Source organism: Schistocerca nitens, chromosome 6 (genome assembly GCF_023898315.1).
Source record: "Schistocerca nitens isolate TAMUIC-IGC-003100 chromosome 6, iqSchNite1.1, whole genome shotgun sequence".
Classification (NCBI taxonomy): Eukaryota; Metazoa; Arthropoda; class Insecta; order Orthoptera; family Acrididae; genus Schistocerca; species Schistocerca nitens.
The window spans coordinates 352993968-353066056 of NC_064619.1; the positions used below are offsets into that span (position 1 = coordinate 352993968).

The 72089-nt window shown below is 41.8% G+C and overlaps 1 long non-coding RNA gene across 1 annotated transcript; it reads left to right on the forward strand.

Annotated features, from left to right (window-relative positions):
- The first annotated feature begins 9701 nt into the window (after positions 1-9701).
- On the forward strand, positions 9702-54579 carry LOC126263150 (uncharacterized). The gene is made up of 4 exons (XR_007546850.1): positions 9702-9997; positions 33887-34062; positions 54230-54354; positions 54471-54579. It is a non-coding gene; the product is annotated as an uncharacterized LOC126263150 (long non-coding RNA).
- The last annotated feature ends 17510 nt before the right edge of the window (positions 54580-72089 follow it).

Genomic DNA, 72089 nt, shown 5'->3' on the forward strand with positions numbered 1-72089 from the left:
AGAGAATCAGTGAGGTCCTGGATGGTACCGGCAGAAATGTGAAGCCATGCCGATTCCAGGGCCGAGGCCGTTCACGCCAGGTCGTTTCAGGATCCATGGTTCAAAAACCCAGATCTAGGTGGTCCCAAAGATTCTCGATTGGGTTTAGGAGGTTTCGTGGCCAGAGGATCACGGTAATCCTATCCCGGTGCTCTTTGAACAACGCTCATACACTGCGAGCCGTATGAACGTTCCATTGCTCAGTTGGTAGGTGCCACCGTGCCGAGGAAAAGCAAACTGCATTTGGGAGTGAACATGGGACCCATGGATGTATACATACTTGTGTTGATCAACTGTGCCATCTACGATGACGAGAGCAGCCAGGTAATACTACGAAGACAGTCCCAAGACCATGCCCCTCCCTCTTTTCTTTCAGACGTTTCGCGCCGTATACGCTAACGGCCATCTGTCTGAAGGAGCATAAAAGGTGATTCATGTGAAAAGGCCACCTTTCGCCCCTCAGTGGACTTCCAGTTGCGGTATTGGCGTGCAAATTCTAGCTGTCGTCGCCGATGGACAGCAGTCAGCATGGGTATATAAACCAGACGCTTGCTGCGGAGGCCCATACGCAGTAGCGTTCACTGAACGGTTGTTGAGGAGTCATTGTTGGTAGCCCCTTGGTTCACCTGAGCGGTCGGTTGGTCAACAGTTGCACGTCCCATCGACCCTACACCTCTCTGTAGCCGACTTTCAACCCTGCCATCTCTGACCCATGGTGCACCACGGTTAGCTCGGGGCCGGTTTCGGATAGCGCCATTATCTCATGCGTGGTGTAATTTAACCACGGCGGCACGCGAACTGTTTACAAACTTAACCCTTTTGGAAATACTTCTTTGGTCCGAAAGACAATGATCATGCGCTTTTGGACGTCAGGTAAATCGCTCTGTTTTGGCATTACCACGGCGACTGCAACGTTTTACGCGTGCCCTCGACACGCTTCATATACTCTCCACTACTAGAGCTGCCACCTGCCCTCTACGAGTGGTTGTTGCACGTGGATATCAAATCCAAGGTGTGGTCGCATTAATGTGATTGGACCGTACATGAATGACTATCAGTATGGACCAACGGACCCACGTCGTATCATTATAATAATAAAACCCTAAGTCAGTAACGACATCGACGTAGGAAAGAAGGGACCAACAAGCTTCACTGGTAATATGGCATTACCCGTTAAACGCAGATAGTCAGTTAAAAAGGGCCAAATCTTGCGTACATCATCTCCCATAAAATCGGGGAAGAACAGATTATCCCGCAGGTCTTAGTGGCAGTCATTACGAACAGCCACAACACACCAGCCGCACTGAGGGATGCATAGCCGCGAGTGTCGCTGTACACCAGAGGGACAGTTAGGGGTAGTAGGAAGAAACCTTGCGCGAACTGCACATTAAATTCCTTATGGATTGAGATCAACGAAGTAGGAGATGTTTGGTGTTGATTTACGTAGAATGGAACTGTTATGTACAGTTGATTATATTGGGGTGTTATTGTGGAGATGTATTCGGGTGGGTATAAGAAATTGGTTGTAAAAAGTAGTATTTTTTCACGTTTGGCGTATATTTCTACGTAATTTAAGCGTTTTTTTTTCTCTCTTTGCTGGACGGCAGACCCTTCCAAAAGTAGGGAGGGAGAATGATATCAGCTCCCTGTTTCCCCGTTGTGACGGTGCTTCACTTCTGCAACGAGAGCGGAGTGGGGGCGCTGTAAGTACAATTGTTGCAGAACGGAGTGCCTTTCGTTAGACAAAAGTAAGTCGTTCTCACCAGTCAACAACGGACACAAGAACTAACATTAAATGTATGGGGCATGTTTAACGGGGTGACAAGTTTGGAAGATATATTTACGAGGCTACGACAAGAAGCAGAATGCAATAAATTTAAAGAGATGTTGATGATTACAAAAAATGGTTCAAATGGCTCTGAGCAATATGGGACTTAACAGCTATTGTCATCAGTCCCCTAGACCTTAGAACTACGTGAACCTAACTAACCTAAGGACATCACACAACACCCAGTCATCACGAGGCAGAGAAATTGATGATTACAGTAAGTTACATATGTTCTAATGTTGCATGCAGGAGGGAGGGTGTTAAAACCGTTATTGGGGACTACAGATGTTGATGACGACTGGGACCTATATAGTATCATGAAAGACTAGGGTACACCGCAGACGGTCATGAAATCACTGAGGAATGGCACACTATGCAGCTATTCAGTTTGGAGCAAGGAGTATTGAATAATACCCGCACATTACGAAAGTTGATTGCTGGGGTGACGCAGTTAGTAAAGATGACGGTGGACAGTGTGAGCCGGGACCTGTGGGTGATACATGTCCGAATGGATGCGGTAACACGAAGTAAATAGTCTCGTATGAGTTGATCCGTTTTTCGGTTACCAACGGTCACACAGGGTTTGAATGTTCCACCGTTCACCTTTACCCATTAAGGTGGGAGACGTTTGGGAAGTTTGCACAAATTAAATCAGGGGATGAACTGCTGAGCTCAGAGGATGGAGATAGGCACCTAGCGTTGTCATCGGGAGAACTCCAGAACCATCAGAGGGAAAGGACTGCAGTCAGCCCGACCAGGGCAACTCAGACTCGCACGAAAGCATGCGAAATTCGGTTTTACTTAGGTAAGAATCGGCAAGGGCTCTCCGCGCCGCACCCTAGAGCCGCGACCATAACTTACAACAAGCAGGGCCGCACTGGGTTTATTTCGTGAACAGTACGACAGTAGTGGTAGATAACTGCTACGAGCAAGAAAGGCTCACAAATAGTAAGCGACCGTAACTGCACGGCAGAGGATGAATTACTAGGAACAGACTGCCGTATTATGGGGCCAACATTGTACTTGTCGGCCGCTGTTATACGACAGACCATGTTAAACACTACGCAGCTATAGTTGTATGGCCAGATAAGCCGCTAGACCTTCTCCCAATGCTAAATTTGAACTATCTGAATGAAATATTAGATCCTGACCCACTCCTTCCGTTGAATTGGTTATGGGATGTGAAAGAGAGACGGATTTCGACAGAGTTGATGCTTCAATATGTGCAACAATACCGGGATTAGCAATGATGTACGGTCGTGATTGTATCATAACAAAGAGCATAGTAGTAGCTTTGACCCTCCTTTACGTAGTCTAGGTCTACCTTACGCGGGGGGCTGTTCGTCAGTGTGACCCTCCAGAGTATCAGATACCACTAGAGAGGCTGGATATTTGAACGTAAAATAAGGGAGTAGAGTACAGGAAATTTCAGTATAAACGTAGTCGTAAGGGATGTGAGTTCCAGTATTTCGAATGTGTGAAATTCAGAGGATATGGGGCTCTGGGTAAATAGTTGATACGAGTGCTGTTCGTTGCTCGAATGGAGATGAGTTGTGATGGCACTGTGAGTGAGAAACGATGTTAGTAGTTGTTATAAGAGGCAATGCATATTCGGTAGTCAGCAATAAGAGGGGAAGGTGGAAGTAATTGTGCAAGAAAGGGGTGAATGAGAATGGATTTGCAACAGCCAGTTGGCTAGAACTTGTAAGTAATTGTACAGCTTCTGAACATTGTGGTTCAAGTAGCATAATTTTAAGAAAAAAAATGGCTCTGAGCACTATGGGACTTAACATCTGTGGTCATCAGTCCCCTAGGACATCACACACATCCATGCCCGAGGCAGGGCTCGAACCTGCGACCGTAGCAGTCGCGCGGTTCGGGACTGAGCGCCTTGAACCGCGAGACCACCGCGGCCGGCAATTTTAAGAAGATAACTGTAAATAATAATTGTTGTGTTTATGTATGTGGAGTCTTTTGTTAAAGACTGCTCATGGGTAGAGGCCTGGAGCTTGGATCTTCCGAAAGGGGGAAGATGTGTAGCGCCGCAGCTAAATTTCGAGCACTACCGTGGAAATAGCACCTCTGCTATGGCTGTGTGAAAAAACAAGGAGGAGCTGACGTGTCCTGAAACAGTGGTATATCGATTTCATCAACAGGTCTGTTAACCTACGACGGGGTGTTCCGTGCCATGCCTCGCAATTCTGGAGAATTATAAGAAGTGCAGCGAACATCAGGACGGGCCATATAGTTCCTACGTCGTTGAGCCACAGGGATATTGATTCGCACATTTTCAGCAGCTTTGTGTTGTCTTAGGGAACGTGTCATTGCCAAAAATAAATTCTAGTGGATCTTGGCATATATATGCGCTGTCTGGCAGCAATCAACACAACGCAGGGGTAGGGTTAGTCAACACCGGGCATTGAGTCAACTAGCAGCCGATACCCGATAGGGCTGCCATTTCCACCAGACCAGCCGCCACCTGCAGACTTAGTGCCACGCGACGGATGAACCACTTCTATGCTCCGTACAACAGCAGCCGAACTTATGCTTTGCAGAGGAGCGGTTCGTACCCAGGGAGGTGCGGTCATTCATGCTCCCCACCTGGGCAAGTGGTAGTGCATCCACCAACATGCCCACAGGGGAGAGCACTTCATCGAAGTTCCGATGTCTCCACGAGAATTATGGCAGGCGGGTGCGCCACTGGCACTTTCACATGCCGCCACATCGTGCAGCCTTGGACCCACGTCGCTGAAAGGGCAAAACAAATGACAGCAGCACCAGGCACAGACCCACAGACAGATTTGCTGCTGGCAGCTGCCTTCCGCGCAGCAGTCAGTGGACAGCATCAACGGCGCAAGCGAGAACGAGAATAACTGTGGAATCACGGCTCGAACAAAAGCAGTAGCGCAAGTTGAATTACAGTGTTTAACCATACGCCCGTGTTTTCCTTGCTGCCACCGGTTAGCACCATCATTTCCAGCCTCCCGCACATCTCTACCCCTCCTCCATATTCTCCTCTCACACTTAGATTATGATCAAGTTGTGTGCCTATGGGGTGTCGCCTGAGTTGTGCGACTGAACTCGTGATTTCTTGACGGAAAGTCATCGAGTAAACCAGGAGTTGTATCTGGCGTTCCCCAGGATATTTTAATGGACCTTCTGCTGTTCCTAATCTATATAAACGCCTTAGGAGGCAATCTGAGTAGCCCTCTTAGATGTTTTCAGATTACGTTATAGTCTACTAAAGACATCAGAAAATCAAAACCAACTGCGAAATGATATAGAAAAGATTTCTGTATGGTGCGAAAAGTGGCAGTTGACCCTAAATAATGTAAAATGAGGTAATCCAATGAGTACCAAATGGAACCCGTTATAATTCGTTTACATGGTAATTCACATAAATCGAGAGACTGCCAGTTCAACTAAATGACTAGGAATTACAGTTTCGAACAACTCAAACTGGAACGATCACATATTACAGATAACGTTGTGGGGAAGGCAAACCAGAGGTGGCATTTTTACTGCAGGACACTCAGAAGGTGCAACAGGTCTACTACAGAGACTGCGTACGCTACGCTTGTCCGTCCTCTGTTAGAATACTGCTGTCCAGTATGGGACCCTTACCAGATAGGATTGATAGTGGACATCGAAAAAGTTCAATCAAGGCCACTTATTATCTCATTATCACTAAATAGGGGAAAGAGAGTGAAGGATATGATCCGCAAGAAGGCATCCAGTTCTAATCCTACACGGCATTCTCCATTCAAGCGAAATCTCACTGTGGATGCCACATATATTATAAGCGAACTGGGGTGGCAATCATTCAAACAAAGGTGTTTCCCATTGCGGCAAGATCCTGTCAGAAATTTTCAATCTCCAGCGTTCTCCTCCGAATGAGAAAATGTTTTGTTGACACCCATCTACATGAGAAGAAATGATTATTGTCATGAAATAAGAGAAATCAGAGTTCGCACTGAAAGATTTAAGCTTTCGTTTTTCCTTCGCGCTATTAGAAGAGGGGAACGGTAGAGAAATAGTGTGAAAATGGTTCGCTGAACCGTCTGCCAGGCACTTAAGTGTGAATTGTAGAGTTTCATGTAGATGCCAATGTCCATGTAAATTATGCTTCAAATCCCTCCAATCGTTACTTCTCATTTGTGAATTTGTATCTCCTTTGAATTCATTTCGAAATGTACGTAAACCTATTTCTTTCTCATTACAAGATTCTTCACCTTTATCTTTGCCAAAGATGAATCAGTAACTTTCTCCTCAATATCTAGATCTATTCCACTGTAAAATCATTTTGTGGTAGTCATCTTTTTTCAGAAAATTTGTCTCCTTACTGCAAACTATTGTGCCAAAGAAAGACTTCCCCTGTATTCTTTCTTCTTTCTGTTCACTTCTGCCGTCACCAATAACTTCCTCATTCTTAAAATGACCTTTACTTTCGTCTTTCCCATCCCCCATCTACTTCTTCATCTTTTTGTTTTCCTTTCACCTTTTCATACTTCTTGTGTGGGGGTTGCAATTGTTATATGAGTTGGTGCCATGTTAGTAGTAGCTGGTGGCCGAATGTCCGTCCTGACACAACCACTTCCCGTGGGACGGAATCTGTGTACAGTATCCGTCTGCGTGTACGGCAGTATTCATCTCTCTGGATGTGTCAAACCGCCTGAAACCGACATCTAAACTGGCAGGATTACCAACCATCATCGTCAATTAATGAACCAGTTTGTAACCGTGTCAGGCTCGACTCCACGTAATCCAGAAGTGACATTCTAGGGCGCTCGGCTGTCTGGGTGGATCCTGTTTCCCATGTCTTTGCTGCTCCTTATATTCTTTGATATCATCCTACATTTGTGAAAACATTTCCATAAACAAATCTAATTATTCCATATTACTTCTATATCTATGCATGTTATCGCCAGTCGTAAGGTTCTGGTTTCCACACATTTCAGCACAAGAGCTAGAAGTATTACATCTACAAAATATAAGTTTTTTGTTTCATTATGGCAACGTGTAACAGTGATGCCCCCAAAAGTTTGACCCATCACCGCAGAGGCCTCTACTGTCGCACTTGGGACTCTTATCTTCCGTGATGACTGCAGTTACTACAAGGGAACACGGCATCGCTCTAACAACACAAGAGCCGAGACATCGTATTTATACGCCGATACCAGGCAGCGACTTTTAATTAAAAATGCCTTCCCCTGTGCGGGAATTTCACAAAGTGTGAACGAGTGCAGATTGTGATGCAGGAACGAGGATATACGGGAATTTGGGTCTAGCCCTGGGTCGTCTATGGATAGCGAAAGCGGTTATGGCGGGCGCTCGCGTAACGCAGAAAGCTTGTGCCACTCGAGTCACCGACTGGCACAAACTTTCACTAACGTCATTTCGTTATACAGTTGATGGTTGTTCGTATTGGAAACTGCGAGTATGTTTCATGAATTTCTTATTACATCAAAACATCCAGCTCTCCGATTCGTATCAATTTTTTTCTCGTTTTCCCCTCCTGTTTGAAAGTCTGAACCCTGAGATCAGAATGGAAGACTCGTAGGAAATCTTTTTACGATGGAGGGATCATCATGACACTTTTTTAGTTACAGGTAACACGTGCTGCGGATACACAAAGTGTTTAGTGCGGTGGTTTCCATTACCTTCTGCATCATGACACCTCTAATCATTGTTGATTGTTCCACCTTTCACAGTGTTTTTTTTACGAATGCGATATTTCAGTTGGGCTATACCAAACAACACCTACATGTGCGAGGATGTTATCATTCTACTTTCTTGTCTAATTTCGTTCGTCTTGACTTGATTTTCTGAATACTGTGTATTGTTACCAAATGTAGTGTTTATTTAAACTGTCTAGGGATTAAATCGTGTAATTTTATAGTGAATGCCGTAATGTCTAGATAAACTAATAGACTGTAATCCGAATAATGGTATATACTTTTAGAAAATTCATTAGCTCAGTCACTGTTGGATAGTTATTTTCGAGTAGATGAAATTCAATGCGGGGTGTGAGCGTTTCGTTAAAGTATTTGTAATGCGTCAGATGAGTTCTGTGTCGGCCTGAAGCTCCCATCAACGACGGCTGATCTAATAGACTACCCATCACATTCAATAACTACTTCTATAACGGCGACAGCGCTCAAAAAATATTCTTTCTGCAGCTCTACCGGAATAAAAAGTTGGAGTTCTTGACATCTCTGACATTAAATAGTCGTCTTGTGAAATAGAAATCGAACACAGGCTTTTTGTGTAACATTCATGCCGGAGTGCTCATCTACTGGAGTAGGTGTTAATAATGTAATGGAAGGGGTAGTTCTAAGCTTAATTTATGTGGAGCTGACAACATTGTACGGAGATAATTGAGTAATGTTTGTGACACTCGGGGTTTAGGGCTCGTTCTTAGAGCCGTGAAAGTAAGGGACAGGAAGATGCGACATCCACATCAAGGTGTGAAAGAAACGCTTCAGGAGCAAGTATCCTGTAAGGTTTGTGGAGGCAGGCAGTACAAATATTCTAGTGGATCTCTCAGGTGAGAAAATTAGTTTTTCTCCTTCAAATATATTCAGTAAATTTAAGAAGTGTTATGATACCTGAGCTCTCTCCAGCACGTTATCGAAGCAAAACAGACGAAAACTTTATTTATAAAGGCTTTGTCTAGTATTGCACCCTCGGTGCAGTGGTAACAGCAGTTCCCGAAGTTAAGAGCTGCCGTGCGCTGGTAGCACTTGGATGGGTGACCATCCCATCTGGCGAGCGCTGATGGCAAACAGAGTGCCCTCATCCCTTGTGAGGCAAGCTGAGGAGCTACTTGATTGAGAAACAGCGGCTCCGGTCTCGTAAAGTGACAAAACGCCCGGGAGAGTGGTGTACTGACCACACGCCCCTACATGTCCACGTACAATGACGCCTGTGGGAGGCCGGTCAGTACCGTTCGGCCCTCAGGGTCTGTTCGGGAGCAGTTTATTTTACTTTGTCCAGAAGTGGGCCAATGTTGCCGAAGGTGCTGCGTCAGATTTGCAGAAAAAGAGAACACAGTGCGCGGCTCTTCCGCTACGCGGCCAACCTGAAAAACCGGGGCCCCTGGTCTGCCTTGCACAGAGGAATGTGAGAATCGCTCAGAGAAACGGAGTGGGGATGACAAGAACCGCAGAAACGTTCAAAACTTTCTGAAGGTGTGCCGCGTTATCAAGCATTCGTAGCCGGTGGCAGCAGTGCACTACGTTTACCGCCGTGCGGCGGTCTTTGAGTGCAAGGTCGCGTCAAGGTGGCGCAAAAAATGTTCAGCGGATCGTAAGGACATAACGGTATCAGTGTTTCCGTGCTCTCATTTGAAGCGTTGTATACGCGTCATGTAAATGGTGCATTGGTGTGTACTGTTTGCCAAAGAAAATTAGTCCAGAAATATGGAGGCGCGACATCAGTTTGGCAACATCATCGTTTCGAAAGTAATGAGTAGATTTCATGTCGGCTCATGTACAGGGTATTCTTCATGGACTATCATTTAACAACTTCTACGAGTAATATTCCGGTTTCCAAAGTCGCTCCATTAAGAAGATATCCGACTGAAGTTCACAAGTTTATTATTACGCTCGGTAAGGCACTTAGAGTTATTCTGATTTTACTTTTGGAAAATTGTAGTCCAATTCAGTCTGTAATAGGTGCGACACATTACATAGAATTAGGAAGAGAAATGAAAATTTAATTCCACCGTTTACTATGATTTTTACTGCTTTCTGTCCAAGGTTGGCACTCTAGAAAACTACCTTGGCATCTGTTGTATCAGAGCATACTTAGCGTAGTTTGTGATTGCGTCCAAGCGCAGCTGCAATTACGTCCAGTCTTCTCTAAATATACTGAAAGAGTTTCCATTACTAGAGAAATATCGGCTGTGATTTATTAACGTGTGATTTGTTTCCCGCCGTGTACTGCTTTCTTTCGATGTGATAATGCTAAAAGAAACCTTGCCGCGCAGTGCCAGTACATGAGAAGACTGCCACAGACGACTGTTCGGAAGCTTGAAATGTAGTGAGCAGCGGACGGCGCGAATGCAGACTTGTGTGGACTCAGCATGGTCCACTTAAGGAGACGTCCAACACTGTCTCAACGTAATCAGTAAGTACAAAAACTTATATCACTGGTCTCCTCTTCAGCGTCACGCCTGGTACATGATATTTTATAAAGGAGCGCAGGATCGACAGCCACTGACAGAAGTAGAAGTGATAACGTGGTTTCTGCAGTCGTGTGAGTGAACCCTGGCCTGTGTCGTATGATCTGAGGATGGTCGGTGACGGCCGAAACCGATAATTTATTTTTGAGATTGATGTGATTGTGTCGCCCACTATTTCGGAAGTTGAGGTAACTTCAGACGTGTTACAGAGAAAAATATTGAGACCTTGCGGTTCATTTTGTTTATTGATGATCTCACAGACATTATTAATGGTAGCGTCAGACTTCTGCAGAAGTTGCAGTTTTCTGTAATGAATTATTATCTGAAGAAAGCTGCACTAGTATTCAATCAGATCTCTATGCTGTTTCAAACTAGTGCAACGATTAACAACATTCTTTAAATCTTCAGAAATGTAAAACGGCACGGTAGAATCCCATGACTGCCTCAGCAAAGACACGCTGTAGAAGTCAGTTAACACAAGTAAATAACTGAATGAAGCAAAGTGTACGGTACTGAAACGGAATAAGGACGTGGGCTCTGTCGTAGGTAGAGGAGTTGATAGACTGCGGCTCATTGGCACCATACTGGAAAAATGTAGTCTGCGTAGAAATGAGACCACTCACGAAACACCTCTGCGTCTCATCTTACAAAATAGCTCAAGTGTGTGGGACCAGTACCAAACAGAGAATATAGGACGTATTCATAGAACGTGAAATGTTTGCTTGAATCATGGGAGATCGTTACGAAACGGCGAAAATCTTGAATAAGCAGGCGTTTCAAGATACACTCCAGCAATTCCGCTAAAACTTATTTGCAAACTTTGAAGAACCGGACTGAAGTAAGCAATATACTTTAGCGCTCTACGTATCGCACCCATAGAGACCGTGAAGAACTGTAAGAGTAATTACAGCGTGAACAGAGGCACTTAAGCAGTCGTTTTCCTCACGCTCCAAACGCTATTCGGATGGGATGAAACCACAAGACCTGATGAAAAAGAAGGATGACATTGCAGTGCTTGTGTCGTTAAGAATAACGATGCAATGTTCCTTCTGACAACCACGCATGTCCGAAGGAACAGGTACTCCAGCGGCTACAGCCGTTGGGACATACGTAACATGTATTCGCAGTTGCCACCTCCTCTGTAGAGGAATTATATAATCTGTGTACGAGTACAGGTTGTGCCGCGTAAACGACGACATATGGAAATTTGGGTTTGGCCGGCGAGGCGAGCACTCATAACCAAAGTAGTTCAGCCGACCTGTCGCGTAAAGCGAGAAATCCGGGTTCGAGTCCCGGTCTGACAAAAATTATCACTGTCGTCATTACCTTATACAGTTAATGGTTGTTCGTACGCGAAACTGCAAATACATTTCACCATGATCTTCTCAGTGATTTGTATAGTATGGATGTAGATATAGGACACGTCTGCAATAAGCAATTCGTCCACTGCCAAAAATTCGACTGGTTTTGATAAAACTTGTCAAGTTCCTTGTCACTGAGATCAGTAGCATATAATTTTTTCAGACTTCGTTTACTCACTTCTTGCATCTATAAAGAGAAATGCTTGCAAAATGCGAATACTTATTGCTCACTAATGGTCAGGGTGTTGTAAATGATTGTTACTACCAAACCAGCCCAAACATCGCTGGCAGTAGAAAAGTTACTTCCTATTTTGGTTCTATAAAAGGTGGCACGAGTAAGAGCAATGTCAGACTGATTATTCACGGATTTTGACGAGCATTAGGTATGTTTTTAGAAGGGCCTGTGTTGAGTACCTGAGTAGCAGCTTTTCACGTGACAGCCTCTAGTTTCCGAAAAATCGATGTTGAAGTTTTATGCGTAGCTCCTGTACTTATAATGTTAATTACCTTTTGGTCATGCTAGCGCGTCATAGCGGTTGAGGTTCCAACCCTGCATGTACACTTGTTATTTCAGTTTCATAGTACAGGAAATCAAAAAACACAGTATGGAATTGCGGAGGGATTCAGATACGGCTGAAAGTATTCGTCCCTAATATTGACGTCGGTTACGTAATTAATACAGATCATAGTGGCAGTACCGGTCGACGGACAAGCCTTGCGAAGCAAGGAGCGAAAATCGGTTTGAACATGATTAGACATACCTTCACATACCATAACAGCGCCATGAATGATATTCTCTTACGTTTTCTGGCATATGCCAGAACCACCCGGTAAATTTTCTCGACATGTTGACGAGCTGACTCATAAATTAAAAATGTAACTGTAACCTGCACGACAACGGAGAAGTTCACGTAAGTGCTGTACGAAGATATTATAAACACTCTCATTATTCCTTACGTGAGATAAGAAAAATTTCTTCACATTTGACGTACTTGGGGAGAGCAGGCTGATCAGGCCTGTACGATCAAGTCTCTGTACGTTAAAGGAAGCATCCATCTGCACAATAAAAATCATCTCCCCCATATGTACTCAACTTTGCCACCCCTGTGATGTTTATTTTTAAAGGCAGGTTAAAATTTTCACGAAAACAATTCAAAGTACTCCCCCCGACTTTCTGAAAACTAACACAAAAATAGCTTCGATGGAAGGTTCCATCAAAATCTTTTCATAACTATTCCTTAGTTTTGTCCACCTGCTCTCACAGGAATGTTCGGATACGCATGGTTCGCACTGAAGTTGATCGAAGAAAGACCAGTCTTTTTGAACTTCAGCGAATTGTGTTTACCGGTACCACTTCTGCAAAATCGGTGAAGCTTCCTGCTTGGAACGGACTAGCTTTCAATAAATTACGTGGTGCTCTATTTATCTGCGTTTCTTTTGCTACTACGACAAATATCATCAGTATTTCTGGTCTAGCACGGCTTGCGATGCAAGTGATATCGATAAGACGATTCTGTAATCTATTCTGTAAAAGAGATTTATAGGACGTTTTCTGCAATGATTGTTGTTGTGGTTGTTGTTGTGGTCTTCAGTCCTGAGACTGGTTTGATGCAGCTCTCCATGCTACTCTATCCCGTGCAAGCTTCTTCATCTCCCAGTACTTACTGCAACCTACATCCTTCTGAGTCTGCTTAGTGTATTCATCTCTTGGTCTCCCTCTACGATTTTTATCCTCCACGCTGCCCTCCAATGCTAAATTTGCGATCCCCTGATGCCTCAGAACATGTCCTACCACGCGGGCCCTTATTTTTGTCAAAAATTGTGCCACAGACTCCTCTTCTCCCCATTTCTATTCAATATCTCCTCATTTGTTATGTGATCCACCCTCTAATCTTCAGCATTCTTCAGTAACACCACATTACTTAAATCTATACTCGATGTTAACAAATTTCTCTTCTTCAGAAACGCTTTCCTTGTCATTGCCAGTGTACATTTTATATCCTCTTTACTTCGATCATCATCAGTTATTTTGCTCCCCAAATAGCAAAACTCCTTTACTACTTTAAGTGTCTCATTTCCTAATCTAATTCTCTCCACATCACCCGACTTAATTCGACTACATTCCATTACCCTCGTTTTGATTTTGTTGATGTTCATCATATATCCTCCTTTCAAGACACTGTCCATTCCGTTCAACTGATCTTCCAAGTCCTTAGCTGTCTCTGACACAATTAGAATGTCATCGGCGAACGTCAAAGTTTTTATTTCTTCTGCATGGATTTTAATACCCACTCCGAATTTTTGTTTTGTTTCCTTTACTGCTTGCTCAATATACAGATTGAATAGCATCGGGGAGAGGCTACAACCCTGTCTCACTCTCCCTCCAACCACTGCTTCCCTTTCGTGCCCCTCGACTCTTATAACTGCCATCTGGTTTCTGTACAAATTGTAAATAGCCTTTCGCTCCCTGTATTTTACCCCTGCCACTTTTGGAATTTGAAAGAGAGTATTCCAGTAAACGTTGTCAAAAGCTTTCTCTAAGTCTACAAATGCTAGAAACGTAGGTTTGCCTTTCCTTAATCTTTCTTCTAAGATAAGTCTTAAGGTCAGTATTACCTCTCGTGTTCCAACATTTCTACGGAATTCAAACTGATCTTCCCCGAGGTCAGCTTCTACCAGTTTTTCCATTCGCCTGTAAAGAATTCCCGTTAGTATTTTGCAGCTGTGACTTATTAAACTGATAGTTCAGTAATTTTTATATCTGTCAACACCTGCTTTCTTTGGGATGGGAATTATTATATTTTTCTTCAAGTCTGAGGGTATTTCGCCTGTCTCATACATCTTGCTCACCAGATGGTAGAGTTTTGTCATGACTGGCTCTCCCAAGGCCGTCAGTAGTTCTAATGGAATGTTGTCTACTCCCGGGGCCTTGTTTCGACTCAGCTCTTTCAGTGCTCTGTCAAACTCTTCACGCAGTGTCGTATCTCCCATTTCATCTTCATCTACATCCTCTTCCATTTCCATAATATTGTCCTCAAGTACATCGCTCTTGTATAGACCCTCTATATACTTCATCCACCTTTCTGCTTTTCATTCTCTGCTTATAACTGGGTCTCCATCTGAGCTCTTGATATTCATACAAGTGGCTCTCATTTCTCTAATGGTCTCTTTAATTTTCCTGTAGGCAATATCTCTCTTGCCCCTAGTGAGATAAGCCTCTACATCCTTACATTTGTCCTCTAGCCATCCCTGCTTAGCCATTTTGCACTTCCTGTCGATCTCATTTTTGAGACGTCTGTATTCCTTTTTGCCTGCTTCATTTACTGCATTTTTATATTTTCTCCTTTCATCAATTAAATTCAATATTTCTTCTGTTACCCAAGGATTTCTATTAGCCCTCGTCTTTTTACCTACTTGATCCTCTGCTGCCTTCACTACTTCAACCCTCAGAGCTACCCTTCTTCTTCTACTGTGTTTCTTTCCCCCATTCCTGTCAATTGTTCCCTTATGCTCTCCCTGAAACTCTCTACAACCTCTGGTTCTTTCAGTTTCTCCAGGTCCCATCTCCTTAAATTCCCACGTTTTTGCAGTTTCTTCAGTTTCAATCTGCAGTTCATAACCAATAGATTGTGGTCAGAATCCACATCTGCCCCTGGAAATGTCTAACAATTTAAAACCTGGTTCCTAAGTCTCTGTCTTACCATTATATAACCTATCTGATACCTTTTAGTACCTCTTGGAATCTTCCAGGTATACAACCTTCTTTTATGATTCTGGAACCAAGTGTTAGCTATGATTAAGTTATGCTCTGTGCAAAATTCTACAAGGCGGCTTCCTCTTTCATTTCTTCCCCCCAATCCATATTCACCTACTATGTTTCCTTCTCTCCTTTTTCCTACTGACGAATTCCAGTCACCCATGACTATTAAATTTTCGTCTCCCTTCACTACCTGAATATTTTCTTTTATCTCGTCATACATTTCATCAATTTCTTCATCATCTGCAGAGCTAGTTGGCATATAAACGTGTACTACTGTAGTAGGCATGGGTTTTGTGTCTATCGTGGCCACAATAATGCGTTCACTATGCTGTTTGTAGTAGATTACCCGCACGCCAAATTTTTTATTCATGATTAAACCTACTCCTGCATTACCTCTATTTGATTTTGTATTTATAACCCTGTATTCACCTGACCAAAAGTCTTGTTCCTACCTGCCCGATTAAGGGATCTGACATTCCACGCTCCTATCCGTAGAATGCCAGTTTTCTTTCTCCTGATAACGATGTCCTCTTGAGTAGTCCCCGCCCGGAGATCCGAATGGGGGACTGTTTCACCTTTAGAATATTTTACCCAAGAGACGCCATATTCACTTAACCATACAGTAAAACTGCATGCCCTCGGGAAAAATTACGGCTGTAGTTTACCCTTGCTTTCAGCGGTTCGCAGTACCAGCACAGGAAGGCCGTTTTGGTTAATGTTACAAGGCCAGGTCAGTCAATCATCCAGACTGTTGCGCCTGCAACTACTGAAAAGGCTGCTGCCCCTCTTCAAAAACCACACGTTTGTCTGGCCTCTCAACAGTTACCCCTCTGTTGTGGTGGCACCTACGGTACGGCTATCGGTATCCTCAGGCACGCAAGCCTCCCCACCAACGGCAAAGTCCATGGTTCATGGACCTTGTTATATTAATGAAATTACCACGATGAAAACGACTATTTTTGAATAATTTTGCATGAAATAAACTATTTAATGACATCCTGTATGATAAAACTGAAAAATAAAGTACGGACCGCACCACCAGCGTGGCAGTAGGGGTACTCAGCCGTTTCGCTACACTCGCTTGGCCGAAACATAATACCGATTTTCTCGTCAACAATGAGCCGTCGCATGAAAAGCCACTTTGAAGATACTCAGGACAGATACCTCTGGGTCATACCCACGACTACTCATCAAAATCCGTTATTATAAGCGGGAGAAGGATCAGCGAGCGGCTTCTGGAGGCAGTGCTCGGAACTGCGGAAGCCCCAGGAACGCGGCTGTTGCTGCGTGGCGGCGAGGTATTGCAGTCTACGTCTTAACTCTTTACACAGCTCTGATGAAGCCGCAGAGATGAATGTTAAAGGAAGTAGGTACGAATGCAGAGTTACTGCAGAAGCTGACTATCGCGTATTGTTTTCTAAGTCACTCAGTTCTATTTAGAACATATTTTCATCTGTAAACTACTATTAATTTTCAAACGTCGTGTGGACGTAGAGCGTTTCGACAAAAATTTTCCTGGCCCTTAAATTCTACAGGTTTTGCAAAAATTAATTTGACAACCTGTTAAACGTAATGTGGGTAAACTATAGAACCGGAATCGCAGGAATCGATGAGCGTAAATACTGAGTGGGACCCATGAGGAAGTGCTTTTCCTTGTTACTAAGCAAAACGCGTTCTAACCTTGCCTTTTGGGGCATGTCAACCTATTGTCGACTCAGTTTTCAGACCTTCAGACAGACCCTGGGTTCATTCCGCTACCTATCCCCGTTTTGTGACTTACATACATACCTCTGAGCATCCAAAAGCATTATTTCCCTGACCTTACCTCTGAAACACTACGCTGACCCCGCTTTTCTGAGAGAATCACCGCAGACAACAGTCGCCGAATGCGAGCACAGTAACACCACGTCGGCAGCCCGGCCGCGCTCTGTCTGGAAGGATTATCAACCAGCAGAAGAAAACAATAGAGCTCACCGGGATAGCTAACATAAAGCCACAGAGGAAGATGAAAGCCACAGGTTGCTAACTTGCAGCCACGCAATACTAGATGTGATCCATGCGTCCCACTGACGTTGCCTCGGCTTGCAAGTGATGAGAAGAAGTAACTTATCACCTACTTGCCAAGTCATGTCTAGTGGAATCGGTCCTGCGATTCCGTTTGTAATCTGCAAGTATTAATAATAATAATAATAATAATAATAAACGTAAATGTTCCTATGAATTCTTCATCCTACAGTTCATTATGTTTTTGACTTCATTTATATATTAATCCGTAGTTCGCTATGACTTAATTTATCACGTTTTTGACACGCAGTGCGGAGCGACATCACCAACGATTTATTTGTCAATTCTGTTTTCACTACATTTTAGCGCTTAGAGTGGGGCGACCTCATGTCATATCAATCTATTTGAGTTTACCACATTTTGAGGCGCAACGAAAGGTGACATATCTTTTTGACTCGTCATCTTCTGACTGGTTTGATGCGGCCCTACACCAATTCGTCTCCTGTGCTAACCTCTTCACCTCAGAGGAGCATCTAAGACCTACTTCGTTAAGTGTTTGCTGGATGTATTCCAATCTTTGTCTTCGTCTACAGTTTTAGCCCTCTACAACTCCCTCTAGTACCATGGAAGTCATTCCCTGATAACTTTACAGATCTCTCTTCTCCGTGTCAGTGTTTTCCACATATTCCTTTCCTCTCCGATTCTGCGCAGAAAATTCTCAATTCTTACCCTTTCAGTCTACCTTATTTTCAACATTAGCCCCACATCTTAAATGCTTCTATTCTCTTTTGTTTAGGTTTTCTCGTAGTCCCTGTTTCACTAGTGTACTATGCTGTTCTCCAAACGTACATTCTCAGAAACTGCTTCCTCAAATTAAGGCCTATAGTTGATACTATTAGACTTATATTGGCCACAAATGCCCCTCTTGCCAGAGCTACTCTCCTGTTGACTTTTACATTTCTTCCTCCATCATTGGTTATTTTATTGCTTCGGTAGTAGAATTCATTAACTTCATCTACTTAGTGACCATCAATCTTGATGTTAAGTTTCTTGCTGTTTTCATTTCTGATCCTTCACATTACTTTCGACTTTCTTCGATTTACTCTCAATCCTTATTCGGTACTCATTAGATGCTTCATTCTGTTCAGGGCAGATTCTGTAATTGTTCGTCACTTTCACTCAGGATGGCAATGTCACTAGCGATTCGTATCATCGATATCCCTTCACCTTGAATTTTAATCCCACTTCTGAATCTTTCTTTTAATTCCATCATTGCTACTCCGATGTACAGATTGAACAGTAGCGTCGAGAGATAACATCCCGCTAATCACTTAGTTTTTGGTCATCTACTCTTAGTATTATCTCGTGGCTGTTGTACACATTACCTGTCTCCCCCTACAGCTTACCGCTGTTTTTCTCAGAATTTCGAACATCTTACACCAATTTACATTGTCGAACTTTTTTCCGCGTCGACAAATCCTATGAACGTATATTAATTTTTCTTTAGTCTTGCTTCCGTTATCAACCGCAACACTGAATTGCTTCTTTGATGCCTTTACGTTTCCTAAGGTCAAACTGATCGTCATCTAACTCATTCTCAATTTTCTTTTGCATTCTTCTGTATATTATTATTGTCAGCAACTTGGATGCGTCAGCTGTTAACCTGATTGTGATAATTATCTCACCTGTCAGCCTTTCCAGTCTTCGGAACTGTGTGGATGATATTTTCCCGAAAGTCAAATGGTAGGTCGTCATACATTCTAACACCAAATAGGTTGCTTTTTTGTTGCCACTTACCCCAATTACTTTGGAAATTCTGATAGAATGTTATCTGCCTTATTTGGTCTTAAGTCCTCTAACGCTGTATTAAATTCTGATTCTAATACTGGATCCCCTCTCTCTTCTAAACCGACAATTGTTTCTTCCTCAGTCACATCAGACAAACATTACCCCTCAAAGAGGCCTTCAATGTACTCATTCCACTTATCCGCTCTCTCCTCTGCATTAACAGCGGAATACCTGTTACACTCCTAGTGTTACCACTCTTTCTTTTAATTTCCATGAAGGTTATTTTAACTCTCCTCCATGCTGATTCCTTACTTCTGTTAATCATTCCTTTTTCGATGTCTTCATATTTTTAGTGCAACCGTTTCGTCTTAGCTTCCCTGCACTTCCTATTTATTGCATTCCTCAATGATTTGTGTTTCTGTATTCCTGAATGTCCTGAACATTTTTGTACTTCCGTCTTTCATCGATCAACTGAAGTATTTCTTTTGTTACTCATGGTTTCTTCGCAGTTACCTTCTTAGTACGTATGTTTTCCTTTCCAACTAAGTGATTACCATTTTAGGGATTTCCATTCTTCTTCAGCTGCACTGCTTACTGAGCTATTTCTTATTGTTGTATCTGTAGCCTTATGGAACTTCGGGCATATATCGTCATTCCTTGGTACTTCTGTATTCTTCTTCTTTGCGCAATGATCCTTCCTGACTGATCTTCTAAACTTCAGCCTCCTCTTCATTACTACTATATTGTGGTCTGAGTCTGTATCTGCTTCTGGGTACGCCTTAAGTCGAGTATGCGATTTCGGAATCTCGGTCTGATTACCCGGACTTTCCCTAGTATATCTCCCCCTCTTCAGATTCTTCAACAGAGTTTTCGCTACTGACAGCTAAAATTTATTACATAACATAAACAGCCTTTCTCCATCTTATTCCTCGTCCCAATCCCGTATTCTCCTTTAACCATGTCTTCTACTCCTTCCCTTACAACTGCATCCAGTCCCCCATGACTACTACATTTTCATCTCCGTCTACGTACTGTATTACTCTTTCAATATCCTCTTTATTTCTTCATCTTCAGCTTACGACGTCGGCGTGTATACCTGAACTATCTTTGTCTGCGTCGGTTTGCTGTCGACTCTGATAAGAACAACCCTATCACTGAACTGTTCACAGTAATGCACTGTCTGCTCTACCTTCCTATTCATAACGAATCTTATTCCCGTTACACCATTTTCTTCTGCTATTTATATTACCTTGTACTCTTCAGACCAGGAATCTTTGCCTTCTTTCCATTTCACTTCATTGACCCCTACTAGGTCTTTCCCTACCACGTCCAAGCTTCCGACATTCCACGTGCCCATTCGTAGAACCTTATCGTTTCATTTGTTATTCAGTCTTTTTCCCGTGGTCGCCTCCCCCTTCATATATACAGCCCTACATTCTATTGAAAAATAATCTGCGATTCATACAGTCAAATGGTTCCCTCTGTTACTGAACCAGTCACTCAGAAAAATTTTGTCACGAGTGATATGGTTGATGAAATAATAGATCGCATTTTCAGCGGAAATGACGTTCTGTAATCCAAACTGTGAATTATTTAGAATTTTATTTTCGTCGAGAGCTTCAGCCATTGTCTTTTGTACAGCTTACAGATTTATAACTAAAATGGTAGACGGTTGCTTGTACTACTGTACTGTAGTGATATCTACTAACAGCAAACTTAAGTTTTTGTGAAAAAGTATTGAGTCGAAAAAGTACAGTAGATGCTATGTATGGCACTATAAGAGCAATGAAATGAGAACATGTATGTAATATCATAGGTGAAATGGTATCAGTACCAAGAGAATTATATTATAATAAATGATTTTCTTTATTTGCAATGCAAAAGTTTAACTCTCAACAAATTGTCTGTTGTGCTACTGAACATAAAATGCGGATGAGAGTTCCTCTGTCTCTGTAGATAAGACTTTTGTTTTTCCTTCCGTTATTGCGTCTAGTCGGGAATACAGGTACATTCTTTTAAAAAAGTGTATTACGTGTGTTAACAATTGGTAGTATGGAACGAAACAGGAAATAAATTTCCAGTAAATATGGGCTCTAAAAAGAATGCCTGAACTGCTTTTTGTTGGCCGGCCGGGGTGGCCGAGCGGTTCTAAGCGCTACAGTCTGGAACCGCGCGACCGCTACGGTCGCAGGTTCGAATCCTGCCTCTGGCATGGATGTGTGTGATGTCCTAGGTTAGTTATGTTTAAGTGGTTCTAAGTTCTAGGGGACTGATGACCACAGAAGTTTAGTCCCGTAGTGCTCAGAGCCATTTGATTTTGCTTTTTGTTAGTCTTCGCCACTGTAAAACACATCTGTTCTACTGAACAAGTGCCGGCCGCGGTGGTATAGCGGTTCTAGGCACTCAGTCCGGAACCGCGCGACTGCTACGGTCGCAGGTTCGAATCCTACCTCGGGCATGGATGTGTGTGATGTCCTTAGGTTAGTTATGTTTAAGTAGTTCTAAGTTCTAGGTGACTGATGACCACAGCAGTTGAGTCCCATAGTGCTCAGAGCCATTTGAACCATTTTTTTACTAAACAAGTGCTCATACCCCTTGTTGTTGTTGTTGTTGTGGTCTTCAGTCCTGATACTGGTTTGATGCAGCTCTCCATGCTACTCTATCCTGTGCAAGCTTCTTCATCTCCCAGTACCTACTGCAACCTACATCCTTTTGCATCTGCTTAGTGTATTCATCTCTTGGTCTCCCTCTACGATTTTTACCCTCCACGCTGCCCTACAATGCTAAATTGGTGATCCCTTGATGCCTCAGAACATGTCCTAGCAACCGATCCCTTCTTCTAGTCAAGTTGTGCCACAAACTTCTCTTCTCCCCAATTCTATTCAATACCTTAGGGTACACATATTTGAGCCCACGCTTACTGGACATTTGATCTTGGTTTGATCTATTCTATCCGCTCTCAAAATATAGAAGTCAAAGAGTTTTCAATAGAGGAGATGCGTTTCGCAGTACTGAAGATGGACAAGTGCCAAGCCGCTTGCCAATTTAGCAAGAGCTGAGCGCAATGGTCACCACGAGCTCCGCAACGATCCTCTCATCCCAGCCTAGTTTTACCAGCGGACAAGAGCAATGCAGCCGTCATTATGGATCGCTCGAACTATGACGCAGAGATCCGCTTGATGGTGGAGGAGGAGACGTATCAAAAACTTTCAAGGGACCCAACATCCAGCATAACGAGGAAGACTCGAAGCTTCTAAAGCGGCCTTCATTGGAAGAGAATGTTAAAAAAACCCTTCAGGCACCTCGTCCACCTACTTTGTATGGGATTCCCAAGGTTCATAATGAGCTCACTCCTCTACGGCCCTTCGTAAGTGTCACTGGGTCACCAATGCACAGACTACCTAAACATTTGGCCAGCCTCCTTACTCGGCACGTTTGTCATTGAGAGCACCACATCAAGAATACGACCGACTTCATCAGTTGAATTAAATGCTTGCGTGTTGGAGAAGGAGGCATTATGGTTAGTGTTAATGTGGTGTCATTGTTCACGCGAGTTCCCATAGACTCTTTAGCTTTGCTCTCCCAGTTATTTGACGAGAATTTTGTGGATTTATTTAAGCATACTCTAACATCATCGAATTTTTTTGTATGACGGAGATTACGTTGACCAGACGGACGGTGTCGCGATGGGAAGCCCATTAGCTCCAATATAGCCAACCTCGTCATGGAGTCTTTGAGAACGTCGCCCTGGACACGGCTCCTGAAAAGACTGGTTGCTTTTATTGTTACGTCGGCGACACGTTTGTTGTGTGGCCTCATGGGCTTGAAAGGCTGGGAAAATTTTTGAAACACATCAACAGCATTCATGACAATATCATATTCACGATGGAAGTAGAGGTAGATGGTGCCTGCCTTTGCTACACGTCCTCGTCCGCCGGAAAGAAAATGGGTGTCTCAGCCACAGTGTTTATCGGAAACCCACAGACACAGACAGCGGTCTGCATCCCTGTCGACTCAGTGTCGCTCGGTGTGAGCCGCAGGCAGCCAGTTGCATGCTTCTCTCCGGCGTGGCTAAGATCGTGGCAACAACAAGCGCCCACGATCCAGAGTTCTGCGGCCCTCGCCTCGGGATGCCTTCGGCGTGGGTTGGAAGCCAGGACGACCGCCCGCGGTAGCAAACTGTGGAGTGGCCCGCCACTGGCTGGCTATGGACCCTGCGTCGACCTCAGAGGGTCGAAACAGTGACCCGCCGTGGAGTGGAACGCTTGCGCCCCATCTGCAGCTGCACGTATCTTGTGGTGTGACATGCCCCGCCATCCATAAGAGCTGCCACACTTGAATGAATCTCGTTAGAAACCCGCACCTATTTATATGTGGGTGTGCACCTCTGTTTTGGCATATGCTCCGCTTCGCATCACGTACTCTTAACACGCTAGTTTGGCCAGTGGGCCCCTTCTGCCTGTGATTTACGACGTGCGAAACCGCTACATATACTCTTTCAGTAATTTGACGGCCCTGTGGCCTCTATTCTACTCCGAAACTGTTGGTCTGCATAACTCACTGCAATCCGGCCCGCACATGGCTGTAACTTGTGCTCAGAATATTGCAAAAAACTAACATTACCTATCCTAAAAGGTGGTGCCTCTAAAATTGGCCTTAATTCAATACAAAACAGCCACTGAACTGAAACAAAATTTAGACACTGGTGCTCTACAGAAAAACCCGACTGCAAGTCATAGAAAAAGAGGAAAGTGCAAAAATTGATAGCCTCTGTAACCAGAAAACAAATGACTCTGAGCACTATGGGACCCAACTGCTGAGATCATAAGTCCCCTAGAACTTAGAACTACTTTAACCTAACTAACCTAAGGACAACACACACATCCAAGCCCGAGGCAGGATTCGAACCTGCGACCATAGCGGTCGCGCGGTTCCAGACTGTAGCGCCAGAAACGCTCGGCCACCAGCGGCCGGCCCAGAAAACAAACAGTAAGTTATTGGCCTAAATGCTCTGGAACATAAACAAACTCAGTAAAAGGACAAAGTGACATACAAACACAATGTTTGTCCAAGAACCTGCAACAAATGTACACTAACTTCTTTGCCACAGTGTTTTTCTCACATCAGGGCAGACATACACCAAAGAACCACACATAAACCCAATGTTGCTGTATCCAACAGTGACGCTTGGATCCTATGGCAGAGAGCACAGAATGAAAGACAGAATAACAGTTCGACAGTGGCTGTTTACTTAACTTCAGTGCGTTGCAGTGGAACACAAGTGCAGCCAAATACAATGCACAATCCAGAATAATCTAAGTCCTAAGTCCTTATTAACGCTGTCGTCTCACTAAAGAGGCTATCAACAGGAGTAGAACACACAACTGAACACCAGCGATAACTTGCGGCGGCCTCTTGTGCTTTTCGGTAGTGGTGCTGCCTGTGCTTGGCCGGGTGCTTGTGTCCGTTGAGCGGCCATCGATTGATGGCCGCGGTAGCCGTGTGGCTGCCTCTGACAGCAGTGCTCTGAACGTCTGTGCCAGCCACTGAACTAGCAACTGACACTCCCAGCGTGGTGTTCGTGGCATACCATACCACAGAGGTGTCGAGAAGAGTTCCCTGATCACAATGAAAGCAACAGTTTTATAAAAGGTAGGAATGGTTGGAACAGCTGAAAGTTGGGCACGGTTAAGGCGGTACAGGTATTATTAGTCACAGACTATGGGACATGAGAGATTCGGGTCCATGTATTGTGGAGAGGTATGGTCAAATGATCCAAAGATAATTTGTGTACAGAAAGCCCTCCGTCACGTGACTGATAATTGCTTTCAGCCGCCAGTCCAGATCTGCAAATATAATAAATCTATGTATGAACAGTTTAATTGCTGTATTTAAAGATGCGAGTAGTAGGGAAATGTTATTTTTTGGTATATTCAGCGCTATGAATAAATGTTAAGGGAGCAATTTTTTCTTGTGTTCTGGATGCGGGTAGCTGGATACATGTGCGCCTATTCTTCGTTTAAAATGGACAAGGGTGAAAGGGGCAATTATTGGAAAAGTATGCATGTGAGGAGGCAAGTAGGTACAGAACTTCTTTGTCAAGGTTACAGGTTTCTCTGTATTTTGCGATTTTGTTGAATATGGCTATTTATGTGAATTTAGGGGCTGAATTTTTATTGATGCACCAAGCAATGATGGATCTGGCTTGTAGTGAAGTAAATATGAAGTGTAATGAGGCTTTGTGTGTTGAATTTTGAAGAATGTGCTGTTAGGTAGAAGAATTGAAGCCAATGTCTTAAGCTCGTGAACAGATCTGAATTGACTTTTGACTCAAATCACGTTAGGAATGCGGGTAGTGCCTGTTCAAGCTTATTTCTAGAATGCCAAGGAGATGACTATAATTTCCAAAACATACGGAACCAGGTTGATGTGTTGAGGAGGCAAATGACGCAGCGAAAGAAAATTTGTTTCATGTACGGCGACGTCATTCTTTGATGCTCAGAGCATCCTTAGGCAATCATAGATCTTTCATATCATTTCTACGTTAAGGAGCACAGAAAGTATTTTCTCAAGCAATGCCTCTTACACCAATGCCTTCCAAAGAGAGAGTGAAGGCAGAGACTGAGAAAATGTTGTAACAAGGTGTCATCGAGCCTGATATCAGTTCCCACAATAATCCATTCTTGGCAGTTCCAAGGAATGGATGTGGTATTAGGTTAATGTTAGTTTCAAGGCATATAGATACCACAATTGTACCAAAAACTGATAGACCGATGACATTAGAAGAACGTATGCTAATATTCCGTGACGTTAAAGTCCTGTCTTCCATTAATTTAAGGCGAGCTGTTAGCAAACTGAGTTTCTTCCGTCCTGTAGAAAACGTACAACATTTTTGTGGTGTGGCTCCTGTTATCAGTTACATATGTAACCCTTCAGAGTGAATATTAGTTTGGATGCATTAATTATAGGTTTTAATAGTACCCTTCCAGTTGATGTGCGGAAGTGATTACCACGTACTTTGGCGATGTGTTAATTTCAAAGGAGAACTGGGAATAACTTAACGCAGTATTCAACAGATTTTTCAATGTGTTTAAAGATTATGGTGTAGCCGTGAACTAAGGGAAGTCAGCGCTTGAGAGAAATTGGATGAATATTCTTTGACATATAGTGACTACATCTGAGATTCAATCTGAGCCAGGTAACACTGTGGCGATTCGTGATTTTTCTGTTTCAGCAATGAGGAAACAGATATGTGCATTTCCTAGATTATCAAAATTTTTACCAGACATTCAGGAATTAAATGTGTTGGATATGCCACGACTGTGTGCATCGAAGCATACAAATGCTCCATCGTATTTGGGTGCTCAACCACAAAGCAAATTTGAGGGTGTGAAACAGGCTTTCTGGAGACGCCTGTCCTATCACATTCTGATTTGAATAATCTAGATTGGACAGATCTAAAACTGGTCCTGGTGCTGAACTATTTCAGGAATTCGAAGTACATGGTATCATGAGGCACGGAACTATTCTTTTGTAAGCCAGGTACTCACTAAGTATGAATGTAACTATTAGTTACTGAGTTAGAGAATATTTCTAATATGTAGGGTTTTGTGAAGCTTCTTTTACAACTTGTTGTTACTAATATGTCACCCATAATTTACCCAGTGGCTTTATCCTTGATTTCCTTTTTGTGTCTAATTGTTTCATAGGACTCATTAATATTTCTTTCGGAAGTCATACGACCCATAGTATCTTTAATCTTCACATCTCTATACAGTCATCTATAACCCATGGATTGTTTATCAAAGGCCCAGAATAACATGTTATTCACACAAAAAAGTCCCATCAATATGCAAATATAAATCAAATTTTATAAAAAGTATTTACGAACATAATAAATATAATATCAAAATGTACTTCACTGATTTAAGCTTATTCTATACCATATGTTTACACGCCGAATACTTTTATTTTACTAATATAATGAATTTCACGAGATCTGCTGTGAATAATATCAACTTTGACGATGTTTTTATGAACAATACGGCCCACTCTATTTGCTCCCACATACACCGTTAAGTATTTATGTATCAATAAATATCGTTTACTGGATAACTTTTGCGACTTTATTTTTATTTTCTGTCCTCCAATGAATGACTTCACTGACGTTTCGTGCTTATCATTTGTTTGGTTCTATTTGGCAGCCTTCCCAATATTTTCCACAGCTAACATCACCAAAACACTATGTCTCACCTTATCAGGAGCTGGTAGAAATAGAACTTCTCGTATTTTATCTGGTGAGATTTGATTTTTTGAAACTATAACTGGAGGTTAAGGTGTCAAATCATCAATAATCACTTAAAACTGATGAATATGAACTGAAATGGAAATGAGGGTTTGGGTCATTGGCCGGGAGGCCCCTTACGGGGCAGGCCCGACCGCTGTGGTGCAGGTCTTATTACATTCGACGCCACGTTGGGCGACCTGCGGGCTGGATGGGGATGAAATGATGATGAAGACAACACAACACCCAGTCCCTGAGCGGAGAAAATCTCCGACCCAGCCGGGAATCGAACCCGGGCCCCTTAGGACGGCAGTTCGTCACGCTGACCATTCAGCTATTTTGGCAGACAATATCAACACCATCAGCATCAATTTCTTTCAATTTTTAAGGGATGTTAGGAGTCAGTGAAGTGTGTGTCACTGTCAGCGGTATCGTCTTCTATCAAGATTTGCTTGAAGCCATGACCTTGCAGACGCGTTTCTCTGTATTCAGAAATTACCATGTCTCACAATGATTATGAAAACTTTTCTTCAGACTATAATGTGCATAACTGAAGTGAGTATGATAGATAAAATCGTTAACTAATTCAGCTAAAAAACACAAAATCCAGAATTAACCATTTACGTTTCTTCTCCTTAATAAAATCCCATCCTTAATAATATCAAATTATCTGACTGAAACATTAGTATGCTCTCTACACTTTATATTCACTTCCTTCACTGAGGGAAGCAAAAGTGACGAAATGGTCAAAATCAAAATCTTCTAGGCAGAAGACATTGAACTTATATCTACTATTAACATCCTCGGTCCTGTCATCCCGTGTAGATGACATTTTGAATGAACTCAGAAATGACATTATCTTTACATGGAACACAGACAACAGCGAACAAGTACATATTCAGTGCTTAAAAGTGAGGCACATACAAACAGGTGGAGGGAAAAATGAAACTTCACTTTTTGCAAGGATACATCTTGTTATTTCAATAATTACTAAATCAAATCAAACTTACATAACATGGAAGAATAAATCACTGATCAGTATGAGATTGAATCCACTCTGGCATGGTTGCAGGCACTGATTTGGTTTGACCTGGTGTCAAAAAGCTGTTGTATCCCACTGAGGCACGCTTGCCAACAACTGTTGTAAGTTGTTCCTGATAACCTGGCTTCTGATTATTGGATGTTATTGACATCCAAGCTCGTGCCATACATGTTCTATCAGTGAAAGATGATGAAATCTTCCTGTCCACTGGAGTGCCTCGGTATCAAACAAAGAGTTCAGAGAGATATACAACATGTGTGGGCGAGTATTGTCATGTTGAGGATGCGAGAAGTTCATGGTCTACTGTTGAGCCGCCAGAGTTAAAAAATGTTCAAATGTGTGTGAAATCTTATGGGACTTAACTGCTAAGGTCATCAGTCCCTAAACTTGCACACTACTTAACCTAAATTACCCTAAGGACATACAAACACACCCATGCCCGAGGGAGGACTCGAACCTCCGCCACAGTTCCCTCAATTACACCCGGGTATGATATGAGCTCATGCCAGATGGCTCCTCACATCACAACGCCAGCCTCTCCAAAACACTGGAAGAATATGACCCCTCCAATTGGTCACCGCCATGTTCGCGGACAATGGTCGTCAGAGGAAGGGCAGAACACCTATTCATCACTGAACACAGTACGGTGTCTTTCATCTGCTGTCCATGTTTTCTCCATCACAGCCGTTTGTGATGTGGGTGGTAACTGCAGCCTACACCTTTTTTGGACGGTAACTGCCTAGTATGGCTGCTACCAGGTCTCCAACCAACGGTACAGGATGACAAGGAATATTTCAGGGGATCCATTACTTGTTGTCGTATGGCATGTGCAGGCATTGCGATATTCTTGGTGCACAATATTTCGATCCTCCTTTTTGCTGGTCAGACGTGACGACTGGAACGTAGGTAATGAGTATGTCTGCTCTCATGTTGACATGCAGTCCAACAGTATGCCATGGCACATCCGAACAACCTGCAAATCTGGATATTAGTTGGCCAGGTAGACGTGCAATGAAGCTACTTTCAAATTTTATCATCAGTTGATAACATTGTCTAGTACACGTCACCTCCATGTCCTTCACAGTGATTATCTAACATCTGACGCTGTTAACACTCATAACGCACTCTGCCAGACTTGGTATCAACGCTAAACACGAACAGCACTAAAGCTTCTGGCGACTGTTCTACCTGTCACAGAGAATTTGGACTCTAATAATTTGTATACCAGTCAATAGTGTGTACATGTACGAAATTACATTGACATCCGACAACACATTTAGGTGCTTTTGTCAGGAAGTGTATATGTGTGTCATTTTGATTGTTGTGTCCATTTAAAATTACTTTACTTACGGGTGATGCATTATGTTCGAAAACTTTTTGCAAGGGTAGGGCGAAAGAAAGAAATAACTATCTTAATGAGTGATGCTTTTTCAGAGGCTGACGAGACATGAATTGAGTCACCAGTAAATAATGCAACTCTGCGTGTTACCTTTCTTTCTCTTTTTACGCAAATCTTGATTTCAAGAGACAGAAATTGTCGTTATGGTGTAATACAATATTGTAAAAACGAGGGATTAACTTTCGTTTTTGTAATAACTTATTTTCTGTTTTTATTTAATTTGTTTATTTGTTTACCGCAGAAATGATGCTTCAGAAGAAGAGAAGGCGTCAAATGAGAATGAAGTGGAAGGGTTGTGCATATCATTTAAATATTAGAGGGTATTTGATGGTTGGTTGTTTCGGGGAAGGAGACCAGACAGCGAGGTCATCGGTCTCATCGGATTAGGGAAGAACGAGGAAGGAAGTCGGCCGTGCCCTTTGAAAGGAACCATCCCGGCATTTGCCTGGAGCGATTTGGGGAAATCACGGAAAACCTAAATCAGGATGGCCGGACGCGGGATTGAACCGTCGTCCTCCCGAATGCGTAGAGGGTATTTGAGTTTGGTGCTTTGTGTAATAAAGATGTATAAGTGAAACAGAGAATATGGTTGGGATAAAATTTGTTCAGATAAGTTGAACTGCCTGCGTTACGTACAGATGTACCATGTAACGCTTCATTCTCTTTAGAGACTTTGTTTTCTTTGGTTCTGCATTTGTACAGGTATTAATGAATATTTATTGTATATGCTATATTTTATTCTTAAGAAGTCTAAAATTTTCAAGTATTATTCGGTATCTCCAAATGGCAGATCACGCAAAATTGTTGTTCAAGGAAGATATAGTTATTTATAACGCCAGGCATTATTAATGATGTTTGTACGTAAGTATAAGAGTTTACTAAGAGTAACATAAAACCAATTTCTTGTAAAATATCATGTATATTACGAGGAACAGCAGACAGAGATTGATGTACTGACGCATGACGCATGGGCTGAACGGTCAGGTGACCGCTGGGACACATCAAGAAATGAACTTCCTGACAGAGGTACACAACATTCAAATGTGCTACGGAGCAGAACGCCGCACCTTCATCGCCAGTGCTATGAGCACGTACTAATCCAGGTGAGGTGCTAGCCGCATAGAGAGAAGGTGTTATTTTTCGCCCGATCCTCATACTATAGCAAACTGGTGACTACTGAGCGTCTCGGGGACTAATAAAATAGCATCGGCATAGGCAACGTTGAAATGTTTCAAGAGTACGATGTGTTTTCTATGTTGTCTCAAGGTCCAACAAGAAATAAAGCTACCCTACTCCCTGTGTGCGCATGACTGTGTACAGACATGCATCTTCGTCACCTTAGTTTCATACAACATTTCTCCTGCGTTCCCAGAACTAACCTACTTTTTAAATATTAGTAGTGTGGGAAACTTGCAAAGAACTAAATAAGAGAACTTCGTCATAAAATATATACTATGTCATTACTTCCGTTGATCTACATCTAAATCTACGTGATTACTCTGCAATTCACTGTTAAGTGCCTGGAAGAGGGTTCATTGAACGACATTCAAGTTATTTCTCTGTCATTTCACTCTGGAACAGCGCGCAGGAGAAACATGCACTTCAGTATTCTTTGTGAGAAATCTGATTTCTCTTATTTTATTATGATTGTCATTTCTCAGTATGGAGGTGGTTTTCAACAGAATATTTTCGCAATTGGATGAGAAACTTGGTGAATGAATTTTAACGAGAGGATTCTGTCGCAATGAAAAAGCCTTAGTTTAATGATTGCCACACCAAATCCCGTATCACGTCCGTGGCACACTCTTTCCCTTTTCGCGAACACACAAAGCGAGCGACATTTCTCTGAAATTTTTCGATGTCCTCCGTCAGACCTATGGTGAAGATCCCATACCGCAGAGCAATATTACAGAAGAGAGTGGATGCATGTGTAAGCAGTCTCTTTGGTAGACCTGTTAAACTTTGTAAGTGTTCTAATAATAAATCGCAATCTTTGGTTTGCTTTACCAACAAAATTATCTGCCTGGTGGTTCCATTTTAAGTTATTCGAAATTGCAATCCCTAGTTATTTAACTGAATTTACAGATTTAGATTTGGTTGATTTATCGTTAACCGAAAATTAGCGGATTTCTTTTAGTACTATTGTGGATGATTTCACACTCTTTTTATTATTTAGAGTCAGTTGCCACTTTTCGCAGCATACAGATGTCTCAACATACCGATGTCCTGTGTAAATCATTTTTCAATTGGTTTTGATCATGTAATGTCTTTACAAAACGGTAAATGATTGCAACATCTGGAAACAATCTAGGAGGGCTGCTCGGATTGTCTCCTGTGTTGTTATGTACATCAAGAACAGCAGAGGACCTAAGATACTTTCTTGGGAAACGACGATAATACTTCTGTTTCACTTGGTGATTTTTCGTCAGTTACTACGAACTGTCAGTTACTACGAACTGTGACTTTTCTTACAGAAAATCCCGAACCCAGTCACACAACTGAGGCATGCTATTTGGTTAGAAGACACTTGTGAGGGTCAGTGTCCAAAGCCTTCTAGAAATCTTAAAATACGAAATCAGTTTGACATCCAGTGTCGATAGCATTCATTACATTGTGAGAATGAAGAGCTAGCTGCATTTCACAAGAACAATATTGTCTGAATCCATGCTGACTATTTATCAACAAAGAGTTTTCTTCTAGGTGAATCATAATGTTCTAACAGCGTAAATGTTCCAGAATCCAACTGCAAATCGACGTTAGTGATATGAGTGTATAATTCAGTGAGTGCTAGTGTGACTTGCGCAGCTTTACAGTCTTTAGATAACGATCTTCCGAAGAGCGAGTGGGTGTACATAATTGCTAAGTAAGGGTCTATTGTACGAGCATACTCTGAGAGGAACCTTACTGGTACACAATATCGAGTGGTGGTCTGTCTTTATTAAGTGAATTAGGCTGCTTTGGTACACTGAGGGTATCAACGTCTAAGTTATTCATGTTGTCAGATGTTCTAGATTAGAATTCTGGAATATTTACTTCTTCTTCTTTGGTAAAAGAGTTTCGGGAAACCTTGTTTAGTAACTCTGCTGCAGTGGCACTGTCATCAGTGACTTCAACACTGTTATCGCGCTGCGAAGGTATTGATTGCGTTTTGCCACTGGTGTGCTTTACATAAGACCAGAATCTCTTTGGAATTTTTTTTGCAATTTATTGTATTATTCACAGTTTTGTCTTTTGAAAGGGAACAAAAGCTACAAGGAAAAGGTACACATGAAATTTGTTTTTTGTAGCACGAAAACATTACTAAAAACTTAAGACGTGATGAGAAAAGGGTAGCTGTGTTTGGAAACTCATCCCACGAATTTATATCAAAGGATTATTTTTCCTATTTTTCTCTATGAGAGAGGGTTTGTACTACTGATCAATGATAACAGCGTTTGATTAAGGAAACAAATCTAAACTGACATCTTACAATTCTTAATCTGTGTCATTTAAACGTCAGGTTTTTGGGTGTCTACTGACACTAATGGCCTAGAAGTTTATGAAATTTTATTACTGACTGAAATATGAGCCTTGTTAATTTTAGTCCGAAATTTGTAATGATTTTACACTATGTACATTTCTGCAACTAATTTAATCCATGCACAGAGTTTTCATTTCATTGTCATTCCTATGTGTTATGTTATTAAGCAGTTTTTAAGGTTCATTATGTAATTCCAAATTGATTGCTCATTGGGGGAGCCACTCCTGAACTACATTGTTTTTCTTATTGAAGCTTTAAATATTTTTTTTTTAATATTGCACAATTCTCTGCATGGTTGTTCAATTACAAAGATCGGAACACATCGGTTACTTTTATGCAACATGAAGACTATAGGATTTACCTTCAAGCTGCCATCGATTCATTTTTTCACAAATACAGTCTTTTAATTAAACTTCCATTTATTATGTAAATTTTTGAATGCATTAGGATGCTGTCACACAAGATTGTACTGTCATTTTCTGGTTCCCTCTAGGGGACATTGAAAATATATTGCAGTTGAGAAAGAGAAGGTGACAGAAATTGTGTGTTAAATGGCGTATCCAGTTCTGTACTGTTTTGTTTCTTCAACTGTCGAAGTCATTCTGAAAAGTTTCACAAAGACGAACTGTGATCAGTATCGATATGTAGTGCTGACTCTTTGATTTCTGTCTCTTAGGTACTGCTGAACTAGCGTGCAAATCTCTGGTAATATCCGCATGCATGCAGCCACTGAGAGAGCTTGAGAGTTAGACTGGCCAAGCTTTCGACTGACTTGAAAGCACGCTTTTTTCCGGTTTGTCGAGGCGAGAAGTTGCAGCAGTTCTGAGGTGCCTGCTGCTGTTTAAGAATTTGGTGAGATCTTTTAAGTTATTTGCAATGACAATTAATAAGCCACACTTCCAGTCTATTCCATTATGGGATATTGTATTCACACAGTTATTTTACAACCTGAACTTGTGGTGAATTGGGACTTGATGCAGTGTATAGGCACAATTTTTTTCAGGGGTTCAACAATCATTAGTTTTCCGTAAGTTGGAAGCTGATTGCAGTATAGGCAACAAATGAAATCCACATACAGCTTTGCACAAAACACTTTATTTTTCCAACTTGGAAAAGAAAAACTAACTCAAGTAACAGTCAAAAAGTAAAAACTTGTACCTAATGTCCGCTGCACTTGCATGGAGTAAGCGAACCACGCACCATTGACTAGTCCCACGTTCGCACACTGCACCCCCCCCCCCCCCGCCACCTCCTTAAAGTGCGGATCACCTGGGATAAATGTTTACTTAAACTTCACTTGTCTCCCTGCTCTCCTACAGACGATTTGTTGCTGCGAACATGAGGGAGCCGGTGTGGGCAGTTGTGTTGTGGTTCAACGTCCTCTTGCCATGGTGTCTTCTGCCATATCATATGTAGTGAGTTTCAAACTTTAGTCCTTCTCATCCTGTTGAGTGTCATCATACTCCAGTTCTGGTAAGCCCCTGCTGGTTTTACCCTGCTTATGAACACTCTAATAGTTCTCTGTTCTGTGAGATGTCCATAGTATGGGTGTTATGTCGTACTATTCGATAAGGTCCAGTATATGGAGGTTGTAGGGGCTCTCTGACTGAATTTGTGCGGAACATGACATGGGTACAGCCTGCAACGCCTTCTGCACGAAAACTGATCGCTCACTATGTCTAGATACTGTAGGCCTTCTCATTTATTTCCACACTCTCACGGATTTTACGTATCAGTGATGAGAGGTTTGTTGGCATTGGTGATGTGGTGGCTGTTAGGTAATCTACCGGGACTCTCAATGGTTCCCCATACAATAATTTCGCCACTGAAGCACCGATGTCAGTCTTGTATGCGGTTCGTAATCCAAGACGAACCAATGGTAATGCTTCTGCCCAGCTTTTCTGATGACACATGTGAGCAGCCTTCAAGGTGCTGTGCCATCTGTCAACCATAGCATTGATCGTTGGATGGTAGCTTGTTGTATGATGGTGTTGGAACCCACATACAGTAGCTATCTCGTTGAACAGTCTAGACTGGAACTGGTGGCCTTGATCTGTTGTGATATGAAGGGGCACTCAAAGCGAGCTAGCCATTGAGGGACAAACGCCTTTGCAACCGTTTCTGCTCTATGTCAGTGATCGGAATGGCGTCCGCCCATCTCGTGCATCTGTCTCCACTGTTAACAAGTATTTATAGCCATCCCAAAGTGGGAGTGGAACCATTAAGTCCAGATGGACATGGGCAAATCTTGCTGGTGATCCTGTGAAATTCCCAATTGCCGCGTGAACGTGTCGTCCTACTACGTAGTGCTGACATTGTAGGCTTGTGTGAGTCCATTCCCTGGGGTTCTTTTTAATTGATGGCCAGACGAAACTTGTTGTCAGTAACTTGATAGTGAAGTTTGCTCCTGGGTGTGCCAGACCGTGAACACTTTCAAATGCCGCCTTACGAAATTGTTGTGGAATATATGGGCACGGCTTCTGTCGTGATACATCGCACTATAACTTAAGCCTTCTTCCTGGCATGAGTATCAGCTGTAAGTGTAACCCTGTTGTGTGGTCCGTCAATATCTTCTGTAGATCCAGACCCAATTCTTGCGATGTCATGAGTTCTTCGTAGTTTATTGTGCTGGTTACAACGCAAACACGAGAAAAGTAATCTGCAACCAGATTCTCCACACCTATTATGTGTACTATATCCATGGTGAATTGACTTACAAAAGCAGTGTGCCGGAACTGCCTTGGCGAGCAATTATCGTTGATGTTGCTGAAAGCTGACACAGGGGAGATCTTGACAGGTAAAGGACGGAGAAGGGTAAAGAGAGATGGGAAGTGACAATAGGCAACAGGAGGAACAGGCCTAAAACTTTGTCTGGCAACTTCGTAGTGAATTCGGAAAATAGATTTAACCTGTTGCTTAAGTTAGTAGCTGGTGAGCCTCAAGCAGTTGCTGGTGTAGTAGGGGCACAACAAACTTTCAGCAGCAAGTTGAAAAGTAAGAAAGTGGGGAAATTGGGAAAGAGAAAGAGAGTGTTGTTGTTAGGTGGTTCCCATGGAAGAGGTTTTGGCCAACTTTTGCAGCACGAAATAAGATCAGAACACCAGGTCACCAATTTTTTTTAAACCTAGTGCTGGTCTAGAGCACGTGACAGACGATTTAGGATCACTTTGCAAAGATTTCACTAAGAAAGATACCGTGGTTATAGTGGGTGGGCCAGGTAATAGTACTGACAGATATCCTGGGTACAGTATAGAGTGTGACCTGACAAAAATTGCATCAGCATCGAAGCATAGGACTGATAAATAAAATTAAAGAATTAATTATCTGTATAGGTGAATTAGAGTCCTCAAACCTAGCTGACATAGTCTGCCTCTCTGAACATCATGTGACCACTGGTGTAGAACTTTTGCTACAGGATTTAGGTTAGCATCTCAGTTTTGTAGAGCAGAAATGGAGAAAGGAGGAGTTGCCCCATTCATCAGGAACTCTCATAAATTTAAGAACATAGACATTCATAAATTTTGCCTAGAACAGCATATGGAAGCATGTGCAACAGAAGTAGAATGTCATAACAAATCCTTCATAATATCGAGCACCTCCAGGTAACTTTAATCTGTTCACAAACCACCTTGAATCTGTACTGGCCCATTTAACAACCAAAAACAAAGAAACAGTGGTTGCTGGTGACTTCAATGAAGATTTCCTTAAAGACTCTCCCAATAACAACTTATTTGAGTTCTAAAGTTCCCAACTAGAGTAACCAATTGCTCACAACCAGCTATTGATAATATCTTTATAGAAAAGTCAAATGAACGAAATTATATAACAAAACCAATAGCCAATGACCTCTCAGACCATGACATGCAGTTCGTTCTCCTAAATGTTAATACTGAACAAGATATAAAATGTTAAATCTGAGCTCAAGAGGGTAATCAATAAACCAAAAGTAGATTATTTTACGACACTCCTCACAGACATTCACTGGAGTCATGTTTACAGTGCTCATGGCATGAATGAAAAATATAACACTTTTGCTGATAAAGTGCTTACCTTCTTTGAACACTGCTTTCCCCCAAAACTCACCAAGATTAGAGCCAAGTCTAAAAAGAAGCCTTGGATTACTGAAGGAATAGAGGTATTTTATAAACCAAAAAGAATACTGTATCTGTCAATCCAAAACAGTTCTGATGTTGACGCTACAGCGTATTACAAGAAATACTGCAATATATTAAAGACAGGAATACAGACATCGAAGTAAATATATTACAAGAACAAGATAGTAATATCAGATAACAAAATAAAGACAATATGGGATATATTGAAGGAGGAGACCAGTAGAACTAGACATGAAGAGGGGCAAATAGCATTAAGAGCAAATGATACATTGGTGACAGATGTGTATAGTGTTGCAGTACAAAGAAACACTTCATAACTGTTACTGAAAAGATGAGGTTGTCAGGTTCTGTAGATGCTGCCATGGGATACCTCAGACCAGACATTTGAAATAATTTCCATAATATGAATTTGACCCTCAGTACCCAAGCAGAAGTAATGTCCATCATAAAATCATTGAAATCAAAAACATCTAGTAGGTATGATGAGATATCAACAAAGTTAATTAAAGAATGTGATACTGAATTAAGTAACATATTAAACTACCTATATCTGTGTAACCATTCGTTTATCAGTGGAATATTCCCTGAGTGGTTGAAATATGCTGAAGTTAAGCCACTGTTTAATATGGTAGATAAAGAAATAGCGTCCAGTTTCAGGCAAGTTTCACTTTAGCCAGGATTCTCAAAACATTTTGAAAAGGTAATGTACAATGGGCTTTATAACCATCTTATCACAAATAGCATACTGTCAACGTCGCAGTTCGGAATTTTAAAGGGTTCTGATATGGAGAAGGCTATCTACACTTACAGTGAAAATGTACTTAATTCATTACACAAGAAATTGCAGGCAACTGGCGTATTTTGTGATCTGTCAAAGGCATCTGACTGAGTAAATCACAATATCCTTTGAAGTAAATTAGAATATTATGGTGTAACAGGAAATGCTGCAAAATGGTTCAAGTCTTATATCTCAGGCAGGAAACAAAGGGTGTTACTATGAAAGAAACATGCATTAAGCTATCAGGCATGATCTGACTGGGAAATAATTACGTATGGGGTCGCACAAGGTTCCATCGTAGGGCCCTTACTTTTTCTTGCGTATATCAATGACCTTTCATCAGTAACATTACCAGATAGCAAGTTTGTTTTGTTTGCTGATGATACAAACATAGCAAATCACATGTAGTCTTAGAAAGATCGGCTAATATAATATTTGTGTACATTAATCACTGGTTCCTAGACAGTTCTTTGTCACTGAACTTCGGAAAACACACCACATGCAGTCCAGAACTTGTAAGGGGTGTCTCACGGGTATGTGCCTAAGATATGATTGCAAGCAGATGGATGAAGAGGACAGTGGTAAATTCTTGGGACTACAGCATAATAATAAATTCAACTGGGAGGAGCACACCACAGAACTGCTGAAGTGTCCAAACAAATCTCTATTTGCAATGCGGATTCTGTCAGACATAGCGGATATGAAAATGAAAAAGATGGTATACTATGCTTACTTTCACTCCATAACCTCATATGGGATTATTTTTTGGGGTAATTCATCAAGCCAAGCTAAAGTTTTCTGGGAACCAAAACGTTCAATAAGAGTAATATGTTGTGTGAACTCAAGAACATCCTGCAGAGGCCTATTTAGATAACTAGGGATACTAACTGCTGCTTCCCAATACATTTATTCCTTAATGAAATTTGCCACAAAAATATATCACTTTTTCAAACCAACAGCTCAGTCCATGGAATCAATACTAGAAATAAGAATACTCTTCACAAAGATTTAAAGTCAATTACTCTTGTACAAAAATGTGTGCATTATTCAGGAACACACATTTTTAATAACTTGCCAACAGCCATAAAAAGCTTAACAACCAATGAAATTCAGTTTAAGAGAAGCCTAAAGGATTTATTGGTGGCCAAATCTTTCTACTTCATTGATGAATTTCTCAGTAGAACCAACTGGTTTTGTGTGTGTGTGTGTGTACATAAAAAGTACAATCTAACTTCTGCACCATCTTAGTGCAGTAATGTGTTCGTTGTAAATATGTATTGTAGTAGTTCTATTACATGTTTATTGCCTTATAAATGAGTAAAACGTTTTTTTAAATTTTCAACTCAGTGCATTAATGCGATCTTACTAAATGAGTGTAGCAAAATGATCCATATAGTGTTAAAAGAAAGCTTATTTGTTATTTCTTTAGCTGTAAATATTTGGTCATTCATTATTGCTTTTCTGACATTTTCCACATCCTGGAGGACCTTCTCACTACGAAATGAAAGTAAATCTAATCTCTTCTAATCAATAGGTTTACAATCAGTGAAAACTGTTACTGGCCTGGCTTCAACATACAGGCGGAAATTTTTGACGCTAGTGAAAATGGTTACTGGCCTAGCTTTAATATACAGGGGGAAATGTTTGAAGCCTTCATATATTGTCAATAACTTTATGTAATATGAACTTCAGCATATAGCATCTCCTCAAATATCTCTTTTGTCTCTGCTAATCGCTCTGGGGATAATCTGCGGACGCTTCTTTATACTGGCGGACCTGGGCTGGTGCGTGTGTAATGCACTGTATTATGTTGAACTACTGGAGTCTTTATGGCTTCTAGTTGTGGAGACTGTATAGCTGAGCCACTGGCTACTCCAAAAACAACCTCTGCCACACTGTACCGAAGACCTTTTATCATGCCTCTATTTTATCCGGTAGTAAAAGAGTTATTTACCAAGTCCACCGTGAGAGCAAAATGAGACAAGAAATCTGCACCTAAGATCGGCTGTATAATATCCGCCACTAGAAAATTCCACCTGGAACGGGTAGATAAACCAATAGCTATCGTGAGGTCTTTATAACCGTACGTGTTTATACTTGAATTGTTAACTGCTATCTATTTCAAAGGTTCCCTCGTGTCCTTCTTAACAAAGCTCGGGGCCGGCCAGGTGCTCACTTCCGAGCCGGTGTCTATCAGGAATTTGAGGCCTCAGAGACCATCAACCACTTTTAATCTGTGCGATGTTAGCTCACACTTCCAGGGTGACTCAGAGTGACATAAAGGTATAGAATACAGGAAGCCGTTAAGTGCCTTACCTTGACGGTGCGTGTTACTGCCTCCAACTGTCTCCTGGTTCCTCGTCCGTATACGGCGCCGTTCGTGAGTGCCGCAGCCCGTGGCACTAAGAGCGGGCTGCCTTCACCATTTGAGTTTCACAAGGTTCTGTGAGTCTCTTAGCTTGTGACCCGAATCGTCTGTGACACCAGCAAAAATTGTCGGTGTGGGCTTGATCCTATTTGGAGTGTGACCCCTTCTTGTTACTGGTGGATCTGGCGGACGTCTGCAGCTCCAAGTTATGTAGTCGAGTAGCCATATTTTCTATCGCGTCTTACAGTTTCCTGAGCGCCTCAAATGGTTAAAATGGCTCTGAGCACTATGGGTCTTAACTTCTGAGATCATCAGTCCCCTAGAACTTAGAACTACTTAAACCTAACTAACCTAAGGACATGACACAGACCCATGCCCGAGGCAGGATTCGAACCTGCGACCGGAGTGGTCGCGCGGTTCCAGACTGTAGCGCCTAGAACGGCTCGGCCACCCCGGCCGGCTCCTGATCGCCTCAGCGATGGCTGGTTTTTATCTTTAATCTGTGGCTGCACAGCTTAACTGAGTCATCATTGGCTTCCCTTGCAGAGGTGCAGATGACGTTGCTACGGACGCTACGAGCGTCGACTGTAAAGCAGCGAAAGCTCTGTCAGGTATTTGCAGTTGCTGGTCGAGAGGCTGTCCGTCGTACGCAGTCAACGCCAGTTGAACTTTATGAGGAAGCAGCTGTCGCCAGACGTGCAGCAACAATTCATTCGTTTTAAGTGTGGTGTGTGATTGTTGGAACGGTGGATGTATGATCATATCAGAGACTACCGCTATCGACCTCTGAACCAGACTGCTGATTACGAGAGTGAACTTTTCGGGTCTTCGGTTATGCGTTGTTACTCAAAGATATTCTCTATTATCGAAAACCATACGTCTGGTTGCGTAGGCTTGAATGGAAGCGCTCTTAATTGCAATCGTGGCGCTGTTGACAACAGCGCGTTCGTTCCTGAAAAATGATCTTGGTGCGGCTGCTGCTACCGGAGTTTGCAAATTCATGGATTCCGTTTTGCTATCATTCTTCAGCGTTACCAGCTCAAAAGCCCAGTCTCTTGCTTTAGCCGTCGTATGTCGTTGTTTGTTGCTTGCAGAATTTTGTTAGCTTGTTCCATTTTTGGCGAAACTGCTGCACAATATTAAGTTGCGAGAGCTTTTCTTATTTTTCTCGGAGTCACCAATTATGTAGGCAACAAATAAAACCCACATACAGCTTTGCACAAAATCCTTTATTTTCCAACACGGAAAAGAAAAACTAAATCAACTAACAGTCAAGGAGTAAAAAGTTATATCTAACGTCCACTGCACTTGCATGGAGTAAACGAAGCAAGCATCAATAGCTACCCCCACGTTCCCACAACAGAATAGAGTCATAGTCATTCAATATAGAGTGTCATGCACTTAATTTTGTCCCTCTCTCCTGTGCTTTACATCATTTAGCGTCAGCTACAACTTACATTTCTGATGGTGCTGGAGTTTCTACTCATCTTTCATGTGTACAGCGGCTTATGAACGCTGTTCGGTTAAGCCACGGTCAATGTGGAATTCAATTTCTGTTACTCATTTCTGCTTTCCTTCACCATTTATCGAAATTTTCGTAAGTAATTATCATTCATTCTTTGTGGGAGGCCACATTTCCAACATGAGTTGTGAGCAGTCCGTTTGTCTAGCCCATAATTGTTAGTTCTTGTGTTTACATATAGAAGAAGCAGTTCGTTGTCCAACCATCTTTTACCGATATATCTTACACAGGCACTCGTTGCAAGCGTTTTCACTAATTGTCCGGTGCTGGACTACCGCACAGCGAATTACAGTAAAACACAACGGAAAAGAGAGGGCACTACTAATTTATGTCGCAATTTACGTGATATATGTTACAAAATTTGTAATTTACATATAATCTACGATCACCCAAAGTAGTTCCACATCCTGAATTGTGTTGAGACATTCCAATTTAATGAGACACCTATCCGGTTGCTATGAAAGAAACTGCATCACAGGAATCTTTACTTGATGTCTTGCAGTATAACTTTACGTTAACTTGTGACTTGTCAGAGTTCAGTTTCAAATATACATTTTGCTCCTAAGCTCATGCTAAACAGCTGTCATCAGTCTTTATTGGGATGTCAGTAGCCATCCTGGCAGACCTCAACTTAAACGCAGCTGAATATCATCAGTGTACATAAATGAGACTTGTAATAATGTTACACTGATTTCGTAACTGACATTGCTGGAGTGGAGCACAGAGCCGTGATCAATGTCTACGTACATGTTTCTTCATGTGACTTCCACATACTAGTAGTTGACGTCTGTTTTTCAGATACGTGCCCAAGTGCATCAGTATATCTACATCTACATCTACATCTACATCCACATCTACATCCATACTCCGCAAGCCACATGACGGTGTGTGGCGGAGGGTACCTTGAGTACCTCTATCGGTTCTCCCTTCTATTCCAGTCTCGTATTGTTCGTGGAAAGAAGGATTGTCGGTATGCCTCTGTGTGGGCTCTAATCCGTCTGATTTTATCCTCATGGTCTCTTCGCGAGATATACGTAGGAGGGAGCAATATACTGCTTGACTCTTCGGTGAAGGTATGTTCTCGAAACTTTGACAAAAGCCCGTACCGAGCTACTTAGCGTCTCTCCTTCAGAGTCTTCCACTGGAGTTTATCTATCATCTCCGTAACGCTTTCGCGATTACTAAATGATCCTGTAACGAAGCGCGCTGCTCTCCGTTGGATCTTCTCTATATCTTCTATCAACCCTATCTGGTACGGATCCCACACTGCTGAGCAGTATTCAAGCAGTGGGCGAACAAGCGTACTGTAACCTACTTCCTTTGTTTTCGTATTGCATTTCCTTAGGATTCTTCCAATGAATCTCAGTCTGGCATCTGCTTTACCGACAATCAACATTATATGATCATTCCATTTTAAATCACTCCTAATGCGTACTCCCAGATAATTTATGGTATTAACTGCTTCCAGTTGCTGACCTGCTATTTTGTAGCTACATGATAAAGGATGTATCTTTCTGTGTATTCGCAGCACATTACACTTGTCTACGTTAAGATTCAATTGCCATTCCTTGCACCACGCTTCAATTCGCTGCAGATCCTCCTGCAGATATGATTTTAGAAACTGAACTCTTTTATTTTCAAAAGCAATCAAGGGAAGAAACGCCAACCACGTTTGACAATTGAGTGTTAAGTTTTTTATTGTCGCTGTAAATGGTTTATGGCAAACCTCGAAATGGTTCCTCCAAAATGTGCGCAATGACTCCCTTCCGCCCATCTGAGCTTCTTCATCGTCTCTAATGACTTCGTCATCCACACGTTTTAAAGTCTCGTTTTCCTTTTTGTTGTTTTAATGCCTGGTCTTTTCCTTCACTACCCTTGGATACACACTAGACGGAACGAACGGAGGATGTCGAGTATACGGATTAGAAGATAGCCCGATGACCATATACCTCAATACGACTCGCTGCAAAATAACAAGATGCTTCAAAATCTACAGAGACACACACCCAAGGAAAGACATCTAAGATCTTATTAAATTGTATATGGTAATTTCAAAGAAGCTATTTTCAGAACAGAATAAACGATTATTCCCCTCCATCCTTTTCCCACAGTTGTTCCGAAAGTAATAACAGACTAGTAAGAGCCCGCACTGAGGTATAGAAGCAATCATTCGCTCCCTGCGCCATCTGCAAATGAAACTGGCGGTTATTTTAATATATGGTATAGTAAACAATTCAATGTGCCACACACTCTTCACTGACTTACGGAGTGTCGGTGCTAATATAGGTAAGTCCCTGTGATTTTTCTCTTCTACTCTTCCTTCAATTTAGTCACTTTGGAAATTGGCACGCTAAGCTGTCTTCTTTATATTATCTCGTCACGTAGCCCTTGTTTTGTCCACACCATTTCATATGATCCATTCAGAGCAAAATAATATATTCCAGGGGCAACATAAATTACATCTACGTGTCAACAAAAACACACTTAAAATAACTACAAGAATAAAATCGAGAGAGGAGAGATTATTAACTCAAAATTTCCATTTTACAAGAAGTGAATTATGGGCCCTGTACGTATGATTTATACTTTGCGGCTGTTGATCGAATCTGTCAACATAACTTGATATAGATATATCGCAACTCGTGTAGGCTTGGTCTTTGGTAGAGCGTAGCGAGAAACCTGATCATGTTGCGCAACTGCTAAACGTTGTGGACGAGGAAGTCCAGCGTTATGAAATCAGCGCTGCTTGTCACTCTCAAAGGAATCTGTTCCCCACCTCCAGTGACGCGAAAGATGACCTTCCACAGTCCTGCTTCTCAAGACGCGATGAAGTATTTATGAAATCACATGCAGGACGATGTAGGTGGCTTAACACTTTATTAAATTCATGATAGTTCACTAGATTAATTTTGTAAAAAACGGAAAAAGGAAAGAAATCAAAATGTCAACTACGAAAATGTTAAGTGCAGTCGCTTCTGAGGTCGTAAAGAGGCATTATTGAGGATAGACCGGACGAGGCATCGACTCTTGACAGCTCTGTCTAGAATTCGACTAAATGAGTACGTCATTTGATGATACAGATTAGTCTAGCACAGTTACAACGTTTGTTCAGCAAGCCATGGGTTAATACCTAAACTTCTGCTGCAACCTAAGCCAATTTTTTAGGAGAAAATCCACATTTAGGTGCCTTTTCACTTTCTCCACTTATTTTATATGTATGTCCACAACGGAACAACAGTGACCAGTAAATGTGACCAGTCAGTATTGCTCTGTCTAATAAATAAAAGTACTAGCCAAACTTTTCTCTTTTTTATAGATACGTGGGAGAGACATAAAGAAACGATTTCTCATTTTAAATGTCGCGAACAAAACGTATTAAATACTGACAGATTAGAGATTTGCTGTATAAATATTAAACATTTCGAATACTGCAAAAATTCAAATGACAAAACAGTTCTCCATGATTATGAGTTATCTATTAAATGAAGTGTTTATAAGAATCCTTGGCGATAGTGTGCATATTAACCTCCAGTGTTGGCGTTTGTTACTGCTTATGTATTTCCCACGTATCATACGGATGGTGTTAAGAGAAGGACTAAAGAGAATATACGAGCGCCTCTTATGGAAACATCCTTATTCCTGTAAATGTAAGACGTCAATATGCGCGCAGCAAATTATATATCTTCGTGATTCATTTAGCTGCCGTTCTTGTGACATTGGAAAATACACACACGAATATATTTTTGTCTTACGAAAATTTTATGGGCTCTTTAGGTAAATACTTCTGTACAAGAAATGTTTTCTTGAATGCAGAAGTCAGGAAACTCATCTCCATTACTTGACTAAAAATCGACTTTGTATGTATTTAATATTTATTTACACATCTAGTTCCGTAGAACAACAATGAGGAGCCAGTATCCTTGGTCATGGAACGAGTCAGAATAGGAAAAACAGCGAAAAGTTAATAACAAATCAAATAAAACTCACGCCAATCCTATACAGACATCAGGCTATTGAATATACATTAGCATAATCAATAACATTATATACAAATCTGCTAAATTTTTTCCGTGAGCTCCACATCGGAATAGGAGTGTGCCATCGAGAAATTCTTCAATGTAGACCTGAAATTTTGAGTATAGCTCTTGATTTTTTTAAATTCTTCTGGTAGATTACTAAAAATGGAAGGAGCAAAATGCGCTACCCCTTTATGCGCAGGGTCACGAAGTGCGATCCAAAGAGAGATTGAATTTCTGCCTGATATTAATTGAATGAAGCTGTCAATTCTTGGAGATAAGCTCGTATTCTTAGCAAAAAAAGACATTAAAGAACATATGCGTTCAGCAGCCAATGTCATAATTCTCAGATTCCTGAAAATGGATCGACTTACACCATATATTTTTTGACCTGGCAGGTTCTGCGCGAAAGATACCCTTTGTGACTAGGAAGAATTATCTCAGACTATAATATCATTTGTAATAAGCGAATGCAAATAAGAAGAATAGACTAGTTTTTGTTGAACTATCACAAATTGCAAATACTGTTCTAATGATAAATATAGCAGCATTTAATTTTTGCGCAATATCCTGAACGTGGACTTCCATGACAGCTTACAATCTACCTAGAAATAGGGACTGTTCGGACATACTAATCTTACGCTTATTTGTGTAATCAGAATGTCACTTTCAGCATAAATGTGTGTTAGAAACTGTAAAAATCAATGTGGTTTCTATAATCAATTAACCTATATCTTGACACATTCTGTCTTGCGATTATTGCTGTCTTGTAACGTCATTGATATAATATATGAAATCACACCACAGCACATTTACACAGGGGTCTGGTTACTGTAGCTACAAACAAGATGGGTAAGTCATGTCACGGACTGCGCGGCTCCTCCCGCCGGAGGTTCGATTCCTCCTTCGGGTATGAGTGTGTGTGTGTGTTGTTCATAGCATTAGTTGGTTTAAGTAGAGTGTAAGTCTAGGGACCGATGACCACAGCAGTTTGGTCCCATAGGAATTCACATACATCTGAACATTTTTTGTGAAAGGATAAGTAGAGCCGGCCGAAGTGGCCGCGCGGTTCTGGCGCTGCAGTCTGGAACCGCGAGACCGCTACGGTCGCAGGTTCGAATCCTGCCGCGGGCATGGATGTGTGTGATGTCCTTAGGTTAGTTAGGTTTAAGTAGTTCTAAGTTCTAGGGGACTAATGACCTCCGCAGTTGAGTCCCATAGTGCTCAGAGCCATTTGAACCATTTTTTTTGAAAGGATAAGTAGAGGATAATGAAACAAGCGAACATTCCTAACAAACACAGGTACGAAAACGAAGGTGACATATTGCGACTGAGTACGTTAATACTTTATAACAGAGGCCTCGAAATTCTGAACTGTAGATATGCGATTGAAAATCGAAACGTCCACTTTCTTTTGAAGGCAGGTTCAGAGCGTCGTCTCATTGATGTATCTTCAAGCTCAAAAATTCCAGGTGTATTCTGATTGCATTAACAACTATACACGATGCGATCCCAGAGTTCAACGACAGTATCAATAGAACGAGAATACAGCAAGCTTTCTATTATACCCAACAAAAAAATTCAGCGGAACGATGGTTGGACTTGGAAACCGCGGCTGCTATTTGCCAGCACTTAGATATCCGAAAAGATATTAAAATCACATAAGGGCAATTACTCATTCGGTGTTTCGAAATAAATGTAGCCTTGGGCATCAACAGTGTTATAACATCGGCATAACTGCACTTGTGTATATGTCGTTATCAAGGAAAATGATGGTTTCCGGAACTATGTTTATCACTTCCAGTAATTTTCGGGTTTTCAGCCGGATCCCAACAACATTCTGCCACGATATTTCGGCCCAGAGATGTCCGGCCTTCCTCATCTGAGTTGACGAAGTACTGAAGAGATCTGATGCAGCCATGACGTTTATAGCGAATTCCGTGCATGCGAATCGTACTGGCTGGTTACAGCGCATGCGTTAGGAGGTGACTTGCTCGATGAGGCAAGTAGTGTGTACTGCCCTCAGTGGTGAAGTAAGAACATGTATAATTGCAGAGTATCGGCTGAGCATGTCGATTCCGCTGTGACAGCATAATTTTAATAACTGGATTCCAATTTTTTATCCAGCTGAAAGCCGTTATCACGATTCATTACATTGTCAGCAAGACATATTTCCACGGATCCTTTAATTACAGAGTCCCAGAAGCTGGAAACCAGTGCTAAAATTTTGGTGTTACTGTTGTTGTTGTTGTTGTAGTCTTCAGTCCTGAGACTGGTTTGATGCAGCTCTCCATGCTACTCTATCCTGTGCAAGCTTCTTCATCTCCCAGTACCTACTGCAACCTACATCCTTCTGAATCTGCTTAGTGTACTGATCTCTTGGTCTCCCTCTACGATTTTTACCCTCCACGCTGCCCTCCAATGCTACATTTGTGATCCCTTGATGCCTCAAAACATGCCCTACCAACCGATCCCTTCTTCTAGTCAAGTTGTGCCACAAACTTCTCTTCTTCCCAATCCTATTTAATACCTCCTCATTAGTTACGTGATCTACCCACCTTATCTTCAGCATTCTTCTGTAGCACCACATTTCGAAAGCTTCTATTCTCTTCTTGTCCAAACTGGTTATCGTCCATGTTTCACTTCCATACATGGCTACACTCCATACAAATACTTTCAGAAACGACTTCCTGACACTTAAATCTATACTCGATGTTAACAAATTTCTCTTCTTCAGAAACGATTTCCGTGCCATTGCCAGTCTACATTTTATATCCTCCCTATTTCGACCATCATCAGTTATTTTACTCCCTAAATAGCAAAACTCCTTTACTACTTTAAGTGTCTCACTTCCTTATCTAATCCCCTCAGCGTCACCCGATTTAATTAGACTACATTCCATTATCCTCGTTTTGCTTTTGTTGATGTTCATCTTATATCCTCCTTTCAAGACACTGTCCATTCCGTTCAACTGCTCTTCCAAGTCCTTTGCAGTCTCTGACATAATTACAATGTCATCGGCGAACCTCAAAGTTTTTACTTCTACTCCATGAATTTTAATACCTACTCCGAATTTTTCTTTTGTTTCCTTTACTGCTTGCTCAATATACAGATTGAATAACATCGGGGAGAGGCTACAACCCTGTCTCACTCCTTTCCCAACCACTGCTTCCCTTTCATGTCCCTCGACTCTTATAACTGCCATCTGGTTTCTGTACAAATTATAAATAGCCTTTCGCTCCCTGTATTTTACCCCTGCCACCTTCAGAATTTGAAAGAGAGTATTCCAGTTAACGTTGTCAAAAGCTTTCTCTAAGTCTACAAATGCTAGAAACGTAGGTTTGCCTTTTCTTAATCTTTCTTCTAAGATAAGTCGTAAGATTAGTATTGCCTCACGTGTTCCAACATTTCTACGGAATCCAAACTGATCTTCCCCGAGGTCCGCTTCTACCAGTTTTTCCATTCGTCTGTAAAGAATTCGCGTTAGTATTTTGCAGCTGTGACTTATTAAACTGACAGTTCGGTAGTTTTCACATCTGTCAACACCTGCTGTCTTTGGTATTGGAATTATTATATTCTTCTTGATGTCTGTGGGTATTTCGCCTGTCTCATACATCTTGCTCACCAGATTGTAGAGTTTTGTCATGACTGGCTCTCCCAAGGCCATCAGTAGTTCTAATGGATGTTGTCTACTCCCGGGGCCTTGTTTCGACTCAGGTCTTTCAGTGCTCTGTCAAACTCTTCACGCAGTATCTTATCTCCCATTTCATCTTCATCTACATCCTCTTCCATTTCCATAATATTGTCCTCAAGTACTTCGCCCTTGTATAAACCCTCTATATACTCCTTCCACCTTTCTGCCTTCCCTTCTTTGCTTAGAACTGGGTTGCCATCTGAGCTCTTGATATTCATACAAGTGGTTCTCTTCTCTCCTAAGGTCTCTTTAATTTTCCTGTAGGCAGTATCTATCCTACCCCTAGTGAGACAAGCCTCTACATCCTTACATTTGTCCTCTAGCCATCCCTGCTTAGCCATTTTGCACTTTCTGTCGATCTCATTTTTGAGACGTTTGTATTCCCTTTTGCCTGCTTCATTTACTGCATTTTTATATTTTCTCCTTTCATCAATTAAATTCAATATTTCTTCTGTTACCCAAGGATTTCTATTAGCCCTCGTCTTTTTACCTACTTGATCCTCTGCTGCCTTCACTACTTCATCCCTCAGAGCTACCCATTCTTCTTCTACTGTATTTCTTTCCCCCATTCCTGTCAATTGTTCCCTTATGCTCTCCCTGAAACTCTCTACAACCTCTGGTTCTTTCAATTTATCCAGGTCCCATCTCCTTAAATTCCCACCTTTTTGCAGTTTCTTCAGTTTCAATCTGCAGTTCATAACCAATAGATTGTGGTCAGAATCCACATCTGCCCCTGGAAATGTCTTACAATTTAAAACCTGGTTCCTAAATCTCTGTCTTACCATTATATAATCTATCTGATACCTATTAGTATCTCCAGGATTCTTCCAGGTATACAACCTTCTTTTATGATTCTTGAACCAAGTGTTAGCTATGATTAAGTTATGCTCTGTGCAAAATTCTACAAGGCGGCTTCCTCTTTCATTTCTTAGCCCCAATCCATATTCACCTACTATGTTTCCTTCTCTCCCTTTTCCTACTGACGAATTCCAGTCACCCATGACTATTAAATTTTCATCTCCCTTCACTACCTGAATAATTTCTTTTATCTCGTCATACATTTCATCAATTTCTTCATCATCTGCAGAGCTAGTTGGCATATAAACTTGTACTACTGTAGTAGGCATGGGCTTTGTGTCTATCTTGGCCACAATAATGCGTTCACTATGCTGTTTGTAGTAGCTAACCCGCACTCCTATTTTTTTATTCATTATTAAACCTACTCCTGCATTACCCCTATTTGATTTTGTATTTATAACCCTGTAATCACCTGACCAAAAGTCTTGTTCCTCCTGCCACCGAACTTCACAAATTCCCACTATATCTAACTTTAACCTATCCATTTCCCTTTTTAAATTTTCTAACCTACCTGCCCGATTAAGGGATCTGACATTCCACGCTCCGATCTGTAGAATGCCAGTTTTCTTTCTCCTGATAACGACGTCCTCCTGAGTAGTCCCCGCCCGGAGATCCGAGTGGGGGACTATTTTACCTCCGGAATATTTTACCCAAGAGGACGCCATCATCATTTAATCATACAGTAAAGCTGCATGTCCTCGGGAAAAATTACGGCTGTAGTTTCCCCTTGCTTTCAGCCGTTCGCAGTACCAGCACAGCAAGGCCGTTTTGGTTAATGTTACAAGGCCAGATCAGTCAATCATCCAGACTGTTGCCCCTGCAACTACTGAAAAGGCTGCTGCCCCTCTTCAGGAACCACATGTTTGTCTGGCCTCTCAACAGATACCCCTCCGTTGTGGTAGCACCTACGGTACGGCCATCTGTATCGCTGAGGCACGCAAGCCTCCCCACCAACGGCAAGGTCCATGGTTCATGGGGGAAGGGTATTACTGTATTCCATTGAATTTTCCATGGAAATGCAATGTTCTGCTAATGATGTTTTTAAGGGTTGCTGCAGACTGGTGTGTCTTTCGTGTTCTACACAGCGTTCCTGGACCGTTCGTGTTGTCTGACCTATATACAGTACGCCGTGCCACACTCACAAGGAATTTTATAAACGTCCGCCTTCCTCAATTGTAAATCATCTTTAACGGATCCGACTAAGGCCCTACTCTTTGCTGGTGGACAGAAGATGACATTGATATTAATCTTCCTAAGCAATCTGCCTATTTTAGAACAAACGTTCCCAGTATATGGAAGGAACGTAGTAGACTCATAGTCATCAGTCTCCTCAGAGCGTTGGTTCTTGTTATTATAATTGTGCATGGCCTCCGTATTGGGCACGAAATATAGCCATTCTCTTTAGAAACCTTCTTCGGATGCACTAATTCTTTGTAAAGGCTATCAGTATCCGATATTACATGCGCCCGATGAATTAATATACTGAGAACACGGGCGGTTTCCGCGGGATCATGGCAGCACTTATCCTCATACGGCTTGAGTAAGGAGGCCAAATGTTTTGCAGTCGAATAAGTAGAAGCACCAGGATTACTCAGTATGAATCGTAGTGGAACACCATCCTTGTGAATCCTGGGCAGCCCATACAGTCTTGGTGGAACAGCATTGTGTGGTCTCAGCCTCTTGATAACTTGTTTAGGTACAGAACTAGCGTTCTGATATACGCCCGGATAAAATATACGTTTAGATAAAAATTGGAATCCAATTATTAAAATTATGCAGTCACAGCGAAATCGACGTGCTCAGTCGATACTCTGCGATTATGATGTTCTTACTTCACCACTGAGGGCAGTACGCACTAACGTGCCTTCATCGCGCATGTCACCTTCTAATTCATGCGGCGTAACCCGCTACTACGATTCGCATGCGCGGAATTCGCTATGAATACCATGACTGCATCAGGTCTCTTCAGTACTTCATCCACTCGCCTAAGGACGTGTCTGGGCCGAAGTATCGAGCCAGAATGTTGATGGGATCCGGCTGCAAACCCGAAAATTATTGGAAAAAGAAATACGGCGGGAAAATTTCAGAAGTCATATGTTTATCACAATTATTTCCTTGTTTTATTGTTCTATAGTCGAGCGTTCCGCTTTTACCGATAATATTCAGAAACCCCGTACACACCCTTCCTTTTGAGTACCAAAAAACCATTCGTCCGTTGACGAGTCCGAAATATCAATAAAATGTCTTCTCAATAAAAGGCCTCAAACAGAAAGCAACTACCAAGGAACTGACACAATATATTGACAACGTTGTACAATAGAAAATTAACTCAGTCTGTGCCATGTTACTGGAATGCCAGTAAATTCGGGAAAGCCAAATGGGGTATATCTTCCACCTGAGGGTTCAGGAATATAATTAAATTATCTTTCTCTTGCCATCGTCCCGATCATGACAGCATAAAAGATTATTCAACTCTAACTCACGTGAAACTACGGGGCCTAATATTGAAATCAATACAACTAAAATTGTGAGTACTTTTCTCCTTGTATCTATATCTGACTAGATTCTTGGAATATTTCCCTACACCAAATCCGAAGTTGAGATCCTTCTAGTCTTTATGAATTCCAAAGAATAAATCTATCTTTCATGTCTCTTAAATATTTTTCAAATTAATTGAAAGTTTCTGCATAACCGTTGTCAATCATATATGAAGTCTTCACGGATTGTCAGCCGAGTAGTATCGTCGTCTCGTAGCAACGTTTCGATGGAATGCGTCTCCATCATCTTCAGGCCTGAACTATCGTTCAAAAAAGCTGCGTGTCTTTCTTGATATACTCCCGGATAAAATATACGGTTGGAGAAAAACTGGAATCCAGTTATTAAAATTATGCAGTCACAGCTACTCGGCTGACAACCCGTGAAGACTTCATATATGAAATTCGCCGAGAAAGCCTGCACTTGCACATTATCAATCAGTTCTCGCACTTCCTTGCTATCAAACAAACGTCTTCCAAATAGAAATAGAAATCACTTCATACAGGGCAACGCACTTCAGATATGTTCTTCGATAATACTACACCATACGTACTGCTTATTTTCATATCTAACTTTCTTCTTTCCCAAGCACTTCTGACGACTATGTTTTAGTGTATTATCGTATTTAAAAATTTTAGAACACATTAATACATGGTTTATTAGCCATTTATGACTTAATCTTGTGACTCAGAAACGTTTCTCTTCATTACTTATTTGATGGGGTAAAAGAGATGCATGAATGGTCAATATAGGTGGCTCGTTGCGCACGCCCCTCCAAGACGAAGCAACTAGATTGTTGAATCAGTCAAAACAAGCCACGAGCTGTGTCAGTTGCAAACTAATGTCCTTAGAATGTAAGTTCTTAGCTGAAATCTGATGTAATACTACAGTTGTAAGTTCAGAGCATTGTGCCGTAAGCTCTCATTTTGTATGTGTAGGTGGGAGTTGTTACATTCTTTCCACTATGTACCTATTTCTCTTACCTCCTGACATTTCGTCTTAATTCCATTATACAATAAAATTAACGTCATATAAATGTGTACCAATATCTCGCTTAAAATTATTAATGAATGTACTTGTATTCAGTAGCTACCGTGCCTATGTACTGACCAACTCCATAAATAACTTTACAGAACGACATTAGACGCAACCAGCAGGAATAAAACTTCTGCTCCACATATGTAAATAAAATTTGTTAACATATCTTGAGATTTCCTTCAGACGTAATACATTTGACTGTTAAAACCACAGGATACTTGTAAGTGTAATGCTTTTATTTATTTCATGAAAGTAGAATTTATCGTTCTTAATATTTATGTTTAATAATTTTTCTTGGCAAACATTTCAAAAACTTCATTCAATGTTCATTTACAGATTGACTCCACAAAAGTGTCCAAGAGACGGATTCCCACAACATTCATTTAATATACAGGATCATGAAGCGACCCTCAGATTTACTTTGGAGTGAGTGCGAGAATTCTGTTTAACTTTATGCTCAATTTCCGTTGTGTTAAACCAGCGATCCTGTTACAACAACTTATCTTCTGCTACTGCAACTGAAGAAAATTGGATGTTAATAACATTTCTTACATTATATAAATATTTAAATTCCTGTAACGCTTTTTAATTAAACAGAAAATAAATAAATGAATAAATAAGGATGTGTAACTGCATAACTTTTACTAAATCGATTTGAGACAAAAATAAAAATCTTACCTGTTCTGATAAGAGTTAACGTGAAGTACACCACTTTCACAATGATTCTAGACGCCCGCCACATGAAACAATAGAACCAAACCAAATTTTGGCACTAATAGCTGCTTCCAGCTTTGCATAAAATAATACACTTCTTACTAGTAAAAACAGTACATCTATGGAAAGTAGCATACCTAATATAACACACCAATCACTACTAATAAACTCCTCTTTTAGAACAGACAGTAACTGACCCAGTAAACTATGTAATATGTACCTATAGCTTAACTATCCTTTCTGATATTCATTAATATTCGTATGATTGCTGGATTAGCACTTAAAATCAACACACCCCTTACACCTCAACTATGAATCAAACTTCATTGACACACTCCTTGTTCAAAACTTAAATATTCTTATGAATATTGAATATACTTTAAATACTTTTTAAAGTCAGATTGACGATCTTTATACTTTGCGGTACACTCGATAGGACACTGATATTCTCTCTTAAATACAACTTCCTTTTTACTAATGCTTTTTATGTGTCCAAGAATCTAAATCCCCATTCAACAGCTTCAACTCGTATATGACCAACAATAACTCTAATTCTCTCTACTTCAGCTCATCTTTTAGAAAATATTCCCACGAACGACTTTAAAAACACAACTGGCCGTAGATAACTGCTGGATAATGTAACCAACTTCGATAACACTAATTCATCATGTTTAACTAGCCTTTTTTAATCAGAGATTAAACTTTGTTAAACGATTTAGGATGTAATTATTTTACACTTTTGATTGATAACACTTTCCCAAGTGCCTCGGTATTTTGCAAATTTTGCATAAACTTTGTAGCATCTTGACCTAGATACCACGGCAACACAGCCATAAAACTCTCCAGATTTTCTTAAGACCTTCACGTGATTTACGTTGCAATTCTTAGCAAATACATCTCTTTGGAGTTATGCTTGTGTCAAAGGTGATACACCACTAAACCATAAAGCTCTATAATTGGTAAAAACAGATATTTCACTCTTATTTTCTACGTTAGCATAGGTATTACTATTTGACCTATAGTAACTTATCTACATAATTTTTTGTCAATTTTTGACCAGTTCTTGTGTAATATCATGAATACTCTTTTTCAGTTCACGAGCTACAATAGTTTACAACCTCCTTGTCTGACTACATTCCAATTTCCAAGTTTCTCTACATTTATCGAATTTATTCTTTACATCAGCTCTTAATTCTTGGTGGATAGCATATAATTCTCCAAAACTAGCTCTCGTTTCCTGAAAATCTGGTTTTACACACTTAGTTAGGTTTTTTGTACAAGGGTCTAATTTGTTACACAATTCTGACATAAATTCTCCGAACATATCCTGGAAAGCTCTGAGTAAACGCAATGTTTCATCAATTTCACCTACTGTTTGTTGTAAAATAAATATCTCAAAAACTTAACCATGTCATCTTTGACATTGTAGTATAGTTGCCGTGTAGTGCCGCAGTTGGCCAGGTTGTGTTCGCTGCTAGTGGATATCAGCAATGCTGCGCCTGCAACCTCGGCCACCTTCATTGTGCAGCAGCCTGACGCAATACCGGGTGACATCTGGCGCGGCTGGCTGAGAACGCAATTACCACCCGTTGGAAGCCGTATGAGATACAGAGGCAGTACAGCATCCCTTGCTGGTAGATTCTGGGTGCACAAGACACAATACGAAGTCAATCGTACTGCCGCCACAACGCTAGTGAGCCAATTTACACACTGTCCGCTCTGAGAGAGCAGTAGTCGCTCCTCATGTACCGGCTCCAGGACTATGCTGTCGAACCTCAGACATCTGTTTGGACAGTCGGCGCTGTGCAGTCCACCCAACCAGCCAAGTGTCCCTGCAGAAGTCATGAGGGATGAACTGAGCTACGTCACGTACAGAGGGGTGTTGAGCGGCATCCCCACTGTCTCACATGTCGGATGAAGTCGCTACCCCACAGCTGATCCGCACAGCTCAACCACATCATTCAAAATCAGTTTCTGTACATCGAATTCCAGTTAGAAGTTGGTAGGAATATCGCAGAGATGGAGTTCCTGGCCGGCCGCTGTGGCCAAGCAGTTCTAGGCGCTTCAGTCCGGAACCGCGCTGCTACTACGGTCGCAGGTTCGAATCCTGCCTCGGACATGGATGTGTGTGATGTACTTAGGTTAGTTAGGTTTATGTAGTTGTAGGTGTAAGGCACTGATGACGTCAGATGCTAAGTCCCATAGTGCTTAGAGCCATTTGAACCATTTTTAGAGTTCCTGCTGTTTGGGGGGTGTAGGAATGAAATGAAATCATATGTGTGTTCCTTCATTCCCAAACCTGAGTGCATAACGAATCATTCGACTCAAACTCAGATGAAACAGAAAATTTAGGTTAAGTAGTGTGTAAGCTTAAGGACGGATGACCTTAGCAGTTAAATCCCATGGGACCTCACACACATTTGAAGATTTGAACACACTCTAAAATCTCCAGTGTTTTCCGGAACAGGGATCTAGCAGATAGATACCAACAACGCCGAGATTACGGGGACTAATACAGACTTCAAATAATTCACGTTATTGTCGAAGCAGTAAGGAAAAAGCTAACAAACAAGGAATAAGTAAGTCCTCCATCGGATCACATGGAAGTACACATATTCTCAAAAACAGCAGAAGAGGAATCCCCGCAATGTATTAAATCAGTTATTTGAAAAAATGGTTCAAATGGCTCTGAGCACTATGGGACTCAACTGCTGAGGTCATTAGTCCCCTAGAACTTAGAACTAGTTAAACCTAACTGACCTAAGGACGTCACAAACATCCATGCCCGAGGCAGGATTCGAACCTGCGACCGTAGCGGTCTTGCGGTTCCAGACTGCAGCGCCTTTAACCGCACGGCCACTTCGGCCGGCTCAGATATTTGAAATACTACCTATGTTTGAAGATGACTTAATAAGAAACCGATATGATTTTTGTACAGTGGACAATGCCTCCCTCGCAACAAAGAGATCTACTTTCCTGTACACAACAAACACGTCTAGAAAACTGGAGACCAGGTAGTATAGAATTATGCCAGTGAAGCGCTATGAAGCGGCTGTGTCACCAGAAATGTTGAATACCGCAGGTTAGTAATGTCTAACTTACTAATGCATAAGACGTAACGTCTGAATATAGCACCCAGATGGAGACGGCTGACACAGTCGCTGTCCATGCGAAAAAACCCGGCAAGCGGGAAGGTCTAGTGTCAGAAATTGCGATTGAAGGGACCATGTGAATTAGAATCCTAAGAATTTCACCATGTAATTGGCTGGAATCTGCATACAAAGTACAGCATGGAGACAAGTTTCACTGTACAGCCAGAGATATGAGTAATGTAGCAAACAGAAACAGCCGCGCGGTCTGAGGCGTCGGGCCGCAGTCCGCGCGGCTCCCCCCGTCGGAGGTTCGAGTCCTCCCTCGGGCATGGGTGTGTGTGTTGTCCTTAGTGTAAGTTAGTTTAAGATAGATTAAGTAGTGTGTAAGCTTAGGGCCAGATGACCTAAGCAGTTTGGTCCCATAAGATCTTACCACAAATTTACATAAAAAAAAAACAGAAATACTGAATAAATAGTCATTGATTCCTGCTAGTGACTTGTGACACATAATGATAATAATGTGAAAGACGTTTCCATCAGACAACTTTCAATTTTAACTGTAAACTTCCTCTATTGAACTTAATCAATATTCGAAGTGATCACACTATGGTTTCGTTCTTTAAATGTAGCCATTAACAACGTAAATTGCCGAATTTGCCACCAGTTGTTTTGAAGGCTCCACTTATTAACGGTTTTACAAAACTGACATTCATATATGTAAAAAAATTAAATTGCAAAGATCAGGCAAGACGTGGGTAACATCTAGGAATAATGAGTATGACAAAGTTAAATCAGCTTGTAAAACATGTAATAAAATGATGATCAAATTCATCCACATATCAAAAAGGACGTATGAAACAAAAAATGAACGAATATGTGGTACGTAACAGAAAAGGAGAAATGGAAAATGGATGCAGAAAAGGCGAAGGTAAATAAAGAAGAAAGCAAGAATTAGTGTCCAAAGTGACAGAAATTTTAATAACGTTTTATAAAAGAAGCAATTAATTTTGGAGGATGAATTATTCAGTAGTAAAAGGGCTATTTCTCCTACGAAGAGCAATATAAAATAGTGAATTTATCACTAAAATCCAAAGGAAATTTTATATCTCATAAACATTCTTGAAATTATGTACTGTGATGGTTGTAATTAAATCAGATGTAAAATAATCGATAGTTATTCAGCTGATCTCTGTAACACGTTAAAAAGCTGACAAACGCGGCTTTTCCTGGGTTTTAGTTTTCCAAGTTTTCTACCCGAAATGGAACCACGTACGTACTGCTGTTGTAGACTCGGTGAGAGATACTGGACAGTTTATGTACGCGGGGTGCCACTGCTTCGCGTGTCTACATCGACAGTTTGTAATCGTCTCAGTGCCAGTGCCCCTTTATAGCTCTATACATAACTTTTGTATGCGCCTACAGCCGTTTGCGTTTCACAGTAGAAGCTGTCAAAAGCACTGCCGGATGTGAAGAATTTCCTTCAGTTGACCCGACTATAGAAGCGTCTCAGTGTTAAGCAATATATATAGTAAAACTTCATACCTGATGCGGCTTTTTCTCATGCATCTCAGTGTATATGACGCCACATCCCTTGAATGACGTGTCGTACAATGATATATTTACGTATATGTATACTGTTTGCGAAATAAGTTGTGAATACAGTTAGTAGCAAAGAAGTAATGAAATTAAACGCCATGCATGTAAGGCCAGTTTTCACACAGCTCGTTGCCTAAGACGTCATATTTCATGATCTGTGTGTCTTACAGTGAGCCGGCCGGAGTGGCCGTGCGGTTCTAGGCGCTACAGTCTGGAGCCGAGCGACCGCTACGGTCGCAGGTTCGAATCCTGCCTCGGGCATGGATGTGTGTGATGTCCTTAGGTTAGTTAGGTTTAATTAGTTCTAAGTTCTAGGTGACTGATGACCTCAGAAGTTAAGTCGCATAGTGCTCAGAGCCATTTGAACCATTTTTGTCTTACAATGATACAATTTTATAGATACAGTCAGCACCAAACGAGTTTAGTGCCTGCAAAATGTGTTGCAAATAGCGCTAATAGCAGTTGGTAGTTAATGTAAACTTCATGCACAGTGTGACAGTTGAAACGTTTGTGGGACAAATGTTGCATGGGACAATGGGGGCCATAATATGACGTTGGTATTTTTTGCTATGTAGGGTCGCGTCAGAGATATGAAGGTCAACTTTTTTTTTAATGTGATGCTATAGTTTGGTACTTACTTTCTGATAGCGGCTATCGAGACGAATCCATTGATGTGTAATAGTAAGGTCTGTGAAGGTCAACGAAGTTCAAAATGGTTGCATGAACGTCCATTTACAGAAAGTGTTAGAAGTGATGACCATTGATATGAATACAGTGCTGCAATCATCTTATCATGGATTGAGTAGTATTCCTTATCACATCGGCACTTATCGAAGCACATACTCAGACAATTCTCTCTCGTATACCTTGAAAATAGTAAATATTCGCCGAATACGGCGTATCCACCTAACGTGCCATTCAGATGTAAACACCATTAGACAGTTTCGCAATACAACACTAACAGGAACTATAAGACTAGTATCGTCGAATTAAGCGAATGTGAATGATGTATTCCTTCGAAGAACAAGTCGATTTGCTTCCCATTTACGGAGAATGCCAACGAAATTCAGTGAGAACTACAGACTTATACACTGAAAGATATCCTCAACGTACTCGCCTTACACATCGTGCATTTAAATATGTATATGATAAATTGAGAACAACTGCAACTTTAACGCATCGGAAACATATCCGGCAAAGGAAAGTTACAAACGAGGAAACTGAAATTGGTACTCTTGCCACAGTGGTTCGAGCTTCTTGAATTAGATCGCAAGGGAATCTAGCATGAGCCAGAGTAGGGTTGTTCGTGTTCTGCATCGCTCTAAATACTCGTACCATCCTTACCATATCAGTCTCCACCAAGAATTAACTGGTACGGACTGTATGCTTGGCATTGAATTCAGCCGATGGGTTCAACTTCATATTCAGAGGGATGGCACATTTATTAATTCGATTTTATTTGCTGACGAGGTTACATTCACGAACCAGGGAAATGTTAATTTGGATAACATGCATTATTGGGCAACTGAAAATCCATGTTGACTGCGGCAAGCTGCTCACCAGAGACCGCGGTCGGTGAATCTATGGTGTGGACTCTGGAGGACAGTGAAAGATGGCTACACTGAGTCACAGCGCCAGAGATTGCGCCAAAGAGTATTATTCAGCCGCCTCCACTTTCAGTGTTTGTTGAGATGTGGTGGTGAAGAGTGCTTGTCGAGAAGTCGTGGTGGAGAGTGCTTATTGAGAAGTGGGCAGTAGGAGTTCTGATGTAGCCGTGACTAGTTGTGAGCATGTTGTGTGCAGTTGTTCTGATGGGATAGACAGCCAATGCTGTTCGATTGCGGATGTTGTAATGATCAGAGTGTGTGTTTCGTCAATATATATGAAGGTAATAATTTTTTTTTTATTTTTATTTCAAATGTCTTAAACAATAATGCCTCTTGGTCACAGGTTCGGTCAACAAAGCATCTGGCTTGTGTTCATGTATTAGAGTGTAATTCTGGTTTCTATGTGCAATTATATTATTTCTGTTTTTTTTAATTACTTCAGTGTAAATGGTGCTTAAAATACCTTGTCTTATTGAGGAAGAACCGTGCCAGATGTGTACGTTGAATCATACTTCCACACACACAACAGTTACACTGGTGCTTTGTTGTTTCGTAGTTTTTGTTTCGTAGCTTTTATAGTTGCTGGGGACTTAGTTAATTAATTGTGTTAACGGAAATTTTCTTTCATTCTTTGTTGTTATTCTATGCAGTCAGATTGCGTACTAATACCAGTCAGGGCCAACCGTTTACGAGACTGCGTAACCGGACAGACAGCTATTAAACTTAAAAATATTTGCATTATATATAATTAAGCCCCCATGCAACAGAATTGTAGGCCCCTATTTCGTCGAAGGAAATCTTAATGGTAGGAAGTACACCACATTCCTGCAAGAAACGTTAGGTCTGTTATTGAAAGAAATACCTTTAGGAACAAGGAATAGAATGTGGTATCAACACCATGGGTGTCCGGCATATTTCTCGCTGATGGCTAGAAATGAGTTGCAGAGACAATTCCCAAATCGTTGGATTGGACTCGGAGGAGATGTGTCGTGGCCGGCTCGTTCACGAGACTTGACACCCCTGGATTTTTCTTCTGGGGATTCGTAAAGACATTGTACATAAAGACGTTCCAACTGCACCTGGCGATATGCGAGAGAGAACTGACAGAGCATGCGTTTCGATAAGTGCCGATGTTATAAGGAATACCACTCAATCCCTGATAAGAAGATAGCAGCACTGCATTGATACCAACGGTCATCACTTCGAACACCTTCTGTAAATGGACGTTCACGCCACCTTTGTGACCTTCGTTGACCTTCAAAGACCTTACTGTTACACATCATTGGATTCGTCTCGATAGCCGCTATCAGAAAATAAGTAACAAACTGTAGAGCCCCATTAAAAAAAAAAGAAACCAAAATTGATCTTCATATCTCTCAAACCACCCCACCTAGAAAAAAAAAAAACCGTCAAATTATGGCCCCCCTTTAGGCAATGCAACTTCTGTCTCTCGAACTTTTCAGCTCCTATCATACTTTCGGAGTTATTCCAGGTAGCAATAGTTAGTGATTCACCCTGTATATTGGCCAGTGCCGGTGTCGAGTGCCTGAAAGGGGAGACTGACTTTTCTTGGCAGTAAGCTCAGCTGCGACTCTGAGAATAAAGTCCTGAATTTAACAACGCCTTTTCCATATTGGCCAGCGTCGGTATCGAGTGGCTGCAAGGGGAAACTGGCTCCTGTCTGAAGTTTGTAGAGGGCAGCAAGCTCATCTGCTACTCTGAGGATAAAGCCCCCGACGTGAAATCTATTTAGAGGTAAGTAACTTAAAAATTGTGCTAACGTTGATCATGGGAAGGTCAAGAATATTGTAAAAGACATACACAGGCCATCGTTGGGTGCCAGCTCTGACACTGTAGTGTATAGCCATTTGGTCAACTAAATCGACTCCATCCTTAGTACCACTACAAAACTTCACAGTTTCTGGAAGTTTCTTCTCAGTATTCTCATTCATCGGACATCCAGCATGCATGTTACTCAGGATACGGACATTGTGTTTTTTTTCTTTTTCCCTTGGTATACTGTCATGGAGTGATGTCCGAAGAGCGCCAACTCAACTTGTACCTTTTTGTTTCAGTTCATCTGCCAGTTTCACGGAGGTGAAGAAGTTGTCAGTCGCGAGGTTCCGTAAAGTCGACGCGCCTGACATGTGGTGTCGTGTAAGACAACTGTTAGCAGTCCCCTAACAGCAGTGTAGAAGGGGACGGGGGATTCCCCCCATGTATAATATGTTATTCTGCAGCTTCCCAGTCCATAGGAAACGGATTGCCGCGCTGATATAAAGTATCATCTGATCTCCGAATGCTTCATATTTCACGTTCTTTTTGCCTAAAGTATCATAATACACTCTAAAATCTCTTGAATAACGTCAGGGCACACCCAGAAACTATTTAGTGTCTGAAAATTGGTTTTAATGATATCAAACTGCGTTAAAATGCGTATGGGTCAAAAATGATCGACCTGGTACTACTGGTATAAAGGCAAATTTTCATACTTGTAGGTGAGCTAGGGAGATGATTAAATTATGCTCTGTACAAAATTCTACCAGGAAGCATCCTCTTTCGTTCCTTTCCCCAAACCATATTCATACACAAGTTTTCCTTGCTACGGTGGCGGATGTGGGCTTCGTGTCTATCTTGGTTACGATAATGCATTCACTGTGCTTTTCATAGTACGTTACCCACATTCCTACTTTCTTATTCATTATTAAACCTAACTCGTCATTACCCGTATATAATTTCGTATTTATAACCCTCGTAGTATACATTACAGGAAAGTCTCCTTATGAGTTAATAATTAATATCATTGCTTACTGAGCATAAGAATTGAAACTATAATATATATACTATTAATCATTACAAATCCAAGATTCTGTCACGCCAAACGTAATCCAAAGTCATCCACACAAATGTAACCCTGCACTCTTTGAATATTTAACGTTACGAAATTAAAGATTTTCCAGAATTAATTTAATTTCCAAGCTCTTTGCTCCTACTGCAATGCGTATAATACGCGGAAGAACACAACTCGCCGAACGGTACAAATGAACAACCCGACTAATCTCAAAGCGTAAGTTGTAATTAAGTACTGGAATGTAAATTGGATTGATCTTACTAAGCGTTTTGTACGCTGCGAAGACAGGCATTTGGGAATACACAAGTGAATGCACATAATTAAAGTAGAAGTGCATATTGTAGACACATGGTTGCCGACACTGGAAGTTCGGATATGACCGTGAGTCGTGCTCGGATAGCCTAACTGTAAGGCGACCGCTCGTGACAAATGAGAAATTCGGATATGAGTCCCTGTCCGACAAAAATTCTCATCGTCGTCTCTCCACTATGCAGCTGATGGGTGTCTTTATTCGAATTTGCGAATACATTTCACGCATTTCGTAACGGCTGTAGTCACCGCAGTGGCTGTTCCTTCCGAAGGAAAATTGCATCGTACAACTGAACGACAATGGCACTCCAATCTCGTTACGGTGATTTTATCAGAACACTATGCTTTCTCCAATAACCTCCCCGAACCAGGCACGTCTGAACACTCTACTTGCTGCGCAAGGAATGTAGTCAAGGGCGCCCGTAAGATAGTCTGCAGGGAGGGGGTGGGGTGCTATATCGTGAAGTATGAATTTTTAGTAATTTGGAAGAGGAACGACGACTTGTAGGTAGCCATGAAAATGTTCCATTTCCGATGCTGCTAAAAACCTTCGTAATAGCAACATTTAAAAAAAAATTCTTGAAAAATAAATAAAAATAAACACAAACAAGAGCTTTGGGTAGTTGGTGGGCACCCCTTGCCCTCAGGCATGGGCTCCCTTGAATGGAATGGCTGACCTTCTCGAACAGGGATAGACCATTGTCTGATGACCAACGGCCTCTGCAAAGAGTTGGTGCCGACCCTGTGACTTAGCAAAGAGTTTGAAAAAGTATCCATGTCGTTGCTGATTAGTATTATATATGGAAGGCAGCGATATAACATGTGTTACAAACCTTGAAAAAGGTAAAATAGTAGCGAGAAAAAAACACAGTCATGGTAGCCAATGCATGTTAAAGTGCTGCTTCTGCGACAGGGAGGTGCGCCGTCCCCGACAGAATCCGCCATGCAGATTCTCTACGAGAGTTGGAGTGCCGGGCAGCCCGGGTGTGGTTTAGGGTTGTTTCTCACATCCGACTAAGTGAATAGCGGTCTGGTGCCCAGTTACCTCATCAGTTACATGATTCGCAAACATTTAGGAGAAAAGAAACATTCGCTCATTATCACATGAGTAACACTACACACAGACCGTTAGATACACATATTCTACTCCGTGGGAACTCTTCCCTCAATGTACAATTGCCTGTTAACTTCGATAGACAGTTCTAGCTTCTAATACAACTCTCGCTCCTGGAACTGAAGTAAGAGGAAGCTTTTGTCCTAGGCGATGATTAGAGAGTGGGCAAAGCGGCGCTGCAAACTGTCGTAAATAATCTTCCGGCAACAGTGGCGTTTGGAATGTCATGAAGGAGTGTGCAGCTGAAGTCTGTCATTCGTTGCTGCGTCTGGCAGCGACTGTCCATAATTGTGGTTCCGTCACAGAGTGTCAATTCTGACATGAAACCTCATTGTTTGGAAGACACCACAAAAAGTTTTCGTAGAAGACAAGAAGACAGGTAAAAGAAATTTTAAAAAATATAGATGATGAATAAACTCATATACACACACGCACACATACACACACACACACACACACACACACACACACACACACACACACACACACACGCAAAGGCTCGCACACGCTAACACACAAATAAACAGAGAGACAGAGTGAGAGAGAAAAAGAATTTAAAAGAAAGAGCACACAGCAAACTAAGTAGGAAAACAGTTCGATATCGTGTTGCGGCAATGACAATACATTGCATGTGGAGAGTTTTACGTCTTCTTCTTCTCTTGAGGAACATGTACGAGGTGACCAGGACATCGAAAATGCAAGTAAACACAAAACAATGTTACGAAATATTTTCACGCAACGAAAAGAAAATAGTGACTTTATCAACGTCACTACCATTTCCACAGGAAATTCGTGTTGATGTTTATGTCAGGCTAGGTGACCAAACACTGAAGGACCTACAAAGCCTAAACAACTGCTAATTAAGATAAGGAATTAAATGAATCAAAAAGTTAATTTTGGTGTGATTTTCACTTGCAAATTTTAGCGTAGGACGACCTGTATTTACATATTTCAATAAAATGAGGACTCATGATGATGACAATAACATGTTTATGGGAATAAAGGACTATAAGAATAATTTTGTGATTTGAATATAGGGGAGAAACCCAGTCCCACATCATTTCAATGTGATTTAGATGTGTCTCGCTCTCTTATGTATTCTCAGCTGAGAGCTGATTTGGATTCTCACTACTCCTCTATATACATCGACTGAACATAAGTATCTGGAGAGTAATGTGGGGTGTGTCCAACGCTGCCTCTGTGATTGCTTGAACTCTACCGGGAACACTTACAACAAATTCTCTGAATGTAAGTGGAGGAATGGCATCCTTTTCTTCCTCAGGGGTGAAACGAGAGAGGGTAGTAACGTTGGCCGCTAGTGTGTGGAGCGACGGGGATGTAACAACGCTTCTCAAAGGTTGTCTATCACGTTCAGACCGGGAATCTGGCACACCAGTTCGCTTTCAGCAACGTTACTACCCTCCAACCATTGTCCCACATATCCTGCTTAAAGCTAGGATGCCTTACCGTACTGATACATACAATTATTGTTGCGAAGTGTTCCTCTACTGCATAAAGTACACAATGCTATAAAATTTGTTTTGCCCTTCAGGGTTTATCGTTTTCTTAAGCGTAACTGAGGGACCATTGCCTAACCACGAAATACACCCACATGTTGTAACACCGTGCTTCAATCTTCGCCTGACACATAATGACATATAATGTTCTCAAGGAAGCCCAAAACCCAAACCCTTTCATCCGATTTCTACGGTGGATAACGTGATTCATCACTCCAAATCATTAGTTTTACGTCATCAGCTCTTAGTAGCATCGCTCTTTACACAACCTTAGAGTTGCTCAGCACTGACTACAAAAATATGTGGCTCACGAGAAGCTGAACGCCATTCATTGCTGGACAGCACTTTGGAAGTGACGACTGATTCCTACCACCGATTTCTTGCGGCTTATTTACAACCAACCTACGAAATGCTCCACATACTCGTCCGCCAGAACATGAGATTGAAGGAATGTTTCCTATAAGGTGATGGTGAACGATCTCATAACATAGATGGAATGGTCGGTTGTACCAAAGATCTATTTATATAACGAGTTACAATAACACCTCAACGTCCAGTCATGACAAACATGAAACTCACTTTGCTCACAACGATATATGTTATTGTCGATGTCCCCACCCTCCTCCTCCCCCTGGTCGTGGGGACAGTTGAAGGAGATCATGGGCTGCCCCTGTCGTCTGAGTGGACTGGCATGCACAGGGGTGTGTAGTGAGCTGTGTGTTAGGTAGCTGACTGCGCTACATACCTGGATCGTTCCTCAGAGTCGTGCTGTGCATCATGCTGATGGTGTAGAGCTGATAGGAAAGAAAATGGTGCGTTAGGCACATAGTGCACCCGTACCCGGACGCCAGTGGTGCGACAAGGGGAAGGGGTGGAAGACGATAGAGAGGACATATACGTTGGGGGCCCTCTTGGCTTTAGGTGGTGGAGAAACCTCAGACAGGTGACGGTGAGGACGCCATACGTATGGAGGTGAGATGATATGGAAGTGTAGTCAGTGTCACTGGGGAGGGCATACGTGTGGTCAAGGTGACTAATGTGTGTAGCTCCACATGAAAGCGTGCTGCAAGCTGTGAAACAAAAATCGTTATTGGCAGGCTTGACGGTGATGTGGTTTTCAAAGAAGTCACTGAGGCCCTGATGAATGGTGATGGGATGTGGAGGACTGAGTTACCATCTGTGTATCAGGTAGTATTGTCGTTATTGGTCTTGCTGCCATGGTCGATGTCCACATTGAGAAACCAGGCTGGCTTCAGGTGGTTAATCGAGATAGTTATTGTATTGCCGTTAATCAGAATGTCGAACATTTGCATGTCTCTTTTAATGACTTTGAAGGGATCTGTGTATGGAGGCCATAGTGCTGACCAGATCGTGTTGTCCGGTAGCACCCGCATGTTCACAATTTGTGGGTGCTTTATGTACAAATACTCATGATGTCATGTAGTGGGAGGGTGGCGTGTGGATATGTCGAACATGGTTTTTACTCATTGAACTAAAACAGGCAGATCTGTCTGCCCATGGCCTTGCATTGATAGAACGATGTCAGAGGGAAGGACTAGCGATTCGCTGTGTAGTATTTCAGCAAGGGCGGTCTGAAGGTCTTCTTTGAAGGCTACGAACTACCCAAGATAGTGTTTCAGTCCACATTCTGCTGTGGCAAGTATGGGCTGGTTTCAGAGTCTCGTACCACTGCTAGAGTTATCTGTTGCTTTGAGGTTGAAGTGCTGAGGTGTTTTACACTTGAAGTTAGACAGAAATTACACAGAGAGGTGCAGAGTGTTGATTCAAATTGGCAGTCTTGGTTTGTGATAATCATATCTGACGTACCACATCATGCAATCCGAGTCTCCATGGGAGTATGGGCGTTAGTCTCCACCACGATGTTTGTGAGTGGTACGTTTTCTACCCGCCATGAGATATGTCTAGCATTTTTAGGAGGTATTTGTACTTTTATGACCACAGGAGAGGACCTACAAGGTCTATGTGGTGGAAGTGAGCTTTTGGGATTTTGACCTGGCCTAACAGACGTTGCTTGTGTCTGTCGACGTTACTGTGTTGGCACGGTGTGCATGCCTGTGCCCAGGTGTAGCAGTTTCGTTATGGGCAGGCTGTAGGTCTCATGCCTGAATGGATGAGACCGTGGAATTCATCGAGAATTTCTCGTCGCGTTATGCAGCCAAATTATATTAAGAGAGACCTCGCAGAGGAGTGGTGCATTAGTCACTGGGATGATGTTTTGCTTGCTACATAGCCCAGTAGTTTCATCGTGCATTAGTTTGGCAATAGTCGCTTCATTGCATTTATAAATAGTTAGCTTCCTGCAGTTGAAGTGTAGGGAGATGATACTGACTCATGATAAGTAGTGTGTGATGAAACTATCTGGCCGGCCGGAGTGGCCGTGCGGTTCTAGGCGCTACAGTCTGGAACCGAGCGACCGCTACGGTCGCAGGTTAGAATCCTGCCTCGGGCATGGATGTGTGTGATGTCCTTAGGTTAGTTAGGTTTTATTAGTTCTATGTTGTAGGCGACTGATGACCTCAGAAGTTAAATCGCATAGTGCTCAGAGCCATTTGAAACGTTTTTGAAACTATCTGTTCCTGATACGTGATGTACGTCCACCATACATTGGGCCATAAGGCCCAGGTCTCATTAGCGCTGGGGTTTAACATCTTTTGATAGGTGTAGTATGGCGTCAATGAACAGCTTGTGGTGTGTAAGTACTACAACGTGCCAACTTTCGATATCTTTATGGAAGTATTTCACTGCTTCATAAACCATAAAGAGTTCTCAGTCAAAAGGTGGCCATTCCGATTGAGAGGGTGTAAGTGTCCGTAAGTAGAAATAAGGATAGTTGGGGGTCTGGAATGGGATGAGACAATCTGGTCGTTTGTGTTGTCGAATGCAGCCTTCATTTCAGTAGTTCACACAATCTTTCTTGTGTTTGTTAGAACCTGGTAGGAGGTCAGTTAGATGTACCTCTGAAGCTACTGCTTGTGGTATTTGTCGACAGTAAAAGTTCAGAATTCTGAAAAAGCACTGGAGTTTGTGGTTATCTTGAAGTAGTGGGAGCTGCCTTATAGTGTTGGCTCTGTGTGGCGTTAGCGTGATGACAGCTGCTCTAGCTATGTGGCCAAGGATGGTAACCTCTGATTTCTGCAATTAAGATTATACTTCATTGATCACTCTGCTAATGCTAAGGGCGGCGAGAACTTGTTGTGGTATTGGTTGTGGTCTCTGGGTGTGCCGAAAAATGAAGATATCATCTAGAAAGGTAATCAATAAGGAAAGGAAGTCAATCGATGAAACACTGCCACATCTGGATGGCATTTTTATGCACATATGACATTAAAAAGTATTTGAAGAGCCTACAGTTTCCGTGAAGTCCTCTTTCTGCATGCGAATTTGAAGGACAGCCACTTTTCAGTTAATCACAATGAGTATGGTTGCACTTGATAGTAAATGTGATAAGTCTTGTATGTTGGGTACTCGGTATGTGCCAAGAACTGTAAGAGCATTACAGATCCTATAGTCACCACAGAGGAATTAAGTTCAGTCTTCTGTCGGTACTACTTTGACTATTGATGCACATGGGCAGTCTGTTGGCCGGACAATAACTTCTTGTAAAGTTTCATCAATGACCACCTTAGTGGTTCATAAGTTATCTGGGGCCAGATGGTGTTAAAGATATATGACGGCCTAATGGTTGTTATCTTACAATGCACTGTGCCATTACATATTGCGCACACTTGTTCCTTCATGATGGATAGCATAGGAATGGGGAGAGGGTGAGGTCTACATGCGAGGAATCTTTGGCGAGGTTGAGTGCATGGTATTAAAGTTGACATTGCTGTTTATATTCAGCGTAGTTGGTCGTATTGCAGCTGAGGACATGGGCAGTGAGATGTTGCCAGTTGAAGACAGTGAGGTCTCATGGATTCCCTTATATTAGTCAAAGTGGCGTTGTGTGAAATGGTCATGAAGTTCTTGTATGGTACAGAAAGTGTTGCTTGATGTTTTGGAGAAGAGTTATAATCCTGGCAACGACTGCATCGATGGTTGATGGCAGTCATCGTGGAGCCAAAGTGTCGCATATGGTTCCAGTGTGAGCAGAGTCTTCGTCCCTCTACTCAGATAGACTGTGTGACAGTGTGATTTGTCATGGAAGGAAGGTGCGCTCAGGCGGGCCGTCCTTACATACGGTGTCCAACATTATGATGGAGAAGTGATGAATGTTGAATGTCTGGAGAGAGTGGAGTGTGACGGAGGAAATGAGTTCCAATTACCAGTTCTGTGACGCTGGTGATCAAATGGCCACTTTGAGCTGATGTTGAGTGCATGTTATAGATCCATGCGTGGTGATATGGGTATTATTAACTGTGTGGAGTTGTAGCACTGGTGCTGATATATCCTCCAGTGGTATGGAGCTACTGTCAGATTCAGAGTCAATTAAAAAGTGCTTTCTTGCATTGTTGTTGACTATACAAAATTGATGTCTCTGATGTGTGGACAAGGAGGCAAAGTGATTCATTCACTTTGGCTGTTGGTGGCTTAGTGTCTTCATGTGAGCTGGTGCGCCTATGGCAACTCATGTTTGAAGTTTGGCAACTCGCTGGGTGGCCAACAGTAACATGTAGCTGTGCCAAACTGGGCATAGTATTAGCAGTGTTGTGGCCTTGATGCAGATGCAGCGTTTGGTGTAGTGCTGGTCACTGTGAGAGAAATACTGAGTGCATCCAGCTGGTCAGTTGGTGTGGTGACATCGCTGTTAACTGTTCTCAGCTCCCCTCGGGAGGTCTGAAATGGGAAGGATGCAACCAGGTGGCAACATGTGGTGTTGATGTTGTGACTTTGGAATTTATATGGTGTCTAACCTCTGGTAACATAAACATCCTGTTTGCTAGTGCCAAATATCTCTAATAGTTCAGCGTATTACATCACTGTCAGTTGTAGTTGTGGCAAGAGTTTAACGATACAGAATATCCGCAAGGTGGCAACAGGCGAAACGTCCATCCAGCGTAGATCAGAGTCGTCGTCAAATCTGTGACGGCATTCCATCATCGAATCGTTTGTGGTGAATAGCCTGCTTTAGCTGCTTCTCAGACGACATGGAGAGCTGTTGTAGCAGCGCAGTTTTGGCAGCACCGAGTTTGTTGTG